General features: G+C 40.4%; 1 protein-coding gene across 2 annotated transcripts; it reads left to right on the forward strand.

Moving 5' to 3' along the window:
• The first annotated feature begins 24,588 nt into the window (after positions 1–24,588).
• DNAJC27 (DnaJ heat shock protein family (Hsp40) member C27) lies at positions 24,589–60,735 on the forward strand. 2 transcript variants are annotated; one of them, XM_052648787.1, is made up of 8 exons: positions 24,589–24,714; positions 32,630–32,712; positions 36,443–36,512; positions 45,386–45,550; positions 46,162–46,284; positions 54,876–55,036; positions 57,002–57,154; positions 60,523–60,735. In XM_052648787.1, the coding sequence occupies exons 1-7, from the start codon at positions 24,628–24,630 to the stop codon at positions 57,132–57,134; spliced, it is 822 nt and encodes a 273-aa protein (XP_052504747.1). In that variant the 5' UTR covers positions 24,589–24,627; the 3' UTR covers positions 57,135–57,154; positions 60,523–60,735. The 2 variants fall into 2 exon arrangements, with proteins under 2 accessions (XP_052504747.1, XP_052504746.1); XM_052648786.1 differs by lacking the exon at positions 60,523–60,735 and having other exon boundaries at positions 57,002–57,659.
• The last annotated feature ends 11,337 nt before the right edge of the window (positions 60,736–72,072 follow it).

Below are 72,072 nucleotides of genomic sequence, written 5' to 3' on the forward strand. Positions count from 1 at the left end.
TGATTAATTCTGTTGTTGTTTTTTAAAGATTCTAGAATGTATCCCCTCACATGACTCCCCTACCCCCTCCATCATACGCACACATCCACAGTACATTAAAATTAGAACTTATTATTTGGCATTAGTAAGAAAGGAAGAGACGGAATCTCCAAAGTAGTTACCGTATGTGCCTCCACACCTATCATATTTAATTCATTTCCTTACTCCTCGCACTTGGCTCTTCCCTGCTGCACACACACACACACACCCTACAAATTCCACTAACGCCACCCAGAAGTGGGTTCTGTGGATCTGTTACCGACCAGGGTTCTTGAACTCCTTAATCAATAGAAACTGGTAAGAGGCCAGATGAGAATTTCAGGCAAGTCTTTATTGGGACTCGTGCTAGAGCATGAGGAAGCAAAAACAGGTAACAGGTGCCCTTGCTTGCTCCCTGAGTTGAGCAGGGTGAGGGCAAGCTCCTCCCTTGAATGGGCTGCAGGTAGGAGAAGAACCATGGGTTGGGCCAGAGCGCTGGCTTCGATGGTCTGCCCACCCCTCCTGTAGATCTGTATGCGGTATGGTGCACAGTACCCTGTTCTAGCTCACCATACTTCAGAGTTGGCAGTTGGGTTTTTCGTCTTTTTGTATCTTGCTCATAATTTGCCCCAACTGTGTATGGACACAGTTATTTTTACTCCCTTACAGGTTTTTTTGTAGTCTATTGCTTGAGGAGACATTTGTCCAGGTATAAGAACTGCAGCAAAGGGTCCCAGGTTCCAGTTTCCAGCCTATCTCAGCTCTGCCATTAATGATATGGTACCTAAAACTGAGAAATTCCAAGTCTCTTTCTTTCTTTTGTCCTTTACCTATCCGGGTTTTCCCAGTACCAATGGTAATGTAACAGGCCAGCCTTGCCTCAGAACCAGAAAATAATGGGCAGAGTTGCAAAATCATTTGGAATACACTTTATATGAAAACAGTGAATCTTTAATTATAGAAGGAGATAATTATATCATTATCATATAATGATAAAACCATATTTAAACATTGAATTTTAACATTACATTTCTCAAAAACATAATGTGTTTCATTATATTGAAAACTATGAAAAATAAGGCTCCAAAATGACATCTGACGGCTGTAAAATTCTGCAAAAGAAACTACAGAATGGTGATCTGATACATTCTCTCATGAGAGAGTACTCAAGATACGTTATTAAGAAATTAGAATACAAAATAATGTATATGATAAGAGATCAGTTTTGCAACATACATAGATATTAGTGCAGTCATAAAATTTAATAGTGACTATCAGTGAAATGGTGGAATTGTAATTTAGATTTTCTTCTATATAATTTCTCAGATTATAGAAGGAGATTTTTACTTTTCTCTCATAAGTGTGTGCTAGCTTTATCACAAGAAGAAAATCAGAAAAGTTATTAATAGAAAGCAATACCAAGAGTCTGGGAAGAAGCCTTGCCATTAGGTCAAGGGGCAGCCGGGTCAGGAGCCAGCAGCTATCACAGCTCCTCTTAATGGAGCAGAGGTCAAAGAGGACTTCATCTGGGGAGGGACAGACTCTCAAGAGAGGGTGGCCGAAAAGGGCTGGAGAAATCAATCAGGACTGGGAAGGTAAAATGGTAGATGAGACAAAAGCTCTTTAAGGCTTAGCTCAGATGGCTTCACGGAGCATCAGTAAGGAAGCCTAACTGTGACTATGCATTTGGAGGACTTCTGCTGCTATCTTCTCATTGTCAGAAAAGAGCCTCAGAAAAGCTCACCTCATTCCCTCAAAGCTACTCCACGGCTCCCTGCCACCCAGGGTGGTGACTTAAGTGCTCTTGTTATTGTGATTGCTGCCACTGTTCTCATAATGAAAGGATATCACGTAATCTTTGACCAGGACTGGAAATCCTGACCGGGGCTGCTTCCCTGACTTCACTGCAGGTGGACCCTCAATGTTATTCCAGACTGGGATGGATTCACGGTATTTCTGTAGTTCTCTTGGCTCTAAACTTGCTCCCCCCAACCTACTGCTTGGGTCTTTGGACAAGCTCTCATTAGCTTGTCTCCTTTTCCTGCTTTTTCTACTCCTTTTTGTAAATAAAAATTAATTTGCCTTTGTTTTTATCAAAGATAAATTCTCCTTTTCATTCCCATAGTGTTTAAATCTACCAATAAAGCTGAAAAAATAGTGTAAGAACTCTCGTGTATCCCTCTTCTGAATAGAAAAATTGTTAATATTCTTAATTAACAATCCTCTGCTTGGCTTTCTGCAAATTCTCAAAATGTGTTAGTTGAATGACTTTCCAGAGATGAGCAAAGGTTTTTTGGAAAGAAGGTGTTAATGCCAGACATTGATGGATGGGTTAGATTTTGGTCAAATTTTTTTTAAATTTTGTACATGCCTTTCATATATATGTAAGAGCATCCATGTTTAACACACACACACATATTACATATTTTCTGTCACCATTTGAAATTAGGTTGGAGTCTGCAAGACACATCACTCCTCAGTTCTTCAGCGTCACCTAAGAAGGCATTCTCTCGTATAGCTATGATATAATTACAAATCAAATATTATTGCTCAGTTGTGTCCAACTCTGCAAGCCCGTGAACAGTAGTCTGCCAGGATCCTTTGTCCGTGGGACTGTCCAGGCAAGAATACTGGAGTGGGTTGCCATTTCCTCCTCCAGGGGATCTTCCTGACCCAGGGATCAAACTCACGTCCCTATGTCTCCTGCACTGAAGGAAGTTTCTTTACGCGCTGAGCCATAGAAGAAGTCCTATCACACCTTAAAAAACTACTATCTAACATTTAGTTCACATTCAGATTTCCCCAATTGTCCCCAGAAATTTCTTTTATAACCATTTCAAATTTTTGATTAAAGATCTCATCAAGGGTCACATATACATGTGGCTGTTGAGTCTCCTTAACCTCTTTTGATTTAGACCAGAACCTTCACATTTTGTTTTTATTTATGTTTTTCATGATGCTGAAGTTTTGAAGAATTCCAGTCAGTTTTCTTAGCTAATCTTCCATATTCTGGATTTGTCTGATTATTTCTTTATGATTAGATTCAGATTAAACACCTTTAGAAAGGATGCTTTCAATACATAGGGGATGTTCTGTGTTTCTTAACACATCACATCAGAAGGCACAAAACATCAAGTTGTCCCACTTTGCTGAATTTGACCTCTAGGTTAAGGTGATGGCCACCAGATCTTTCTATTGCAAGGGTACGGTTTCCTCTTTGTAATTAATAATGCGTGGAGAGATTCTTTGAGACCATATGAATATCTTAGCATCTGTTGATAATAATAATCCTTGCCTGAACTGGGGTTGCAAAATGGTGCTTTTCCTAATTGTCTTCTCTTATTAGCTGGCATTCTCTGTCAAACAGAAGTCTTCAACGAGTCTCATGTGCTCTCCCACAGCCATCTTCTGACAACTCCTCCTGCCTCCAGTCTGGCTCACTTCATTCCATCTGTTGCCAGAAGCAGCATGCTTAATTGCAGATCTGGACACATTCATGCCCTGTTTAAAATCCTTCAGGGATAAGCTCAAATCTGTGATCTGGCCCCTCTTACCTCTTCGGATTCATCTCCCTCTACAACCCCTCATGTTCTCCACTCAAACTATCTACACTTCTCAACCACAGCACCTCACTTAACACCTGGGTCTCTGCACTCCCCTCATCCCTCGACCTGAGAGACCCTTCCCCACCCTCCAACTTCCTCGGACCCCTCTCTTGTGTTTCTAGCTCTGGCTCATGCACCAGCCCCTCTGAGCCTAAAGTTGAACAGGTGCTTTTTGTGGGGAGCTCTCGTGACACCTGTGCACACATCTATCATTGCACGGGTGACCTCAAGTTGAAAATGCTTGCTTGTCTTTCCCACCTGATTGATGCTTTTTGTGGGAAGAGTTTTGTCTTTCATTTCTGGAAGACGAGAATCCAGCATGATGTCTAGCATTAAGTAAGGACTCAGAAAATATTTTCCAACGAAGAAACTCACATTGCCTCAAATTCTTAAGTAAAGAATGTGACCGGCTTCCAGAATAACTAGAATATATGCTCTTTTAAGGGCCAAATTCTAGTCTTACAAATCTTCTTTTTGTGCATGCCTTTCACCCTATTGCTTGCTCATTAGAATTAGCTTTGAAGTGACTAGGCTGATACTTATTTTTTAAAAAATATGGCTGTATTATTTTTTATCTGCCCAGTATATTTTCCTTTTGAGAATTGCTCCTCTTCTGTCTAACAGGAGGGCCAGTCCCTTGCCTGGTCTTCCCACACTATTGGGCTTGTTCAGTTCAGTTCAGTTGCTCAGTCGTGTCCAACTCTTTGCGACCCCATGAATCGCAGCACACCAGGCCTTCCTGTCCATCACCAACTCCCGGAGTTCACTCAGACTCACGTCCATCAAGTCAGTGATGCCATCGAGCAGTCTCATCCTCTGTCGTCCCCTTCTCCTCCTGCCCCCAATCCCTCCCAGCATCAGAGTCTTTTCCAATGAGTCAACTCTTTGCATGAGGTGGCCAAAGTACTGGAGTTTCAGTTTTAGCATCATTCCTTCCAAAGAAATCTCAGGGCTGATCTCCTTCAGAATGGACTGGTTGGATCTCCTTGCAGTCCAAGGGACTCTCAAGAGTCTTCTCCAACACCACAGTTCAAAAGCATCAATTCTTCGGCGCTCAGCATTCTTTCTTCACAGTCCAACTCTCACATCCATACATGACCACTGGAACAACCATAGCCTTGACTAGACGGACCTTAGTTGGCAAAGGAATGTCTCTGCTTTTCAATATGCTGTCTAGGTTGGTCATAACTTTCCTTCCAAGGAGTAAGCGTCTTTTAATTTCATGGCTGCAGTCACCATCTGCAATGATTTTGGAGCCCCCCAAAATAAAGTCTGTCACTGTTTCCACTGTTTCCCCATCTATCTGCGATGAAGTGATGGGACCAGATGTCATGATCTTCGTTTTCTGAATGCTGAGCTTTAAGCCAACTTTTTCACTCTCCTCTTGCACTTTCATCAAGAAGCTTTTTAGTTCCTCTTCACTTTCTGCCATAAGGGTGGTGTCATCTGCATGTCTGAGGTTATTGATATTTCTCCCAACAATCTTGATTCCAGCTTGTGTTTCTTCCAGTCCAGCGTTTCTCATGATGTACTCTGAATATAAGTTAACTAAGCAGGGTGACAATATACAGCCTTGACGTACTCCTTTTCCTATTTGGAACCAGTCTGTTGTTCCATGTCCAGTTCTAACTGTTGCTTCCTGACCTGCATACAGATTTCTCAGGAGGCAGGTGAGCTTATAACATGAACTAAATGTTTAAGGACTTATTTCATCCTACTGGCCACAGTGGTTGATTCAAGTAAGGACAGTTGGTCTAAGCCAGGCCCATTAGAGCCGTCCTGGGACTTTTGAAGGAGCTAGTGAGAAAGACAAGCAAGGAAAACAATATAGGAGTCATTGCTGGTAGAGTCCCCTTTGTCACAAGTTTGAGAAGAGGCTACATGAGAATGAAGCCACCGCAAGGGCAAACAAGTCAACAAAAGGGAGATAGAACAGGTGACATTATTTAAACCCCTAAACTCAGTCACATCTGAGGAGTCATGTTTTGTGGTTTTTTAAACCATACTGTTGCACATATTAATTTTCCATATAATTGTTATATAAAATTCCATTGGACACTATTTCTATCACTATTTGTATCCAACATACATTAAAAAAAAATTCAGATTTGGCAATTTTCAACTCTACCCTAGCTGTTACTTTTTAAAATTTATTTTTATTGAAATATATTTGATTTACAATGATGCGTTAGTTTCAGATGTACAGCAACGTGATTCACTTATGTGTGTGTGTATATATATATATATAGGTTCAGATTATTTTCCCTTATAGGTTATTACAAAATATTGAGTGTAGCTACCTGTGTTATATGGTAGGTCCTTGTTGGTTATCTATTTTATATATAGTAGTGTGTATATGTTAATCCCAAACTCCTAATTTATCACTCTCTCTCCTTTTCCCCTTGGTACCCATAAGTTTGTTTTCTATGTTCATGGGTCTGTTTCTGTTTTGTATATAATTTTATTTGCATCATTTTTTTAGGTTCCACATATAAGTGATATCATATATATTTGTCATTCTCTTTGTGGCTTTCTTCACTTAGTATGATAATCTCTAGGTCCATCCATGTTACTGCAAATGACATGATTTCATTCTTTTTTATGGTTGTGTAATGTTCCATTGTATAAATATACCACATCTTCTTCATTCATCTGTCGATGGACATCTAGGTTGCTTCCGTGTCTTGGCTATTGTAAACAGTGCTGCAGTGAACATTGGGGGTATATGTATCTTTTCCAAGAATGGTTTCCTCTAGATATATTACCAAGCGTGGGATTGCTGGATCTTATGGTAGTAAAGAGTCATGTTTTAGACTTCCTGATACATGAGTAAACACTTCCCTTCCCTCTTACCCTGTAAGTTGACAAAATTCTGACAAACATATAAGATCTGATTCCATGACATTTCGTATTTAGTTAGCAAGTAAACTGAGATGAAGAATTGCACCTTTGTTTAGTTCTTTATTGATATTTGAGAAATTATGTAGAGATGGAATCTTAAGTAAGTTGAAAACCCGGACCTTCATTTTTCTGACCCTTGCTGCCAAATTCCTTCCACAGGGAAGTGGCAGAAACCTGGCTCAGAACAGTGAAGTGAGACAGAGGAGAGCAGCATTTCTCCCTTCCAGCCTATGTCCGTGGTTCCCCCAGTGCCCCAGCAGGTATATCTCTGTCAGGCAGGAAGCCACAACCTTCCAGCCATTCTCAGCTTTTGTGTCCCCATTCAGGTAACAAAGCATGGATCCCAGTTCTGCCTTGAACTCGAAATCTAAGTTAAAGAAGACACACAAGAGCGATGACCGTAAGTTTCAAAAGAACAGCTTGGTGAGCTGAGGGAAAGGAAGAAAAAGACGCTTAGCTTCTTTGTTGCCCGTAGGATGGGATGGTGAGAGCAATTTACTTCCTCTGAGTCCCCTGGTTTATGTAATTAAGTACCGGGGGATTCCAGAGCATTACCTCATAGCAAAGATTAACAAGTACCAGGAGCACTGATCCCCAGAGGGCCTGGGGGAGGGGTGTGAAAGAGGCACCAGCAGAGAGAGGGAGGGTTAAGGGCCAGGCACAGCTGGGGGTGGCCTCTCCCTCCTCTTGGCTGTCATGGGGACTAGCAACACCACAGGCTTAATAATTAGCTTAGTGTCTGCACTGTGGGTCGCGTTCAGAGGTTTCTCCCGGCAGGCAGATTCCTGCTCCGTTGTTCCACCTGTGCACCTGCCTGGCCTCCACGCAGCCCAGCCCCTCCTCCCTGCCCGGCAGAGCCACTGTCTGCTTCCAGCACTAATTCTCACGTTGTCACTGGTCCCACCATCATCGCCACAAGTCCAGAGGAGCCAGGCTGTGCAGAGAGGGCTCTGCAGTCTCCCCAGGTGCCCACAGAAAGCCAGAGCGGCCTGCACACAGCTCTCCGCAGCCAGGGAAAACCAGAGGAGGGCTGGCCCTGTATCCCTGACTAATGATCACGCCTTCAAGACGGATGCAGCCGGTGACTCAAACTGTGGAGGCACTGCAAATGGAAAAGAGTGGGAGCGAGTAGAGGGACACGGAGGAAAACACAGATGGGGGGAGGGAAGAAGGAGAGAAAAAAAGCAAAGGAACCAAGGTCTCTGAACTTTGAATCTAGAAAGGGCTCTCACGCCCATGGCCTCTGCAGTCATTAAAGTACAGCATGATGGCACGAAAGACCTTCATACAGCAGTCTAGCAGTCCAGTTTGATGTCTGGACTTTGGAAGAAAAAGGGAACTGAAGTTATTAGAAGATGCTACTATAATTGCAACTACTGTAACGCAGCACAATGTAACGTATAGTGTTTTATGTAAATTCAGTGTTATATAGACTATGAGATCTTCAAGACAAGAGCCATGATTCCTTTTAAGTTAGGAAACTAATAATATATATCAAAACAGTTTTAGTTTGGTCCCATTCCAAGAATTTAAGTCTGGCCAGGAAGAATATTTATAGACAAGTTTGGTTCAATTTTTCCACAGGAAGTTGTTATGTCTTGGGGTATATCATTTGATGTATATTATACCTGATTGCTTGTAATAACAAGCTATGTTATAAGAGGGGATTTGCTTTGTATGTGCAGTGTGTATGGACACATAAGTATCTATGCATATGTGTGTGCATGTGTGTGTAGACTATAATTCTTCAGTTGTATTTAAAAGTTCATTTAATATTTTAAGACAGTTGTTTCAATCCTGTAAGACTAACATTAACTTTTTATTAAAAATATTTGTAACATACTGAAATGAAATTCATAAACAATGTAACCTACATAATCATATGATTTCCTAAAACTGATGTATATTCATGACTTAAAAAGGGCTTCCCTGGTGGCACAGATGGTAAAGTGTCTGCCTGCAATGCGGGAGGCCTGGGTTCGATCCCTGGGTTGGGAAGATTCCCTGGAGAAAGAAATGGCAACCCAGGCTAGTACTCTTGCCTGGAAAAGCCAATGGAAGAGGAGCCCTGTTGGCTACAGTCCATGGGGTCGCAGAGAGTCGGACACGACTGAGTGACTTCAGTAACAATAGTGTGTGACTTAAAAAAGCAATAAATAAAAGTAACTTATAATAAAACAAATTGCATTTTAATACATAAATACTCAGACACAGCTTAACTAAAGATACAGCAAAACAGGCAAATGTTTGTGCCTACGCGTAATGAATAAGTTTGCATTTAAGAAAAGGAAGATAATACTCATCTGAATACTGTTGATCTTTCATCTTTGTAGTTACCATTTAGAAAGAAAGGTTAAACAAATACGCTTCTGCATATGGTTCTACATATGAATCAGACAGACACAAACACAGGCTGATATGGGTGTATTGACTCAAATACCACAAGCAACGTTGCCATCAGTGACGTGATATTCTGAAACTCTGAACAGCTCTTGGTAAAACTCCCAACAAAACAATATGCAGTCTTCTCTCAATCTAACTAGCAGTTGTATTTGAGGAAAATTCAGTATATGGTAAACCATGTAAATGTCTTGTGCCTGTTTACGAGATGGTTGGATGGCATCACTGACTCAATGGACATGAGTTTGAGCAAGCTCCAAGAGATGGTGAAGGACAGGAAAGCCTGGCATGCTGCAGTCCATGAGGTCACAAAGAGTCAGACACGACTGAGCGACTGGACAACAGCAATATGTAAAATAGAGTTCACAGCTAGGCTTAGATAAGCCAGAAGGGTTTGTGCCTATGTGAATTTCTGACAGGCTTGGAAAATTGTGCGGGAGGTGGGACAACTCTCCATGTTCAGGCTGTCCACACACTGCGGGGTGTCCAGCATCTCTGGCCGTCCAAGCCACTGGGGCTCCTCAATCATTGTGGCAACCAAAACACACCCACAGGTCCAAATACCTCCCAGAGAGATTGTTCTTCTTTTTCAAAAGTGTTTTGGCTATTCAGGGTTCCTTGAGATTCCATATGAATTTTAGGATGGATGTATCTATTTCTGCAAAAAATAAGTGTCACAGGGATTGCATTGACTCTGTAGATTGCTTTGGGTAGTACTGACATCTTAACAGCATTAAGTCTCCCAATCCATGAACATGCATTCTTTACACTTATTTTTCCTGAGCCCTTTTTGAATTTTTAACTATTGGAACAAATCTTCTTTTCTTTGTATCTGATTTTCTAAAATCTAGGACACTGGTCTGTGCCCCAGATACACCCCGTTTCCCTCTAGTTTCTCACCACATCTACATTAGGAATCTGTTTTCTCTATTTCCTGATAAACTGTTGGCTGGCGGGTCAAGAGTCTATCAGATGTCCTTTCAGCAAACTAAGACTTCCAGCAGGGATGCTAGTAAAGAGATTCCAGAATTAAATGAGATGTTAACTAACTTGCTGATATAAACTTCTCCAACTCTAAGATCCTAAGATATATTTTATTTTTCCTTTAGACCATGAGTCACAGACTTTTTTGATAGCATTTACTAAATATTAGTAAATATTTTGGGCTGCCCAGGGGGCCCTAGTGATAAAGAGTCTGCCTGCTAGTGCAGCAGACTTGAGACCTGGGTTCAATCTCTGGATTGGGAAGATCCCCTGGAGAAGGTCATGGCAACCCACTCCAGTATTCTTGCCTGGAAAAATTCCATACACAGAGGAGGCTGGTGGGCTGCAGTCCATGGAGTTGCCAAGAGTCAGACAGGACTGAGCACTTGACACCAAAGTCTAAATATTTTAGACTTTGCTGGCCATATAATCTCTGTTGCAACTATGTAACTTGGCCAATGTAGCATAAAAGCTGCCATCAGTTCAGTTCAGTTCAGTCACTCAGTCGTGTTTGACTCTTTGCAACCCCATGAATTGCAGCACGCCAGGCCTCCCTGTCCATCACCAACTCCCGGAGTTCACCCAAACTCATGTGCATCGAGTCGGTGATACCATCCAGCCATCTCATCCTCTGTCATCCCCTTCTCCTCCTGCCCCCAATCCCTCCCAGCATTAGAGTCTTTTCCAATGAGTCAACTCTTCGCATGAGGCGGTCAAAGTATTGGAGTTTCAGCTTCAACATCAGTCCTTCCAATGAACACGCAGGACTAATTTCCTTTAGGATGGACTGGTGGATCTCCTTGCAGTCCAAGGGACTCTCAAGAGTCTTCTCCAACACCACAGTTCAAAAGCATCAATTCTTCGGCGCTCAGCTTTCTTCACAGTCCAACTCTCACATCCATACATGACCACTGGAAAAACCATAGCCTTGACTAGACGGACCTTTGTTGGCAAAGTCATGTCTCTGCTTTTGAATATGCTATCTAGGTTGGTCATAACTTTCCTTCCAAGGAGTAAGCGTCTTTCAATTTCATGGCTGCAATCACCATCTGCAGTGATTTTGGAGCCCCCCTAAAAGAATGTCTGACACTGTTTCCACTGTTTCCCCATCTACTTCCCATGAAGTGATGGGACCAGATGCCACGATCTTCGTTTTCTGAATGTTGAGCTTTAAGACAACTTTTTCACTCTCCTCTTTCACTTTCATCAAGAGGCTTTTTAGTTCCTCTTCACTTTCTGCCATAAGGGTGGTGTCATCTGCATATCTGAGGTTATTGTAATTTCTCCATAGAGCCATGTAAAGAAGTATGAATATATGCTAACTGAAAAAAAAATAAAGCCAGGCACAAAAGGCTGTACATTGTATGATTTCATTTGAAATGTGAAGAATGGGCAAAGCAAATAGAGACAGAGGGTAGATTAGTGGTTTCTAGACTCTATATGAGAGGGGAGAATGGGAAGTGATGATGAGTATCTTTTGAGTGTAATGGAAGTGTTTTCAAATTAGATAAAGGTGCTGGGTGCACAACTCTGAATATTTAAAAAAATACTGAATTATAAATCTTATTTTTTAAATAAATTTTTATTGGAATATAGTTGATTTACAATGTTGTGTTAGTTTCTGCTGTACAGCAAGGTGAATCAGCTGTACGTATACATACATCCTCTCTTTTTTGGATTGCCTTCCCATTCAGGCCACCACAGAGCACTGCGTAGAATTCCCTGTGCTGCCCAGTAGGTTCTCATTAGTTATCTATTTTATACATAATAGTGTATATATGTCAGTCCCAATCTCTCAGTTCATCCTGCCACCACTCCCATTCCCCATATGGTATCTATACCTTTGTTCTCTATGTCTGTGTCTTATTTCTGCTTTGCAAATAAGTTCATCAATTTCATTTTTCTAGATTCCACATAAAGGCAATATTATGTGATATTTGGTTTTCTCTTTCTAACTTATTTCACTCTATATGATAGTTTCTAGGTCCATCCATGTCTCAGCATGTGGCACAAGTTCATTCCTTTTTATGGTTGATTAATATTTCAAAGAGTCAGACACGACCGAGCAACTGAGAACACACACAAACACACACAAAAAACTCCACTGTATATAGGTACCACCTCTTCCTTATCCATTCCTCTGCTGATGGACATCTAGGCTGCTTCCATGTCATGGTGATTGTGAATAGTGCTGCAATGAATATTGGGGTGCATGGATCTTTCTGAATTATAGTTGTATTCAGGTATATGCCCAGGAATGGGATTGCTGGCTTATCTGGCAGTTCTATTTTTAGTTTTTAAGGAACCTCCATACTGTTTTCCATAATGGCTGTATTAATTTACATTCCCACCACCAGTGTAAGAGGCTTCCCTTTTCTCCACACCATCTCCATCATTTATTGTTCATAAATTTTTTGATGATGGTCATTCTGACTGGTGTGAGATGATATACCTTATTGTAGCTTTAATTTGCATTTCTTTAATAATTAGTGATGTTGAGCATCTTTTCATGTGCCTCTTGGCCATCTGTATATCTTCTTTGGAGAAATGTCTATTTAGTTCTTCTGCCCACTTTTTTATTCGGTTGTTTGTCTTTTTGATATTGAGCTGCATGTGCTGCTTGTATATTTCAGAGATTAATCTCATGTCTTTTGCTTCATTTGCAAGTATTTTCTCCCATTCTGAGGGTTGTCTTTTTATTTTGTTTAGGGTTACCTTCACTGTGCAAAACTTTTAAGTTTAATTAGGTCCCATTTGTTTATTTCTGTTCTTATTTTCATTACTCTAAGAGGTGGTTCAAAAAAAATCTTGCTGTGATTTATGTCAATGCATGTTCTGCCTATATTTTCCTCAAGAGTTCATCCATTTTGTTACTGATGGAACCTGGGCTGTTTCTAAGTTTTGACTATTTTTGTTGTTGTTATACATATTTATTTTTTACTTTTTTTAATTAAAAAAATTTCCCGTCAATCCCAGTCTCCCAATTTGCCCCACTCCCTTCCCCCCTTGGTAACCTAAGTTTGTTTTCTACATCTGTACATTGTTTTTTTTTTACTATTCTTAATGATGCTGCTAGGAACATTCTTATACAAACCTTTTTGTGAACACATATTCTCTATTTCCTTGGATAACTACCTGGGAGTAGTATTGCTGAGTCCCAGGGTATATACGTGTTTAGATTTATCAAAAACTGTCAGATTTTCCCAGACTCCCACCAACAGTGTATGAGAATTCCAGTTGCTTCAAGGTGAATTTGACATTTTAATCCCTCAAATTATCTATCTATTCTGCTGTACTTTCTTTATAGAGTAAAGAAGCTTCACAGCAAACTAACAGTGTTTCTTTTTTAATGTCCAAGGATACCTTCTCAGAGGGGACCCTGGAAATTATCACTTGGTTCGTGGAATTTCTCTGCCTCCAAGATTTTTCACTCCTATACTCCACTGTGTTGACCATGTGCTGAGCATGACTCAAGTACTTTTCTCAGATCCTTGACCTTGCCCTTTTCATAAAGTGCTTGGATTTCTGGCTGCCTTTCACCTGAAGCAGCATTTCCAAAGCCTGCTTGACAGCATATACCATGGCAGCTGCAGACTCCCAGGATCTGGTCTGCACCATGAAGCTCAACAGAAGCCTTGAGCTGTCACAGACCTCCTCTCCCCTTCTGGCAGACAGCGAGTTAAAAACTAGAGCCTGCTTTGCAACTACCCAGAGGGATTTTTTTTTTTACTTCCTCAATTTAGTGTGATTATTAATTTGGTTCTGTTTCTGGAAACAAATAGCCAGCGCTAAGCAACCCAATGTCTTCCATTTGTAATTCTGATGCTAGTATCTTTTCACAAGTGTTTACTTTTGCAGCTGTATAGCCTGGCTCTCTGCTCCTCTGCTTCACATTTTCGTTGAAAATCTTTTTGGTCGAGTTAGAAGGTCTGCCCCGAAACACAGTCATCTTCATGTTAATGAGGAGCGTGCTGTCCCTTGCCAGCATTCCTCAGAAGACGTAGCACACACATACACACACACACACACACATATCCAATGCTGTTCTTCAGTGCTCTCTAATTTGCTGTTTGCTTCGAATATCTGTGCTCCTTATTATTTTCTCTTTAATACTTGTTTTTGGAATTGTCAGTAGCTACACCCGGTACAAAATATGAAAGGTACAAAGAGTGTTCATTGAAAAGTCTCCCACTCTTATCTCTCAGCCCGCATCCCTTTCCTTGGGGACCCACAATTACCAGTCTCTCTGCATGTTCAAAATCCACAAGTATGCACACTTCTTAAACAAATAAGAAACCCACTCATTGTGTGTGGTGACATTGGTCTGTGCCTTGCTTTTTCCTTATCTATCTCTTGGAGAGCGTTTGCTATCATCAATACAGAGCTGTCTTGTTCTTTTCACTAGTAGCCTGTCACTACGTGTGTGCGTGCTCAGTCATGTCTGACTCTGCAACCCCATGGACTGTAGCCCACCAGCCTCCTCTGTCCATGGAACTTTCCAGGCAAGAATACTGGGGTGGGTTGTCATTTCCTGCTCTAGGGGATCTTCTCAACCCAGGGACTGAACTTGCATCTCCTGCATTGGCAGGCAGATTCTTTACCAACAGTGTGTACCATACCAGAATCCAAAACCTCCTGATGGACAAATAGGTTGTTACTGATCGCTTAGATTTTGTTTTCATAATCAAACCTGTTAACCAGATGAAGAGAGGTGAAAATAGCTGTCATGAACCAGCAATAGTGTCAGGGTTGCCAGCTGATCCTGTGAAGTTTTATCAGAGTTTATGACATTTCCCACACAAACCAGCTGGCGAGTGTTTAATGATGCTTGGCAGGCTTTCTGTCAGATCTTGGATGCATCCTCAAGGAGACTGGCTACCTCCTGATGAGGTATTGCAGGCTGACATCTGGTCAACTCTGAATATCAAATCTAGCTTCCCTTCTCTCCTCTTTTCTTCAATGCTCGGTGTGATAAAATAGAGAAATAAATGACACAAACAACAAAGAGCATGAGAGTTTAGAAGCAAGAAATTTGTATAAACTGGATAAGAACAACAGCAAAAAAGATTTTTACAGGCAGTGTTTGAGGAGGGCAAACCAGGGGTTGGTAGAAAGGTAAAATTTGTGAATTAAAAGCAAGAAAAACAGAAAGAGCAAAGAGAGGGGAGGCAATAGCCCAAATTCAGAAGATAAGGAGAAGGTCAAACAGACTGGAGCAAACATTTCATACTGAGGAGCAGTGGCAAATGAACTGAATACATGGATGGTAAGTGCATCCTTCATCTTTGAGGGTCTAAAATAAGTCTTGCCATGTTATAGGGCACATTTCCCCAACTTATTCTTTTTTGTCTGGAGTGTCTTAATTATTGGTCACCTGTTCTTCCACATAATATGTAGAATCACCTTGCCAGGTTCCTTTTGGGACTGCATTTGTAGTGGCATTGATTCAAGAGATTAATCTGAGAATAGACATCTTTAATTTTTAAATACTCAAGAGATTTCATTTTACTTCTCAGAAGATGCCTACAAATAATTTTTCAGCCCAAAGTCAAAGATAACCAAGCACAGAAGGGAATAAGGCATCAGCGAGGTGCAGCAGAAACAACTGGCAAAGACTTCAGACATAGAACTTTCAGATACAGATTATAATATAAATATGCTGCTGCTGCTGCTGCTAAGTCACTTCAGTCGTGTCCGACTCTGTGCGACCCCATAGACGGCAGCCCACCAGGCTCCCCGATCCCTGGGATTCTCCAGGCAAGAATACTGGAGTGGGTTGCATAAAACCATTATACAAATTTATAGTTTAGATCCAAGATACAAACTTTTAAGCAACCCCACAAATGTCCTCTTATACAGATTCCAGCTAAGTGTAAATTCTCATTAACATATTTTACATCTGATCACATGTATGCATATAAACACATGAAATGACAAACTCATTCACAAATGTCCTTACATATCATACACCCAAAACTACACACACCAAACTGACAGAGGCACAAGATGAAAATCTACACACACACGTTCACCAGAGCCAACACATTGGTATACACGTAGATTTCCACACATGCACTTGCATACACACATTTCTATCTTGATGTATCCAGAATAAGTCTCAAAATTTAACAAAGTCAGACACATTTTTTCCCCTAGGGGCAAATTTCAATCTATCCTCTTTTTTTTTTTTTTGGCTTCATCATGCAGCATGCGGAATCTTAGTTCCCCAGACAGGGATGGAAACTGAGCCCCTTGTAGAGGAAGCATGGAGGCTTAACCATTGGACTGCCAGGGAAGCTCCATTCAACCACTTTTTAAAATAATTCTCTTAGATTTATTTATTTTAAATTGACACATGAAAACCCATGGCCAAATCAAGTCAGTGTATGGAAAAAAACACTACAATATTGTAAAGTAATTAGCCTCCAACAAAAATAAATAAATTTTTAAAAATTAATTTATTTATTTTAAATTGAAGGATAATTGCTTTACAATACTGTATTGGTTTCTGCCATAGATATACATATGTCCCCTCCCTCTGAAACCTCCCTCCTCATCCCTCCCCTCTAGGTTGTTACAGAGCCCTGGTTTGAGTTCCCTGAGTCATACAACAAATTCCTATTGGCTGTCTATTTTACATATGTCTATTTTACATACATAGTATGTTTCCATGTTACTCTCTCCATTTGTCCCACCCTCTCCTTCCTCCCCCAACCCGTGTGTCCATAAGTCTGTTTTCCATGTCTGAGTCTCCACTGCAGCACATCCACCCACTTTTAATCTGTCTTTTTGTGGACCTAGAAAATCAGATAATGAAGTGATACAATGATGCTTAAAATTAGAATTAATAAGCTCCGAGCTAGAACCTGAAGAACTCTGCTCTAAGTAAAAGTGCTTTTGCTTTAATGCACAGACCCTGAAACATTCACTCTGCTACTCAAAGGCCTTTTTAGGCTGTGCCCTCAGATTCCACCTTAGAGCTGAGGTAAAGCTTAAAGTTAGTGAGGGGTTATGTGCCTTGTCCAGAGAAGGCCTTTTCTATTGCAAGTCCCTGCCAGCCCTACTTTCCTTCTGGGTTGAGTAAAAGGGAAACTAGTCATGGGGAGGGTAAGCTGGAACCAGTTATGGAATGCATTCCTGGGAAGCCATGACAAGCAGTAGTCACAGTTGTCACAGGTGGACAGTGGTCCTAGCAGGGAATGGCTGTGGCTGGAGTGGGATCTGAAAATATAGCAAGAAGACACTTGTTTCTTTGTTGTATATGCTGCTTCCCACCACACAGTCTCTGTCTGGTTTCCATGGACACCAAGATCCATCACAGGAACAGCACAAGAAACTCTGAGCAGAGAAAAATATCAGACCAAGTCTGCGTTTTTAACTCTTAAACCCATGTGAAAATTAGGTAGGAATTGTTTTCGTAAACTTTTTGTATTGAAGCATAACATCGTATGGAAAAGTGCACAAAACATTAGCGTGCAGCTTAGTGAATTTTCACAACATAAACCCACCTTTGTAGCCATCACCCAGATCAAGATACAGAACATGACTAATGCCCAGACCATCTTTACGCCCCAATTCATTCACTAAGCCCCCAAATAACCAGAATCGTGACTCCTAACACCATAGATTAGTTTTATCTGTTTTTGTGCGTATGTCTAGTCACTCAGTCGTGTCCGACTCTTGTGACCCCATAGACTGTGGTCTGCCAGGCTCCTCTGTCCATGGGATTCTCCAGGCAAGAATACTGGAGTGGGTTGCCATTTCCTTTGCCAGGGGATCTTCCCAAGCAGGGAATTGAACCCAGGTCTCCTGCATTGCAGGTAGATTCATTATCGACTGAGCTACGAGGCATAATTGGAATCATTCAGTACATACTCCTCTATATTTCGTTTCTTTAATTCAACATTATATTTATGCAAGTCATAGCAGTAGTATAGTATTATATAGGGAAAATATAGTATTCCATTGTAAGAATCTGCCACAGTTTATTTATCCATTCTGCCACTGCTAGACAAATGAGTTGTTTCCAGTTTTTGACTAATAGTACTGCTATAAATACTCCTATGCCAGGAATATACAGCTGATAAAGAATATATATATCTAGAACATAAAAAGAATTCTTACAAGTCAATAAGAATAAATAAACTCAATAAAACATTGGATGAGATCATTGAACAAGTACTTCATGTAAGAGAAAATGGCTTATGAATATATGAAGTCACCCAATCTCATTAGTCATCAGGGATAACAAATGACCATTAGATGCTACTACAAGCCTATAAGGAAGGCTGGCATGAAAAGACTGACAAAGTTGAAGACTAGGGAGAATTTGGAACAATTGGAATGCTCATTCCCTGTTGATGGGAATGTAAATTGATAAAGCCACTTTGGAAAACTATTTGGTAGCACCTACATGCCCTATGACAAAAGAATTCAACCCCAAAGAAATGTGAACATAAGTAAAGTCCTGCATGGCATGTAGGGCCTTAATTCCCCAACCAAGGATAGAACCCACGCTCTCTGTAATTCAAAGGCAGTATCTTAACCCACTGGACCACCAGGGAAGCCCCTAAATGTAAATACTATGGTAGACTTTTCCTGTAAAATGTTAGAGTTGCATTAAGCTGCTAATAGGCATGACTAGTCATCAGCAGACAAATCACTTTAAGCCTTCTTTCTATTGTCTACAGACTCAGCATAGTTCCTACTTTTTATGATTATTCACAAATTCGGTCAACATCCCTGCTGAAGGGTATGTTGAGGTAAAGACCTGGGAGAGCTGGGTAAAAAGCAGAAATGTAGAGACTTCCTTCTTTCTTTCATTCTATTTCCTGTCATTTCCTTCTTCCCACTTCTCTTCCCTTCTTTCTTTCTTAAACTTTTTATCAGGCTATTGGATGCCATTAACTGCAACTAGATATGCAAATAGAAACTTTGGTTTGTGCCAAAATCTCTTCTCTCTGGTAACCAGATCATTATGGCTGGAGCAGCCAGAAATCTGGGGAAGAGTGTTTTAGGCAGAGGGAAATGAAACACAAAGCCCATGAGATTCAGGGACTTCCCTGGTGGTCCAGTGGTTGAGACTCCATGCTTCCCCTGTAGGGTGTGTGGGTTTGATCCCTGGTCAGGGAACTAAGACCCCAGATGCCACACGGTATGTCCAAAAATTAAAAACAAACAATAAAATGTCCATGAGGTTCAAATGAACTCGGCATTCAAAGAATGGGAGGAAGATGGCATTTGAGCTCTTTCACTCTAGTAATTCACCTGGCACCCTAGAATGTCTCCCAAGAAATCTGCACTTTTCTCTGAGTTCAAATTCATTGGTGAAGCAAAGGCAATTTTCTCCCTGTCTATATCACTGAGTATCACTTGCCACAAACTCCTTGCTACATTCCACTTCCTGTTGGCATCCTTGCTTCATTGGTTTGGCACTTTCAAGATGGCTTGATCCCATGGCTGGCAGATTGGTGTGAGCTGTCATATGGGAGCTCAACTGTGGCTGTGGACGAGGGTGGGGTGCCTCATCTCCTCTCTATGGCGGCTTCTTAACAGTTAGAATTCCAAAAGTGAGCATTCCAAGAGAACTAGAAGAAAATCACACTGCTTTCTATTATCTAGCTTTGAAAGTGTCATTAACATCACTTATACCCCAGTCATAAAGCCACCCAGATTCAAGGGAAAGAAGACGTAGACATCCCCAGCAACACCTCTCAAGGGGAGAAATGGCAGTCCCATTATAAGAATATTATATAGGAACCTTTAAGACATTATGCTAAGTGAAATAAGCCAGTCAGAAAAGGACAAATACTGTGCGATTCCACTCAAATGAGGTGCCAAGAGTAGTCAAATGCATAAAGACAGAAGGAGAATGGTGGTTGTCAGGAGCAGCGGGAAAGAGGAGGGGAAACTGATGTTTAATGGGGACAGAATTTCAGTTTGGAAAGATGAAAAAGATCGGGAGGTGGATTGTAGTAATGTTTGCATACAATGTGAATGCACTTAATGCCACTGAACTGTACACTTTAAAATGATCAGAATGGTAAATCTTGCACGTATACCCTATGGGATAGGAAATATTGTTTCAGTCACACAGTCCTATGGATGATAGTAGGATGAGGCTGTAGCTGTCTGTCCTCTGATGGAGCGCAGTGCATGCTCAGAACTAAAATCTTGGAACTCACACGTTAAGACAGAAGGGGCTAGTCAGAGTACCTTCCCAGGTCCTTGTACTGCTCAGGAGAAATTCATTCCATGCCAGATGCTTCTCTAAGTTTTTTTTTACTCCTTTCCGTCATCTGCCTGATTATATTACTCTTCTGAATCCCCAGGTCATTGTTCTGCATTTCTTTCAGAGTTTATAGTTATCAGCGGGAGACTTGGTCTATAGAGACTTTCACTGCCAAACTAGAAAGAGAGCTTCTCAATAAATTGAATATAATAGAAAATTATTCAGTATGTGTATTAGTTTTCTGTTGCTATATAACAACAGCTTCAAACATTTAATATCTCACAGTTCTGTAGGTCAGAAATGCTGGCAAGGAGTAACTTGTTCTCTGGATCAGAAATCTCACAAGGCTGCAATCAGGGTGACAGATAGCTGTGTCCTCACCTGCAACTCAAGAGTTCCTTCGCATCTTATGCAGGTTTTTGGCAGAATTCATTTACTTGAGGTGGTAGGATTGAGGTGCCCATTTTCTTGCTAGCTATAGGGATTCCCTCTCAGCTCTGAGAGTCCACTAAGGTCTTTGTTATGTAGCCCCTTCCATCTTCAAAGCCAGCAATGGAGAACCTCCCTCACACTGAATCTTTTTCACTCTCTGAATACCTCTCACCAGAAAAAAGCTCGTCCCATTTAAGAACTTTCGTTAGCAACCTTCCCTTAACAAGGGCTTCTCTTGTGGCTCAGCTGGTAAAGAATCCACCTGCAATGTGAGAGACCTGGGTTTGATCCCTGGGTTGGGAAGATTCCCTGGAGAAGGGAAAGGTTACTCACTCCAGTATTCTGGCCTGGAGAATTCCACGGACTGTATAGCCCATGGGATCACAAAGAGTCAGACACAACTGAGCGACTTTCACTTTAACAACCTGAGGTCTGGCCCAGGGAGAATAATTTCCCTATCTTAAAAACAACTGAATCTAATCACAAGAATACACCAAACATAAATTGAGGGATATTCTAAAAATAAATTCAGATTTAAAAAAGACTGAAGATATATGACAACTAAATGATGCTGGATTAGGCTCCAGACCAGGGGTAAAGACCATGGTTACAGAGAATACTATTAGAGTAAATGGTAAAATCTGAATAAGGATTTTTGAGTTTGATCAAAATTTCCCACATGTTCTTGGTTCAAGGTGCCCTCAGTGTCTCAGTAATTTTTTCATGGTGTTCCTTGGCCAAAAAACAAAAATCTAGTTCCAAACAACTTATTAAATATTTATGCTCTAACAATTTAGTTGCCATTTGAAAAAAATATTACACATAAACTGAAAGAAAAATGGCATTTTTATTTGTCTTAAATAACCACAATTATTTACTAATGGGATTTATGCAGCTATTGTGCACTGCATAACTTCTCAAATCTTGGAATCAGTTTGGGTAAGACCACCCTCATTTCCTGTTCTCATTGATTTTGCACTGTACTTTTTATCACAAACACTGAAAAAAATCCAGCTTCCCAAGTATATATTTTCAAGAAATATGGCGCCATCTAATGTTAAAGCTGTGCATAACCTCAAGTGAGTAGTTTTGCTTGCCTTTTGAAAGTTCAGAATGTATTAATAAAATATCACACAGATACCCTCTATGAATTCACAGTGGTGCTGTGGGGCACCCAGTGCATAGTTTGGGAACCACGGGATTAGACGATAGTTTTGTGTTAATGTTATGTTTCCTCCAGTTGATAAATATGCTGTTGCTATGTAAGAGAAAGTCCTTGTCATTTAGGAAATGCACATCAAAGTGTTTATGAATAAAGAAAGACATCTGCAAACTATCGTCAAATGATATAGACAAATTGTGTGTATATTTGTGCATACATAGTTAGTGAGCACAACTGATATAGGAAATGAGCAAAATATTAACAAGGAATCTGGATAAAGGGTTTACAAGATTTTTTCCCCACTACTATTCTTGAAATTCTTTCAAAATAAAGATTTCTAAAAGATGCAATACAATACTATATTTCAGGGTGTATATACATATATAGTAAAACAGTATTTAAACGCCTGGAAATTAGAAGCGCCAATTCAAATAGTTGTAACGTTTCGTAGAGTGGGAAGAGGGACGTACATTTGGGGAAGAGTACATACAATATCGCAGATGTTTTATTTCCTAAGGTAAGTGGTGGACACTACACAGATATACAGTAATCACTCATATCTTTAACTATGTCTGACATACTTCATAGTTTATTTTAAAGAATAAATACATAGAATCTGGACTTCCCTGGTGGTCCAGTGGATAAGAATCTGCCTGCCAATACAGGGGACACTGGCTAGATACTTGGTCCAGAAGATTCCACATGCTGAAAGGCAACTAAGCCTGTGTGCCACAACTACTGAGCCCACGCACTAGGGCCCTTGAACTGTAACTGCTGAGCCTGTGTGCCGCATTTACAGAAGCTGGAGCGCCTGGGGCCTGTGCTCTGTGACAAGGGAGGCCACTGCAATGAAGGGCCCGCACATCTAGAGACTAGCCCCTGCTCTCCACAACTAGAGAGAGCCTCCACACAGCAATGAAGACCCAGTGCAACCAAAAATAAAAGTTAATTAATAAAAAAAATGTAGAATCTTTTGTAACAGATAAAACATAAAAAATATGAGTAAATGAAAGCATACCACTGTCGTTTATTGGGGATTACCATATACTTCATGGGCAGCCCTAACTGCCACTACACACCCATGTCATGCCAACGTTAAGGATTAAGAGGGCTGACTCCAGAGCTCACATTTCTAACCCCCATACTATATCTTCCAGCTCCATACACAGTTAACATACTTCTCTTTGCTCTTTTTATCTTAGACTGGAAGAGAAAGCTAACTTTCTTGCTTTTTCTGCTTTAAACTAATTTAACACAACTAGTAAACAATACGGCTATACATATTCAAATCTTGAAAACATCAATATGAAGAAATGATAATAAATTTTCATCTTTAGCACATTTCATTGCTCTCATGCTCAACAGTATTATACCTAATGTCTTTAATAGTTGAAGATTTGACATTTTGCAATTATACTTCCACAATATCAGTTCTATTACAGGGTCAGTATGGCAAAAACCAACACAACATTGTAAAGCAATTTTCCTCCAATAAAAAAATAAATTAAAAAAGAGGAAATAAAAGAAACAGATGTTTATTGATTTATCAAATCATACTGAGAGATCAGCATGAAAATGGAAAATATTCATGGAGGTCTGGAAAAATCAGTATAAATCCAATTCTTTTAAGCTTTAAACTATCAAAACTCTAATCAGGACTTATATTTCATAATTGCAAAGAATTTTAGAAACTTCATCGAACTAAGTTACATTACTTGTTTACTATGGAAACAATCCAAAATAAGCTTTTTTCTTAATAAGCATTTAATATTTCAAAATTAAATTTTAACATTAAAATGCTTGAAAAATCTAACTTAAAATAACTGTTACAAAACTTTGAGCCTTGTCACTATCTTCCTGTAATGTATTTAAAACGTTTATAGCTATGTGAGAACAGAAGAAATGCTACCTTCCCCCTCATAATTTAGTGGGAAATTGGCAGCCATTCTTTTTCAGGGCACTAAACAAACTTTTGTCAAATTCTGTTCATCTTCTGTAGCTAAATATATTGACCCAAAAAGCGACAGTTGCTCAAACTGTTTTCTATTCTAGAAGATGCTTTCCGTCTCATCGCTTGGAATGAGAAAAGTGGTTATCTCAGAATTATTATTTTCTTGTTATATTTTCAGCTAAAGGTGAGAACAAGATGGGGGTAAATGTGGATGAGTAGCAGGGTAACGAGATAAACTGAGCTCACAGCTACAATCACACACACCTTGACAGAAGTGAAAGTGTAAAAAAGGTCTAATCTGAACGTTCCACCTGCAGGCTAGAAGTACATAATAGGGACCCCAAGGGAAACATAATATTGGAAGAGGGGGGTCAGTGGATGCGCCCATGGGTACTGAAGACTCCACAAAAAGTACACCAAAACGGACCGTGGTCTACTTGGCATATCCGCACCGATGGACCTTGAACTAATCCGTAATTTCAGCTACTTCCAGCCTGAGAATCTGCCTTGAACAGTCAATAAATTTCTAACACTCGGCTGCGAACCTAACAAATTTCTAGGTCCTGAACCCCACCCTGGCCACAAGGTCGCATGCTCGCTCCATGAAGTGTAAAACTCAGCCACCTCCCGCGAAGCCGCCTTCCTGCCTAGGGACGCTGCCGGGCCAGATCGCGTGACCCTAGGGAGCAGCCTCAGCTCTGGGGCCTGGTGATGACGTCACGCGGCCCCTTGCTAGCATCGCGAGACTCTCTTCTCCCTCCCCCAGTTCCCTACCCTCCCAACCGCCAGCGCCCGCTGCCAGGCAGCGGCGGGGATGGCGAGCCGCGGAGCCGGGGCGGTGACGAGAGCAGCGGTCCCGCCATTGGACGAGGAAGCCTGAGGGACGGGCCAGTGTGGTGAACAAGCAGAGACCGAGGCTGCTGGCCCCGAGAGAGCGAGGGCCATGGAGGCCAGCATGCCGAAGCGGAAGGAGCCTGGCAAGTCCCTGCGCATCAAAGTCATCTCTATGGGCAACGCCGAAGTGGGAAAAGTGAGTACCGCGCTGGGAGGGGCGGGACCACAGCGCGGCGGAGCGACGTGCCGATTGGCTGGGAGGGCGGCCACTCAACAGCCTGGTCGCCCGGCCTCCTCCCCGCCCCTGAGCAGGCCTGGGTCTCCGGAGGGATACGGCTCCACGGGGAAAAACTCTCCTGACCTTTTCGACCTTTGGGTTGCCGCCCTCCGACACCTAAGAAGCTGTCTCGAGTGGCCTCTAACCGTTGACTACATCCCAAAGAGAGAGGAGGCCTAGGTCCTCATGTCAGATCGTCTGCTTGGATAACATATCTGCGTTCTGGGTGACCCGTACAGGACTTTGAGGTGGAGAATAAAAGTTTAGTTACCCCAGCAGAGCATGGGAGCTGATAACTTACTGGGCTGTGTGTGAGGATGGGGATTTGTAAAATTTACTCTGTAGATGTGGAGCCCAGAATCTACATTTCATTTGTAAGAGAGCGTAACTGATGCTGAAGTGTTTCACAGGGAGGTGCAGTGGATGTCAAGGAACTTGCACTATTTTGTTTTGTGTTTATCTCTGATAGTGTCACCACATGCATTATCGCAAAGAAGTCTTAGATCCACTGTCTTTTTCTGTGGTGCTTCTACTGGCTATCAGCTCTAAGCTCTCCCGTAGTATTGGGGGTAGGGAGGGCAAGAGGTGAACGGAGGTCTTTATCCCCACGTGAATTCTAAGACCGCCTCTTCTTCATCCAAATTGTCTCTTCTTCAGGGTGAGTGGAAGCTGTTAGTTAAGAACCTTCCAAGGTCATCAAATCAGTGACTGAGACAGAATTAGAACCTGGGTCTTCACACTCCCATTGCAATGTTCTTTCCATCATTGTTTAGTCGCCAAGACTTTTGCGACCCCATGGACTGTAGCCCGCCAGGCTCCACTGTCCGTGGGATTTCCAAGGCAAGCATACTAGATTGAGTATTTCCCTCAATTTCCCTTTCCAGGGGATCTTCCTAACCCAGTGAAGGTTAGATCGAACCCGCATCTCCTGCATTGCCGGCAGATACTTTACCACTGAGCAACCGGGAAGCCCCCCTTTCCAATCATTATTTGCTGTCAAAATCATCTCCTAGTAGGATCTGCATGCCCAGAGAGCTGTTAATGGGAGTGTTTATGCCAAAGACCTGCACGTAGTTGATACTCAGTAAATGTTTATTAGTGTCTTTTCTTTCCATTTATTATTTTGTATTGTTTATATATCTATGTATATGTATGTAGTAACATAGCTGAAAGTCGATGATTACTGAATGTAAACTATGTGCCAGGCATTGAAAAGAAAAGAAAGACCTCTAGAAGGTCATATACTAAATACTAAACTGGCTAAGTGAGCATGCTCACTTTTAAAATTTTGCTATGTTTAATGATTCATCTTTAGAAATAGCTTAAAATGTCCAGCGTCAACCATGTTCATGTAATACAGTTCTAGATTTATTAACCAGTGCAGTTAGGGAGAAAGAAATAATGTACGAAATGCTAAAAAGGAGAAAGCAAAATTGCCATTATATGTTAATGATATGATTGTTTATCTGAAAACCCGAAGAGAATTAACTGAAAACCTATTAGAAACAATAAGACAAAATTAATATATAAAAACTTACAGCTTTACTGTATCAGAATTATAATTTTTGGACTATATAATTGAAAAACTGTTTTAATTTACAATAATGACCAAAATAAAGTGCCCAGGCTTAAACTTCAGAAGATATAGGTAGGTCCTAGGACCTATTATAAAGAAACATTTTTATAGAGACATGCAATTACTTAGATAAGTGGAAAGGTATGTGTCCTCTTAATTAGGATCACTCAATATTTTGGAGATACCAGTTCTTTAAAATAATCTACAAATGTCACTCAATTATAGTTAAAACATCAGTAGTTTTTTTCTTCAGAACATAGTAAAAGGTACTAAAAATCCTTATGAAAAATTAAATGTGAGACTAACCAAGAAAATTGAGGAGAAGAAATGAGAGGAAACTAACACTACCAGATATTAAAACATATTTTAAAGTTACTAAGCTTTTCCTATTGATACTGGAAAGTAAATACAGAGACATTAGTGAAACAGACTGGAGTCCAGAAATAAATCAAATGTATAAGGAAATTCAGTTTACAACAAAAATAGTTAAACTGGGAAAGTAGGGGCATTTAATAATACTTTTGTTACAACTATTTACTGTTTGGTCTTAGAGTGGATTCCTTTTGAATGCCTTTCTCAAAAATAATTTTTTTATAGATGAAATATTTAAGTGTAATCAAAAAATGTTTGCCTTAGTTATAAAAGTAAAACATACTCATTTTAAAGAATTTAGAAAATGTAGGAAGATATACAAATAAATAATTTTAGGTTAAAAAGACATGCCCTAGTAAATAATCCTTGGCTCAAAGGACAAATCAAAGCAAATGACAAAATAACTAGAAACCAATAAAGGAGAGAATCCATGCCAAAATCTTCAGGGCAAATTGAAAGCAATCCTGAAAGGAAAATGAATGATCTAACTCATTTATAAAAAGGAGACATTAAAAACTAAAAGAATTTAGTAGTTGTACAACTTTGTGAATATGCTTGGAACCACTGAATTGTACACCTTAAAAGTATGAACATTATGGTATGGTATGACTGAATTTTCAAAAATAAAGGAACTTAAACTTAAGACAGAAGAAGAAGGGCACCAAATATGAGAGAAAGAATTCCCTGGAGAGATTAATGAAAAAGAAAAATGGCTAAAATTTATTTTAAGAAAAATAGAGAAAGCAAAAAATTCCAAGATTAGTACTGAAAATCACATTCTGGATGAAATTTAAAAAAAGATTAAAGAATACTGCATATTTTCAGTTCTGTGGGAACATATTTCAAAATACAGAGTAAATGGAGAATTTCTTAGCAAAATATAAATTACCAGAATTGACTCAAAAGGAAGTAGAACACCCAAGTGACCATTCATACAAAAATTTGGAAAAAGCAATTAAAAGATTTACTATCCAAAAAGGTATCAGGATCAGATGGCTTCATGAAAAGTTTTATTTAAGCTTTAAATAACATATAATTTCAGTTACGTAAGTTATTCCAAGGCAAACAAAAAGATGAACAGCACTCCAGTTTATTTACATAAAGTCATGGTGACTTAAATAGCAAAACTTGGTATAATCTCAATAAAGAAAAGTATATATACTATTTTCATATATGCATACAAATGCATAATTCCTAAATATCCATGAATAGAATTCAGCAGCATATCAAAAATTTCACTATTAGCAAGTAGGGTTTATTCCCGGAATCCAAACTTGGTTCAACATTAAGAAGTTAACCATCATAATTTGTTTATATTCTAAACCCTTTTTCTGTTAGACAATGTGTCTTTCTTACCAGTTTTTCTGGTTTGAGGATGTCAGAATTATTAACGTTTTGCCAGCTGTATGAGTTACAAATATTTGCCCCAGTTACGGTCTTTTAATACTTGGTGTTTTGCCATACAATTGCTTTCATTATTATTTGTATATACTCAATTATGCCCATGTTTTTAAAAATTGAAATATAGTTGATGTACAATATTATGTTAGCCCCAGGTATGTTACACAGTGATTTGACATTTACGTACATTATGAAATGATCATCACAAGTCTAGCAACCAGCTGTCCTCATATGAAGTTATGCAATAATATTATTGACTATATTCTTCATGCTGTATAATACATTCTAGTGGCTTACTTCTTTTATAACTGGAGGTTTGTACCTCTTATTCCTGTTTACCTATTTCACTTCCCCATCCCGTACCCCTTCTGGCAACCACCCATTTCTTCTCTGTATCTATGAGTCTGTTTTTGTTTTGTTTGTTAAGTTCCACATACAAGTGAGGCCATATGGCATTTGTCTTTCTTTGACTTATTTCACTTAGCATAATACCCTCTAAATTTCATTCATGTTTTCACAAATGATAAGGTTTCATTTTTAAAATGAAAAAAATAAAATTTTAAAATTTACTTAAAAAATAACAGTAATAGTCCATTATGTGCATATATATAAAATATATATTTATACCATATCTTCTTTATCCATTCATCTATGGATGAACACTTAGGTTGCTTCCATATCTTAGCTATTGTAAATAATGCTGCAGTGAACATCAGAGTTCATATATCTTTTTGAATTGGTGTTTTTGTTTGCTTCAGGTAAGTACCCAGAAGTGAAATTGCTGGATCATATGGTTGTCCTATTTTTATTTTTTTGCCAAACCTTCATACAGTGTGTTCCATTGTGACTGCACCAGTTTACAGTCCCACCAGTGTTGCACAAAGATCCCTTTTCTCCACATCCTAACACTTGTTATTAATTGTGTTTTTGGTGACAGCCATTCTTACTAGTGTAAGGTGGTATCTCATTGTAGTTTTAATTTGCATTTCCCTTATGATTAGTGGTGTGTTTTTATGTATGGTGTGAGAAAGTAGTTCAGTTGATTCTTTTACATATAGCTGTCTAGTTTTCCCAACACCATTTATTAAAAGTGGTGTGTTTTCCCATTATATATTATTGCTTCTTTGTCATTGATTGACCATCTAACTGTAGATTTGTGTCTAGGTTGTCTATTCTGTTCCATTGATCTATGTGTCTGTTTTTGTGTCAATATCCTACTGTTCTGATTACTGCCATTTTGTACTATAGTTTGAAATCAGAGGGTATACCTCCAGCTTTGTTCTTTTTCAAGATGCTTTGACTATGCTTTTCTGTTTTTTTTTTAAAATGGTTTCTGGGTTTTCTGTCTTGGTTGAAAAGGTTTTCAGATGTTCTACATATATTGTGTATTTTCTTCTGAAATTTTTATTGTTTTATTCTGAAATACTTGAATCACAAATTCACCTGTAATTATCACTTTTGTCACTTTAAAATTTTTCATGTATAATGGGATCTATTTCTGAGCTCTCTGTTCTTTTCTACTAATCTACTTGTCTATTCTTATGCCAATATAAGACCCTCTCAATTGATTTCAAACTATATTTTAATACCTGTCAATGCAAATTCTCACCTCTTTCTACTGCCCTGTCCCTTTCTTGTTTTTTATATTTCAATTAGTTCTTCTCAGATAGCTGTTCTTTCATATGAATTTTAGGATAATTCTATCACCTGCCTCCTGAGAAATCCATATGCAGTTCAAGAAGCAACAGAACTGGACATGGAACAACAAACTGGTTCCAAATTGGGAATGGAGTATGTCAAGGCTGTATATTGTCACCCTGTTTATTTAACTTATAGGCAGAGTATATCATGCAAAATGTCGGGCTGGATGAAGCACAAGCTGGAATCAAGATTGCAGGGAGAAATATCAATAACCTCAGACATGCAGATGACACCACCTTAATGGCAGAAAATGAAGAGGAACTAAAGAGCCTCTTGATGAAAGTGAAAGAGGAGAGTGAAAGAGCTGGTTTAAAACTCACCATTCAAAAAGTAAGATCATGGCATCTGGTCCCATCATTTCATGCTAAATAGATGGGAAAACAATGAAAACAGTGACAGACTTTATTTTCTTGGGCTCCAAAATCACTGCAGATGGTGACTGCAGCTGTGAAATTAAAAGACGCTTGCTCTTTGGAAGAAAAGCTATGACCAGCCTAGACAGCATATTAAAAAGCAGAGACATTACTTTGCTGACAAAGGTCTGTCTAGTCAAAGCTATGGCTTTTCCAGTAGTCATATATGGATGTGAGAGTTCGACCATAAAGAAAGCTGAGCACCAAAGAATTGATGCTTTTGAACTGTGGTGTTAAAGGCTCTTGAGAGTCCCTTGGACTGCAAGGAGAAAACCAATCAATCCTGAAGGAAATCAGTCCTGAATATCCACTGGGAGGACTGATGGTGAAGCTGAAGCTCTAATCCTTTAGCCACCTGATGCAAAGAACTGACTCATTGGAAAAGACCCTGATGCTGGTAAAGATTGAAGGTGGGAGAAGGGACAACAGAGGATGAGTTGGTTGGATGGCATCACCGAGTCAATGGACAAGAGTTTAAGCAAGCTGTGGGAGCTGGTGATGGACAGTGAGGCCTGGTGTGCTGCAATCCATGGTATCGCAAAGAGTTGGACACAGCTGAGCAACTGAACTGAAATTAGGGAGAAAAAAAGATGCAAACCTTAAGATTTTAATTGAAACTGCTTTTAAAAAGAAAAGTGCCTAAGAATCTACTTAAGAGGAATAGAGAATGCAAAAAACTATCTCTATATTTATGTTATTTAACTTAGCTTGTAAGATCCTAAGGCCCAGAAACCCTGTTTCTTTATAGGGAGTGGTTATTCATACTATTAATTAAATTTGTATCTCTTTTAATACTTAGGACTAGTGTTTAAATTGTCTACTGGAGTTAAAGGACTTGCAGGTCCCTTAATCTCATGAATAATTTAGAAAAAGGCTGTATTTATTTTTCTAGGATATTGTGAGAGAAAACATTTGAAAAGTGCTTTCAAGCTATAAAGTGTTTTTTAAAGTGTAGCTTCTTAGCAGTAGTCATTCCAAAGAAGTTTTTCCTTCGGTTCCCAGTGAGCTTATTAAGTACTTTTTAAAGCAGCTGTCCTATTTAATTTAGATTGAGGTTCATCAGGAAAGTGAGCAGAATAAGCTTCATCACCAGTGCATCAAGTAAATTATGTTTCATGAGTGCTAAGGATTGCTATTAATGTACAAGTCATTTTAAATCGCTCTTTCATTGGTACTGAGCTAATCGCTCAGATATGAATATGCAAGATAAAAGGAGTAAAATACTGGTGCCTGCCTTCAAGTAGTTTACTGTCTAGCTGAAGAGATAAAATTATGTACACGCAAAAGATAACAAGGCAGTGAATGATAACAAAAACATTGTATATATATTTATATATACATCTATATACACATGTAGTTTATGTTGGAGGAGTTCAGATGTAGGCAAGATCTCTTATAACCAGAGTGCTTAGGGATAAGTAAGATTTGGAAAGAAGGGAGAAAGCTCCTTTCAAATAGGAAGGAAAGTAATGACAAGAGTCAGGAAGTCAGGCCTGGAGTTTGACAGAAATGGAGGATTTATATTAAAAGAGTTTAGACAAAAGACAGATTAGGGTCAGATTATAGAGAATCTTGAATAATGGACAGAGGAGTTCGGATGTTGAACTCTTGGCAGTGAGAAGCTGCTGAAGATTTTTAGTTAGAGAAGTGAAATAATGTTAGCGGTATGCAGTGTTGGTTGAAATTGGGAGGGAAAGGAGGCATAAAGACCAATAAAAAATTTCCTATAGTTGTACAGGAGTAGATAATGAAGACCTAAACTAAAGTGGTATCAATGGGAATTAGAACGAAGAGAAAGATTGAAGAAACAGTCAAAAGAAGATTTAGAAAAACTGAGTCAGATATGACTTTAATAATTTAATCCTCTGTAATTGGGAAAATGGTATTATTAACGGAAACAGATGTCAGCAGGATGAGCTGTTTGCTGTTTTTATGTATAAGATTAGTTCATATTTGGACACGTGGAATTTGTAGAATGGTTGGATATCTAAGTAGAAATTAGTCTAGTAGATATTTGGAGATGCGGATCTGGTCTGGGGAGGGAGGTCGAGATAGACATTTTGGTGTTATTATTAAAAGTATGTTGGTGTTATTATTGAGTAGAAGAGGTCTTCAAAAGAAGAGAGAACAAGGATTGAGCACTAAATTGAAAACATACCCATATTTGGCATTAAGGAAAGAATTTTTAAATAATTTTTCTTTAAAAACTTCACCTTTAGTACTTGTTTCAGTTATTTTATAATTTCGGCTTTTGAAAAAGCTTTGTCTCATAGGGGTAGATGAAGAAACCATAATGAAGAAATGTGCCTATTTTTTGTGGATTCCCAGAGTGTCTTTACTAAAAGCATTTTTTTTAAAATTACCTTTTTAGAGCTGTATTATAAAGCGATACTGTGAGAAGAGATTTGTGTCTAAATACCTTGCAACAATTGGAATTGACTATGGAGTCACGAAGTGAGTACATACATTGTTTCCTTGGGCTTGTAAATCACATAGAAATTCAGATCCCTCTAAACTGATCTGTCTTGAAATAGAAATTCTGAAGATAAGCTGGTACAGAGAGGAATGAGACCTTTACAGACAGCAGTGATCATGTCATTCGTTCATCATGGAGCACGTTCTGTTCGCCAGGCCTTCTAAGTGGAATATAGGGATTGGTGATGGGCAAGTCAGCACAAAGCCTGACTGGCAGACATGGCTTTTCAGGAAGCATGTGTCTATGTAAGCAGGTCCTGTTAGCAGGTGTGTTTTTAGAGAATTTTGAAATATTTACTCTAAAAATTTTAAATATTATGTGAAAAATTTTCTATCAGATAACTTCCTTTTAGTGATCTTTTTATAGCCTCTTGAAATCTAGCAAAAATGATCTGGGAAGAGTGAAATTAGGTATCAGTGGGGATTTATTTGAAGGTGGATTGAAGATGGGTTGAGCTTGGGGACACAGAGTCACATTAGGAGGGAAATACACCATGGAAGAGTAGAATGGAGGTAGATAGCTCATCTCCAGGGAGGGAAATTCAAGTGGCCAGTATTCTGACCCCAGCCCGCCCCTCCCTTCTCTCTCATTACGTTCTCGCACACTTAACTCTCCATGCACACCGAATTCGTGCAGTCATACTTTTCTTTCTCACTGCCATCCTTCATTCTGTCTGCCTGAAATGTGCTTTCCCCTCATCTCTCCCCCTGTCAATCTCCTCAAGCTCTAAAGTATACATGTTCCCATGAGACGTTCTGAACATCCCCTTTATCGGTCAGGACTCATTTTAGTTGAAAATGACAGTTGTATTAAAATTCTCTGCTATTCATAGGTGTTAGCATAAATTGTCTTGTCTTATTACTTGTATGTGTTTAATGTCTCCTGCTAGATTATGAGCTCCATGTCAGGAGGCTATTAGAATAAAGAATCTCCAAGTGCCTGGTACAGTGCTAGTATACAGTCCATACTCAATAAATAATTGTTGTTAGGTAAGATACAGCTAAAGAGGAAGTCTGCGACATTAGAATATGAGGGCAACATTCAAGAAGGTAGACTACAGTGGTGAGGGGTATCTATACTTCAGGGCACAGGATTTCAGTGATATGGTAGTATATCCTGTTTAAGGCAGTTTTATTTTGAGTCCATATTAGTAGCTAATTTATTTACCTAAGAAGCGAGAGTTACCATGTTACGCCATAGAGCTGTGGTTTATTCAATAGACTATAGTCATCTCAATATCTGAGGAATATTGGTTCCAGGACCCCCTGTGGATACCGAAACCTGCCGATGTTCAAATCCCTTATATATAAGATAGTATAGTACTTACTATACACATTCTCTCAATACTTTAAATCTTTTCTATATAACTATAATACATAATAGAATGTAAATACAATGTTAATGCTATGTAAATAGTTGCCACTTTGCAGCAAATTCAAATTTTGCTTTTTGAAATTTTAAGGTTTTTTTTTTTCCCTGAATATTTTTGGTCCAAGTTCAGTTGAATCTATGGATACAGAACTTGCAGATACAAAGTGCTGCAGATACAGAGTGTTGATTATGTTCTGTTTTTGGTTGAAATTTTTTTTTTGTCCTTTGGTGAGGAAGAGGATATGGTTGACAGAAACCTAACTCAAGTCAAAAAAAAAGGAGAGAAAAAAAATGCTATTGATCAATTCACATAATCCAATCATGAGGATATAGCTGGGTCTCAGAGATCCCTGGAACTAGGGAGGGATTTCACAACATGTCTCTCTCTACCTTTTGGCTCCCTCTCCACAGCTGCCAGTACTTCTCAGGCTTTCCAAAACTAATCTCAAATTTAAAAATCCCAGGGAAAGTTTTGATTGTCCAGGTGGTGACAGGCACCTTTCCCCAGCTCTGTTAGCTGTGGCCAGCAGAGTGGCATCAAAAAAGAAGATGGGAGAACCCATTTAAACCACAGATGGCAGGAGGAGGAGAGACACTCTTTGAGCAGTCAAAACAATGGAAGCTCACTCCATCCTTCAAACCACAGTATGCTTAAGAACTACTTGCAGAGTCTGTAAAAGTGAAGATTCCCAAACCTCATCCAGTAAGATTCTGATTTACTGGGGCTGAGGTGGGGCACAGGACTCTACAATATAAACACTCTCCCCCTCATTCCATAATTATGATTTAGGTGGTCTTCAGGCCACAGTTTAGGAGAGCACTGGCTTGAGGTAATGAATTACCGTTTTTCTTAAAGTAATATCCTCTGTCAGACTTCTGAAGTAAACTGCCCTGTTTTGAGTTCCAATTTGTAAACATAATTTATGTTTCTTCCTGATTTTATAAACTTCAGTTCCATCCCTTGTCAGCTGCTATGTGACAGAACTTTCTGATAGGAGTTGTTATATAAGATCTTCTCCAGATGCTCTCAAACTCTTAAATATTTTGTTCTGTTTTGCTGTTCTCACATCCTTTTATGAGACAGATCCTGAATTCACAGTTGTTAAAATGAAAGCAAATGTGCATCTTAGAACTGATGAAATATGGCAGAGAATTCAGGACTGAAGAAATCACAATGAGTAGTGGTTAGTCTGATTTAAATATACAAGTAATATAAAACAACTGTAGGAATTATGGTTTCAGAATAGAGAGTACATGTTATAAACTTGGACAGGGAATTATAATCATAAACAAAGTAGGAGGTAATGTGGAAACAATGAGAGTAGGTGCTATTTCCTTGTAGTCCACAGAGGGAGTCCTACCAATGCTGTCTGAAGCACGTTACTTAAAAAACAGAACTCTAATCTGTTGATTTATTGTTAATAATCTCTATTCTTAACCTTAGAGGAATCTTTTAGGAAATGCTATTTCTGTAATGAAGAACATTTATATTTAAAACTCAGTAATTCCCCCCAGTTTACTTCAGTTTCTTTTTCTTTCTTTTGTTAAATGCAGTGAAAATTAAAATTTTCTTTTATTTTAAATTAATATAATCCCAATTTTGTAAAAAATATTGATGTTTATCATTCTTATCTATATATAAAAAAGAAGTCTACAGTGATGCTCATCTGTTAATGAAGGTTTTTCTTTCTGGGTAGTAGGCTTTGGGGTTACTTTTAAGCTTTCATCTTTGTACTTTTCTTTAGTGTTTGAGTTATTTATAATGTTTCATTGATTCATTTTCCAGTAGTGATTTTTCTCTAGAAAATAAAAGGACTAGGAGCAAGAATGGTATGAGGTTAGCAGTAGTTAATTCTAATGTGGATGGTTGTTATTTCCCTTTTCTTTTCTCTACTTCCAAATTTCTGAAAACAGATTGACTGTTGTTCATGCTCAAGTGAAGATCATAAGAAAATTGAACAAACATCATTAAAATAGTAATACAACTTTGTACTATTCATTTGTACCATTTATTGTACTGCATGGTAACAAGCACAACCAGTAGTAATTAAGATGTCATACTAAGTGAAGTAAAACATTTTGTTTTTCTTCATCTTGCTCCTACTGTCCAGATAAATTTGTTTTAGCAGCACAGTAATAGCTACCGTTTTGTTTTGTATGGGGTATAGACTGAACTGTTGTGGTAAGGTGAAGCTAAATGGGACTGCTTGTTCTAAAAAAGCCTCTTTTAAATTTCATACACATAACCTTTTGAAATTCATAAGCAACATAAATGATATTAACATGAGTACAGAAGCCATGACCCGCTTTGGGATTGTTTTCATTTGAACATTTCAGGGTACAAGTCAGAGACAGAGAAATCAAAGTTAACATCTTTGATATGGCTGGAGATCCCTTCTTCTACGAGGTAAGAAAGCCTTTTTGAGAAAAACCTATATCCAGTATTGTCAATGGGTTGAAGGAATGCTCCTGAATTATCAAAACAACCAATATTCAAGTCATGTGTAAAAATAGGTAAATTTAGCCAGTGTTTGTGCCTTAACTTAATGGACATCTGTTGGTCTTTCGTTACTGTCTCCTTAAATAGTGGTAGGAAATTTTGTTGCTAATCTTTCAAACACTTAGATAAGACATTTTAACCCTCAAAAGATTGTTGCTTTTCACTTTGTGCCTTAGCCTAGAACACGAAAAGATAATTACATTCATCCTGAGGCTTAGGAATTCAGAAGTGAACCCTTCGTAGTAGCCGGGTGCTAGAGGGATTTTCCAGGGCACTCCTCAGTCATGTGTCCTCTCTCCCCAGAAGTTAAAGCAGCTTCACTTCACTTCCTTTCATCTGCCTATCAGTCCTCAGTACTCTCAGAGTGAATCTCATGGCCATTCTCTTTTGCTTTTCCTTCCTTCTGTTTTTCCTTTTCCATAAGGAGTCTCTTTACTCTTTCTAGTTTGGCCGTTTCAGTTCTGCTTTTGTCTTTATTATTTCCTTCCTTCTGCTTCCTATGGATGTATTCTACTCTTCTGGTAGTGAAGAGAGCTTAGGTTATTGATTTGAGATGTTCATCTTTTCTAATGTATGAATTTGGTATTATAAATTCTCCTCCCAGCACTGCATAGCTGTATCCCACAAATTTTGGTATGTTGTATTTTCATTTTCATTTATACACTTCTTTTCAAAATTTCCCTTGATATTTTCTGTTTGACCTATGGATTTTTTAGAAGTATGTTGTTTAGTTTCCAAGTGTTTAGAAATTTTCCTGTTATCTTTCTGTTACTGATTTCTAGTTTGATTTCAGAGAACATACTGTGATCAGAGAACATACTGTATGATTTCAATTCTTTAAAATTTATTGATGTTTTTTTTCATGGCTCAGGATGTGGCCTGTCTTGGTAAATGTTATGTGGGTGCTTAAAAAGAATGTGTATTCTGCTATTGATGGATAAAATTTTCTATAAATATTCATTAGATCCTTTTGGTCAGTTGTGTTGAATTCTTTTATATCCTTGCTTTTTTTCTGTTTATTTGTTCTGTTAGTTGCTAAAAGAGGGGTTTTGAAGTTTCCAGCTGTAACTGGATTTGTCTATTTCTCTTTTCAGTTTTTGCTTCACATATTTGCAGCTATCTTGTTTGGTACATATACATTTAGGATTGCTTTGTATTCATTATATAATGTTGTTATTGTATACTGTCCGCCTGTGTCTCTGATAATTTTCTTCCTAATGTCTATTTTATCTGATATTAATATAGACATTTCTGCTTTCTTTTGATTAATATTTGCATGATACATCTTTTTCTATCTTTGCACTTTCAGCCCGCCTGTATCTTTATATTTGAAGTGACTTTCTTAGAGGATAATACATAGTTCAGTCATTTTTTTTTAAGTATTATGCCAATTTTTTTGTCCTTAGCCCATTTATTTTTCTGTAATTATTGATATGTTAGGGCTTAAGTCTACTATTTTATTTTTTGTTTTCTATTTTTTATTTCTACTTTCTTTTTCCTGTCTTCCCGTGGGTTGCTTGAATACTTTCGGAATTCCATTTTGATTTGTCTGTAGTGTTTTTGAGTAAATCTTTCTGCATAGCTTTATTGGTAGACACTCTACTTACTACACTACATGTTATCACAGTCTACTGTTATTAGTTTAACAATTTTAGTGGGGTGTAGAAACTATTCCTCCTTTTATGTCCCTTTATCCTCTCCCATTTATAATTATCTTCAATATTTTGTCTACATACAAGAGAACCACAGTAGTATTTAATTTTTGGTTAACTGTCAAACGTAATTTAGAGAATGAGAGACAAGGAAAGCATATTATATTCACTCATATTTTTGCTTGCCCTATTCTTTCATCTTTTGTTGTGTTCCTATTGCAGGAAGGGGGGCCCCTTCCAGGGCCCAAAAGGGGGCTCTTGTCTAACACTTGGAAAAGAATTGACTGAGGAGACACATGTGCTGACAAAGCAAGAGACTGTACTGGGAAGGGGTGCCTGGGTGGAGAGCAGTAGGGTAGGGGAACTCAGGAGGACTGCTCTGCCACATAGCCTGCAGTCTTGGATTTTATGGTGATGGGATTAGTTTCCAGGTTATCTTTAGCCAGTCATTCTGATTCAGGGTCCTTCCTGGTGGTGCATGCATTGTTCAGCCAGAATGGATGCCAGCGAGAAGGATTCTGGGAGGTAGTAGGACACGTGTTGTCTCCTTTTGACCTTTCCCAAATTCTTCCAGTAGGTGGTGGCTTGTTAGTTGCGTGTTCCTTACTAGGACCTCCTGTTGTGAAATAACTCACACAAATGGTCATTATGGTACCTGGCCAGTGTGGGTGCTTTCAGTTAGTGTGCCTCCCCTAACATTCCAAGGCTGCATCTGTCATCCTTTCTATTTAGAGGACTCCTTTAGCCATTCTTTTAGTGTAAGTCTGGCGGCAGCAGATTCTCTTAGTTTTCCTTGATTCTCTTAGTTTTCCAAACATTCCTTGAATGTTTTGGTTTCCCTTTGGTCTTGAATAATTTTTTTTTTTTATTGCAGGTATGGGATTCTGGGTTGATATTGTTACCAGACCACACTTGGGTCCGCTTGCCCTTGCACAGTAAATTCAGTTCTACTGACAGTGGGTTATGGTGAAGGAAAGTACAGCGTTTATTGCAGAGTGCCAAGCAAGTAGCTAGGAACTGCTAAAACACAGAACAAAACCCCAAATTCCTAAAGGGTTTTTCAGAGCATTTTTAAAGGTGAGGGAGGGAGGGTTGCAGGGTATGACATCAGCTGTTGCATAATTCTCTGATTGGTTGATGGTGAAGTAACAGGGCAGGGGTTGGCATTCTCTATCCTTAGGCACCAGTAGGTCTGGGGATGCTTCTTGCTCTTGGTCGTTAAGTAGTTCATTTCTTCCACTGGTGGTGGTTTTAGCATCTATAAAACAGCTCAGGAAGTGTGCATCAGATACTATTATCTAGGTATTTAAAAGAGGAGCTATAGCAGAGGATGTGGGGGAGGAGTCTGTCCTGAAAACGCTTCCATGGGGTTCTGCTCAGTTACAATTTTTCTTCTTTCTTTTTTTTCAGCAATTGAAAAATAGTGTGCTTCTTTCCTCTGGCCTCATGGTTTCTGCTGAGAAATCTGCTGTCATTTGAAATGTCTTTTCCCCCTACTTTGCTTTTTTAACATCGTCACTGGTTTTTTAATATAAGATCAGGTCCATTTCATCTTAAGCTTAGAAATTTCTGCTGTAAAATTGTTTCAACTCTGCGTTAAGAAAGCAGCAGTGTTTTAAGCATTGTATTTCGTGGGAAAAATAGTAAATATCACAGAAAACTTAAATATCACAGAAAACTTCGTACTTTGCTGTTTACTCTAATTTCTCTTGAACTGTGTAAAAGTTCTTTCATGTTATATGAGAATCATTTCTCCTCATATGATTATTTTCCTTTTCTTTACTTATATTTCCTTATCATTTGTTGTTTTCATGCCAGCTCTTGTACTCCCTGAGCCTCTTAACCCCAACAATTTCAACACTCTCAGGGAAGAATGGGGCTTCTGACTGAAAGATTTATTGGGAAGGTTAACTTAATTACCAATAGGTTCAGAGAGGTGTCATTTTCTTTTTTTTCTTCTGACTGCTTTCATGATTTTTTTCCTTTGTCTTTAGTTATTAGAGTTTTAATTATGATGTCTACTGGCATGGATTTCTTAGAGTTTTTCCTGTTTGGGGTTTTCTCAGCTTCTTATATCTGTAGGCTTCCATCTCTTGACAAATTTGGGAAGTTTTCAACCATTATTTCTTTAGTACTTTTTCAGTGCTACCATATTTATCCTCTCCTTCCTGGACTCTGATCTTGTTATAGTGTCACAGGTTCCTAAGGCTCTGCTCTTTTCCTTTTTTCTTTTCTTTCTTTCTTTTTTTTTTAAAGTTTATTTCCTCTCTATTGTTCAGATTAGGTAATTTTTATTATCTTGCCTTCTGTTTCACTGATTCTTCGCACCATCTCCTCCATTCTGCTGTTGAACACAACTCCTGACCTTTTTATTTTAGTCATTCTATTTTTTCAGTAATTAGTTTTTCTAAAATGTACACTGTGCCTTTGCTTGAGTAGGTGCAGGTAGATAGACAGTGTTTTCCTGAGGTGTCAGTTTGGGGGAGAGTGGTTATCATGTAAAGTTCTTTGTCTTTCCTGGTCTTTCACTAAAGAGAGCAGCCTTTTGTTAGGCTTTTATTGGTCTGTGCTCACTGGTATTTCCAAGTTGTACTTTTGCAGCTCTAAATTTTGGATACATGAGGAAAAGAAAACCCGGGAAACTCACCACTGTGTCATTCCTCAGGTCCCAAGGTCCCTTGCTTATCTGCCTTCTTCTATCCACTTTCCAGAGTCTTCTTATGTATATATATATATGTAATATATATATATTCCAGAATTTTACTTCTGCTTAGAGGAAATAATAGGGAAAAGTACATCTACTTCATCTTCCCAGAGGAAACATAATTTAATGACTATTTAATCTTCCATCTTGTGACACCCAGATATTTAGGTAAAATGAATTCCTTTTGATTGTGACGCCTTATAATGGTTATATCAATTTCACAAGTGTAGAATATTGTCAGTGAAAAAGGCATGGAGGCTCTCAGTGACCAGAAGTTTGACATAGATTCTGACTACCAGAAATGCTAACATTAATCTTAGGTTACACCAGAGTTATGTGAGTGGAGAGTTAGGAGATGCCTGAGAATCACTGTGTCCAGAGTTCTGTCATCGTAGGATTTCTTTCCGTAGCATTCCTGATTGATGGCCGTCATTCATCTACCAGATAGCAGCATGCCAGTTTCTCTGCTGCAGACTGGGAATACACAACCCCTGTTTTCACGACACATAAACATGTCAGAGAAGACACATGTTAAACAAAGGACAGAATGCTTGGGAGCACTTAGTACCCACACCTAGCTTATCTGGAAAGATAGGAAATCCTGTTGAAGGAAGCAACATTTAAACTGAGTGCTGATGGAGAAGTAAGAGTTATGTAGGTTGGTGGGAATCCAGGGACAATATAAGTCATGGGACAGTTTTGAGTGGTGCAGACTCTAGGAGTTTGAAGAGTGATTTTCTTTAATGATGGGGTCTCACCCCTTCACAAGTTAATCCTTTAGAGTTAAAGACTCCATATTAACAACTTCTCTGTTGTGAAGCTGCCTTCCTTTGACTTTTGCCTCTGATTCTGGCCTTGTTTTTGAAGCAACATAGACTGAGTCTGTGCTTCTACAAGAGACCTCCTAATATTTGTTAATTTGCTTCTTTCAGGGTGAAACATTTTTTATTCTCACTACTGCATCCTGTTGGATAACCCCTAGTGAGCTGACAGGGAGCTGAGAACTGAGCACAGCCTTCCAGATACTGTCTGACTAGTGACGAAGACTGAGTCTTCTGTTACTTTCTGTCATTAGACACTAGAATCTTACTAATGCAGCTCGCAATTTCAATAGCTTTTTTTCAGCAGCTCACAGAAATAGAAATATAATTAACAGAAGTGCCTTAAAATCATCACTTCTGAAGTACCTTTTCTCCAAAAGAGCCTTGATCTCTCCTTTTTTGTCAAATGTTTGCTGTCTATAGCTCAAACCGTCCTTTTTGACAAAGCCAAAGCCATCATCTTTCTAAGCCCTCAACTGACCAGCATACCCCATTGCTCAGCACATGCCTAGTGAAGCACCCACGTTCATCCTCGGGGTCCCAGGCTTCCTCAGATCCTTAGCACCTGTTCTGTGTTGGAGCTTCCACTGCCACCAGTCCAACCCACCAGGTTAACCCAAAGGGCCTCCTGAGAAAAGATGGTCCCTCAGTGTGTCAGGTAAAGTGATCTCAGAGGGAAGTGTCAGAGAGGGGACTCCCGCCCAAGAGAAAGGTGGCCTGTGTCTTGCCATGAGTCTTGCTTCCTCTCGCACACACAACTGAATCCTGGAGTTTACTGGAATGAGTTAGTGGGTCTATAATAACTTTCTGAGGCCTGAGTGATATTAAACTTAACAGCTTTCTCTAACCTACAAGCTTGAAAAGTGTGCCATCTCTGCTTTAAAGTTCAATAATCCTAGTTCCCTTAGCATCCTATTTAATTGAACTGTGGCTTAAGTCTGCCATGACTCACAGTAGACTGCTCTTTGGGGAGATAAGAATAATAGGATTCTAGGGCACCACTGAGGCATCCACTTGGACCTAAGGATACTCAGGTTTGAGGTAATAAAGTCACTTACTCAAGGTAACATAGGTAGATAGTTGCTGAACCCAGAATTGAGCTTGAGTCCTTTGAAAGAGAAATCCATTGAGCTTTTTAAATTCTCTTTTTATACACAAATCTCACTTTGGACAGCATGATCTCTACGGTTCTTTACTATACTTCTGCTCTTTGCTATAGCACATTCAGCCATTTGATTAAACAAATATGTGTCAAATATTTATACCTGCTAGGCCCAGGGACTGACACAAAGGTGATATGTGCCTTCACACCACTTATAGTCTAGTGGGGAAGACAGCTAGCTATGCCACTAACGATGAAACTAGACAGGAAGTGACATGAGTGCTCTTAGAAGTACAAAATGCTGTGGTATTCCAAGGGATATAGAGGTTGCATTCTGTTTTGCAGGTGGAGGGGACCAGATGGTGAAAAAGGGAGAAGAAAAAGCTACATGAAAGATACAGTATTATAGCTTGATCTTGGAAAGTGGAAGATGAAGAGGTGTCCATTTCCAGGTGGAATTAGGAGGGCATAGGGCAGGTTTGGGGAATGAGACTATCCAGTTTGAAGTACAGGAGATGGGTTGGGGGACAAGGCTGAAAAGTGAGTGGAGGACTGTTCAGAAACTGTTAATGTCAATTACAAGGGTTTGAACTTTGGAGAGTGTGCGCTAGAGAAACAGGAAAGAATTTTTGAGCCAGGGCTTTAAAAAAGATACATATGCACAGTGTATAGTGTTGCTAAGGAGATTGCTTAGAAGACTTGAGCAGTCGTGCAATCAAAAGAGATAATACTGGCAACGAAAATGGAAAGGAAGTGATAGTGCAGGAAGCATGGTGGAGGCAGCTTCTGCAGAATTGTTTGAGCAGAGGGACAGGAGCACAGTAGAGGCTAACACCAGGCTCTCAACCCAAGTGACTCAGAGAAGGGGGTGCTGCTGTCATCACTAGAAGTTCAAGGGAAGGAAAAGTGTAGGAAGGAATGAGGTGGAGGGTTTCCTGTTATATGGATTGAATCTGAGGTTCCAACAGGACATTCAGCTGGGAGTCTAGAGCTACTTGGAAATGCAGGAAGCACAGATGAAAGGACTCATCTTGGAGGTTCTCACAGTTGAAACTGTGCAAGTGGTTGACTTTGCTGAGTTGGGAAGAAGGGTAACAAAGAAAGGACGAGGGCCCAGGACAGGGTTTGGGGAACTGTGGCAGCAGACTGGAGTGGGAGCAATGGAATGAAGAGGAGTTGGTGGAAGAGAGGTGGGTTAAAGAACCTGGAGAATGTGACGTGGGAGTCAGGCAACAGGATTCCAGATAGAAGGGAAAGCCCCACTGTAGCTGCTGTGGGAGGGCTGAGGACCCTGAGTACTGAGGGGAAAGGAAGCCTTCCTGGTCTTCATGATGTTAAATTCACTCTGATTATGTTGGGTTGGATTTTAGGGGATAGCTTCCTATGTTTCTGTAAGGTAAGAGGCACTTACATTCTCTGCCCAGGTGTCTGTCTCTGCTCAGAAACCCATAGATACTTCATGCCAGATGTGTGAGAGAAGTCTTTGTTCTTACCACATATCCAGCATAGGTCTCAGTACTTAACCAGATTTTTCTGAAAAGAACACATAATGCATGGCCTCTGTCAAGATTCTTACTTGTATTTTGGCCTGAAACCCCTAGTCTGTCAATGTGACTTCTCATCCACCTAACTTGTCACGTTAGCGCCTCTCCCACTTCACACCCTGCACTTCCTGCTCCCTCTTCCCAGAAGTGAAGATACGCCCCAGAGGCGAGTTGCCATGGCTGATAAGAACCTCAGAGAGTGAATGCAAGGAAGGAAGGGAGAAGGTGCTGAAATTGTTTCCCAGGCACCATTTAGGGGCTCTGCCTTCTTGATCTCATTTACTCCTCATAATAACCCTGTGAAGTAAGTAGTATTATCCCCATTTTACAGATGAGGAAACTGAGACGCAGGGAGTTAAGGGACTTGACCAAGATCGCACAACTAGTAAGTAAGTGTGAACCCAGATCTGATCCCAGGGCCTGTGCTGTTTTCCACTGCATATTACACAGACACTCAGAGTTCAGAGTTCCAGAGTTGCTGGTGAGACCCAGGAGTCCTAGGGAGGTTCTGCCCAGCCTCCTGGGAAAAGCCAGCTTTTGGATGTGATATGTAAATGGCTATACCTTGTTGCTGAGACTGGTGTCATTTTTGCCTTAAGTTCTTTTTAATTGTTCACTCATCTTCCTCGTTCTTCCTAAGAAGAACTTCATGTAATTTGTGTTCTTCTTAAGGCCTGCTGATAACAATTAAAGATTGATTGCCTCTGAGGAGTAGAACTGGAGGTGAGGAGGGACAGGGTAGAAGGCTGTTAGATCCATTACAAGTCCTTCTATTCGAATAGACTTTTTTTTTTTAATCATGTTATTTTGATTTTATTAAAAGCCCTCCAAAGACCAGTAGTACAATTAGTAAACAGTATGAATACACACAAGAACACACTTTGCTAAGTTAATGACTGCGAGATATACTTTTATAAAATCACAGTATCTACATGTCGTGCATCTGTTTTTTTGAAGGTTCGTAATGAGTTTTACAAGGACACACAGGGTGTGATACTGGTCTATGATGTTGGGCAGAAAGATTCCTTTGATGCCCTTGATGCATGGCTGGCAGAAATGAAGCAAGATCTTGGACCTCATGGAAACATGGAAAATATTGTATTTGCAGTGTGTGCCAACAAGGTAACTGTTTTGGAGATGAAATGCTCAACTTCCTAGGTTCATTATGGGAAGAGTGCAGCTCTGAGTTTTGGGGAATAAAGAAGAAGAAAAAAATTATGTAATCTGTAATGTTAAGAATCAGCAGCTTTTCAAAACATATGTTCCTAAAACAAAAACAATTAAGAAACAAAACCTGGCGTGTTACCCAGTTTTTTCTGGTGCCATGTTTGGGAATGGATATTGGTGAGGGAGCTGGAGAGGTGGAGCCTGGTAATCAGACTCTGACCTGACTGGAGGAGGGGGCAGAAGTTAGGTGGAACGTGGGCCGTGGAAAAGTGGAAAAGCAGACCGTGAGTGGCAGGCGTGATGGAGCCGACTTCCACAAAGATAAGCAGCAGCAGCCTTCTCAGGAGAAAGTGCTGGTAGCAGGCACCTGTGGTTTGCCACAGCGAATCAGTCCATATTCAGTGCTAGTAATTTTTTGGTCCTGGTAATTTTATATACTAGTGCTGGGGTTCGCTTAAGAACAGTTTTTGCCTCAGCAGAGGGTTGACAGAGACCTCACTGGGCTGGGCCTATTCTAGAGAGACAAGGTTGGAATCTTCTCTGCTGCCTCCAACTCTCAATTTCAGATCGACTGTGCTAAGCACCGCTGTGTTGATGAAAGTGAAGGACGTCTTTGGGCTGAAAGCAAGGGGTTCCTGTACTTTGAAACTTCGGCTCAAACTGGAGAAGGAATCAATGAGATGTTCCAGGTAACCTAGCATTTAATTGTTTTAGAGTTTTTGTGTCTGACCATACCGAATTTTAGCTTAATGATGAGGAGCAGAAAGTAATAGAAGTTTCTTATTAGAATAAGCTGTTTCTTTTCAGAAGCAGGTAAGAAAGAGAGAATGGGAGAGAGAGGGTGAGAATGAGTGTGTGTGTGAGAGAGACAGAGAAAGAGGGAGATTTACCTGCCATCTCCTTTAGATCAGAATTATCTACTTATCAGAATTACTGGGAAATTCTTCAAAATACAGATTGCTGGGCTCCAGGTCCACTGGAAACTTAATGTTTTGTTGGAGCTGAGGAATCTCAATTTTAAAAAACCTCTCTAGATGATTCCTCTGATCATCAAGTTTAATAACACTTATTATATACTTACTTAAACGGGAGAAAGATTTTCTTTAAAACCACATTTGGTTACGTTTATATGCATAATCAAATGAAAGTATTACTTTGGCAAAATTGCCTTGCCATAGCTAATATAATCTGAGTTTGTAGCCCTTGGGGGTACAGTTAGAGAGAGACCAGGAGACTATCATTGCAGAATCAGTGAGTCATATGTAAAAGTTCCGTCTCACCAATCAAGTAGGCAGGAGAAGGATGCAATCTGAGTAGATGGTCACTTTTTAGAACTTGGGCTTCCCTTGTAGCTCAGCTGGTGAAGAATCTGCCTACAATGCGGAAACCTGGGTTCAATCCCTGGGTTGGGAAGATCCCCTGGAGAAGGGAAAGGCTACCCACTCCAGTATTCTGGCCTAGAGAATTCCATGGACTGTATAGTCCACGGGGTCGCAAAGAGTCGGACATGACTGTGCAACTTTCACTCACTTTTAGAACTGAATAATCTTGAAGCACTTTAAGGGGCGCCTAGAGGGCAGTGGCAACCCACTCCTGTACTCTTTCCTGGAAAATCCCATGGACGGAGGAGCCTGGTGTGCTGCAGTCCATGGGGTCGCTGAGAGTTGGACACGACTCAGTGACTTCACTTTCACTTTCCACTTTCCTGCACGGAGAAGGAAATGGCAACCCACTCCAGTGTTCTTGCCTGGAGAATCCCAAGGACGGCAGAGCCTGTGGGCTGCCGTCTATGGGGTCGCACAGAGTTGGACACGACTGAAGCGACTTAGCAGCAGTAGCAGCAAACAACAAATTAGAGTCAACTTTTAATTCTAGTTTCATTTGGAAGTAAGTGGTGGCATGAATAATGCATTTTTTCTTATGAATATATCTGATATTTTAGGAATTTTTAGCATTTCAAATAATGTAGCTATACTATAAAGAGTTGTTCTTAATTACCGAGTGGGATTTCATTTAATCTTTTGTACTGAATCTCCTTCTCACAAGATGTCATCCCTCCTACTAGAAGACAGGTTTCATCCTTGGCTGACAGACTGAATTTGGCATCAGTAGCTTCTATTTCAAGACCAAACATGGTTGATGCTGTTTTGCCACTTTTCTAGCCCTTTGAGTACATAGACCCTTGTGAGTATGTACCAATATGTGTACAGTAATGGTACTTAACCATTGGAATAGTACTTTACAATTCTGGAAAAGTTTACCTGTTTCGTCTCATTTGAAACTCTTAACAGTGTGTGGCAGGTATCATTCTCATTTCAGATATGAGACATCCAAGAGTAGCAGTGATTTGTCCAAGAGGTATAAGTAACTGTCTCAGTGTCTTTCAGCACTTTAAAGATATTTGAGTTTTCCTGTAGTCCTTGAGCCTACTTTTTTCCCCATTTTTCCTCTGTCTTTTAGATCACACAATCTCTATATTGATCTGATTTCAATCTGTTAAATCTATCAAGTGAAGTTTTCAATTCACGGCTTCCCAGTTCTAGAATTTGCATTTGGTTCTTTTGTATAGTTCCCAGTTTTCTGCTGAGATTCTCTCTTTACTCATTTTGAACATATTTTTCTTAATCTCTTTGAAATATATAATAGCTGCTTTACAGTTTTTGTTCAATATCTGAACCATCTTGGGTTCAATTTCTATGGACTACTTTTTTTCCTGACTATAGATCACATTATTGTTTCTTTGTATGAGTAGTGACTTTTTCTTTAACACCAGACATTATAGATAATACACTGTAGAGACTCAGTTTGTTCATTTTCCTCAGAGGAATGTTGATTTTTGGTTCAGCAGGCAGTTGAGTTATTGACAGATTACACTGAATTTGTGTAGGCTCTTTTGCTTTAATAGTAAGGCTCAGAAGGAAGCCCAAAGTGTGTTCAAAACTCTTCTAATCTAACTCAGCCTCCAAATTCTGTCCCTCTTGCAGATCTTGTCGATTCTTGGTTTTAGGTTTTGTTAGGCTGAGTCTACCTCCTAAGGTATATCCTTTTTGTGGCATCTCAGCTGGATGCCAGGGGTATGAATGAGGTGTTAAGGGTGTCCCTCTACCTTAACTCTCATGAGTCTCTCTCACAGTTGAGTCTTTCCCCCTCTCATGAGTCTGTCTCCAGGGAGTCTCTCTCACTAGAGCCAAACTCTAGTATCCCCAGGATGGCTCTTCTCCTCACACTACTAGTCAGTTCTGTTCTCAGTCTCTCAATAGTTGTTATCTGGTAAGCCTCAGGTGATTTCATCCTCTATATGAGCCTAGCCATCAGCTGCAAACTAGTAGGGAACCCCCACATGGATTTCTTGGGGCCCAGCTCCCTCCTATCCAAGGCCCTGCTCTGCAGATTCCAGCCACTTCAGCATCCTCAAGCTCTGACCTCTGCTTCCTTAGCTCTGTGGGACTTTGTGTCTTCTTAGACTCTAGCACTCTGTGACATGGTAGGAAATGGACTCAGATAAAAGACAAAGGAGCAGTCTTACCCTTGTTGTCCACTACCTGAAAAGAGTTGCCTTATATATTTACTTTTATAGTTGTTTGGCAGGATGTTCCCATGATTCCAACATGGCTGGCACTCAGACAAGGAGTTTGAAGAGACTTTTGACTTCAGTTCCAGTATTCTGTATATCACACCATAGCTGGCCTTCTATTACATTACTTGTTATGACTAAATCCCTCAGAAATTTGTGAGGGTTTATATTTTAGGTTAACTTATAGACTAGTAGAAAACCTTACTGATACATGCTGCTGCTGCTAAGTCACTTCAGTCATGTCTTACTCTGTGCGACCCCAAAGACAGCAGCCCACCAGGCTCCCCCATCCCTGGGATTCTCCAGGCAAGAACGTTGGAGTGGTTTGCTATTTCCTTCTCCAGTGCATGAAAGTGAAAAGTGAAAGTGAAGTCGCTCAGTCGTGTCCGACTCCCTGCGACCCCCTGGACTGCAGCCTACCAGGCTCCTCCGTCCATGGGATTTTCCAGGCAAGAGTACTGGAGTGGGGTGCCATTGCCTTCTCCACAGGCAAACATCTGGAAACTATGTTCCCTATTAGGTTGCTTTTATTTTTTAGATAAATCTAGGGTAGAATTAGTGAATAATTAGTCTGTTTAAAAAAAAGGCTAATAAAGAGTATAATAAAACAATTTTATAAGTACTTAGAAGTAGTACTTTCCTGCTGGTTCAGTTTAATAAATACTTTCTTTGTTTCCTATTACTTAATAGACACTTTATGTCAGGAAGGAACTTGGTTTTATCTTACACTGTTAGCACAGAGTAATATTAAGATAGACTAAAACTAAGTCAGCACTTGTCTTGGAATCTAGCAGCTTTTCCTTTGACAGCCCTTTTCACATGTCAAGGTTTCTTGTTTAGGTTGCCAAGTTGATTAGCTGATACTGGAGATAAGAAAGAGGAGTCAAAGAGAAAGAAAAAAATTTAGATGATAATAGGAACTATAGAAATAGCTGAACAAAAAAGGAGAAACGACTTCCCTGGAGGTCCAGTGGTTGAGACTCCACCTTCCAGTGTGAAGGTCACAGGTTTGATCCCTGGTCAGGAAACTAAGGTGTTAGTGGGGCTTCACCCCACATTCCTCGGGGTGCAGCCAAAAATTCAAGAAAAGGAGGAAGGGAGATTTTAAAAAATGGAGGAATGAGGAGATAAGTCAATTTAAAAGTCAGTTCAGTCGCTCAGTTGTGTCTGACTCTTTGCGACTCCATGGACTGCAGCACGCCAGGCCTCCCTGTCCATCACCAACTCCCGGAGCCTACTCAAACTCATGTCCATTGAGTCGGTGATGCCATCCAACCACCTCATTCTCTGTCATCCCCTTCTCTTCCCGCCTTCAGTCTTTCCCAGCATCAGGGTCTTTTCTAATGAGTCAGTTCTTTGCAACAGGTGGCCAAAGTATTGGAGCTCAATATCCAATGAATATTCAGGACTGATATTTCCTTTGGGATAGACTGGTTGGATCTCCTTGTTGTCCAAGGGACTCTCAAGAGTCTTCTCCAACATCACAGTTCAAAAGCATCAATTCTTCAGCGCTCAGCTTTCTTTATAGTCCAACTCTCACATCCATACATGACCACTGGAAGAGCCATAGCTTTGATTAGATGGACCTTTGTTGGTAAAGTAATGTCTCTGCTTTTGAATATGCTATCTAGGTTGGTCATAACTTTTCTTCAAAGGAGCAAGCATCTTTTGATTCCATGGCTGCAGTTAGCATCTGCTGTGATTTTGGAGCCCCCGAAAGAAAGTCTGTCACAGTTTCCACTGTTTCCCCCTCTATTTGCCATGAAGTGATAGGACCAGATGCCATGATCTTAGTTTTCTGAATATTGAGTTTAAAGCCAACTTTTTCACTCTCCTCTTTCACTTTCATCAAGAGGCTCTTTAGTTCTTCTTCGCTTTCTGCCATAAAGGAGGTGTCATCTGCATATCTGAGGTTATTGATATTTCTCCAGCAGTCTTGATTCCAGCTTGTGCTTCATCCAGCCTGGCATTTCTCATGAGGTACTCTGCATATAAGTTAAATAAACAGGGTGACAATATACAGCCTTGACATACTCCTTTCCCGATATGGAACTAGTCTGTTGTTCCATGTCCAGTTCTAACTGTTGCTTCCTGACCTGCATACAGGTTACTGAAGAGGCAGGTCAGGTGGTCTGGTATTCCCATCTCTTTCAGAATTTTCCACAGTTTATTGTGATCCACACAGTCAAAGGCTTTGGCATAGTCAATAAAGCAGAAATAGATGTTTTTCTGGAACTCTCTTGCTTTTTCCATGATCCAGTGGATGTTGGCAATTTGATCTCTGGTTCCTCTACCTTTTCTAAATCCAGCTTGAACATCTGGAAGTTCATGGTTCACGTATTGCTGAAGCCTGGCTTGGAGAATTTTGAGCATTGCTTTGCTAGCGTGTGAGATGAGCGCAATTGTGCAGTAGTTTGAACATTCTTTGGCCTTGCTTTTCTTTGGGATTGGAATGAAAACTGACCTTTTCCAGTCCTATGGCCACTGCTGAGTTTTCCAAATGTGCTGGCATATTGAGTGCAACACTTTCTTTTAGGATTTGAAATAGCGCAACTGGAATTCTATCACCTCCACTAGCTTTGTTTGTAGTGATGCTTCCAAAGGCCCACCTGACTTCGCATTCCAGGATGTCTGGCTCTACGTGGATGATCACACCATCATGGTTATCTGGGTCAATAAGATCTTTTTTGTATAAATCTTCTATGTATTCTTGCCATCTTTTCTTAATATCTTCTGCTTCTGTTAGGTCCAGACCATTTCTGTCCTTTATTGTGCCCATTTTTGCATTCAATGTTCCCTCAGTATCTCTAATTTTCTTGTCGAGATCGCTAGTCTTTTCCTCTGTTTCTCTGCACTGATCACTGAGGAAGGCTTTCTTATCTCTCCTTGCTATTCTTTGGAACTCTGCATTCAAATGGATATATCTTTCCTTTTCTCCTTTGCCTTTCTAGTATTTTCTTTTCTCAGTTATTTTTAAGGTCTCTTCGGACAACCATTTTGCCTTTTCCCATTTCTTTTTTTGAGGATGGTCTTGATCACTGCCTCCTGTACAGTATCACGAACTTCCATCCATAGTTCTTCAGGCACTCTGTCTATCCAATCTAATCCCTTGAATCTATTTCTCACTTCTACTGTATAATCGTAAGGGATTTGATTTAGGTCATACCTGAATGGTCTAGTGGTTTTCCCTACTTTCCTCAATTTAAGTCTGAATTTGGCAATAAAGAGTTCATGATCTGAGCCACAGTCAGCTCCCGGTCTTGTTGTCACTGACTATATAGAGCATAACGGAGAAGGCAATGGCACCGCACTCCTGTACTCTTGCCTGGAAAATCCCATGGACGGAGGAACCTGGTGGGCTGCAGTCCATGGGGTCGCTAAGAGTCGGACACGACTGAAGCGACTTAGCAGCAGCAGCAGCAGCATAGAGCATAAATTGGATTAAAGATTCACTGAGCATGGCCCCGCCCATCAGAACAAGACTCAGTTTGCCCCTCAGTCAGTCTCTCCCATCAGGAAGCTTCCATAAGTCTATTATCCTTCTCCATCAGAGGGCAGACAGAATGAAAACCACAATCACAGAAAACTAACCAATCTGGTCACATGGACCACAACTCAGTGAAACTATGAGCCATGCCGTGTAGGGCTGCCCAAGATGGATGGGTCGTGGTGGAGAGTTCTGACAAAATGTGGTCCACTGGAGACGGGAATGGCAAAGCACTTCAATATTCTTGCCTTGAGAACCTCATGAACAGTATGAAAGGGCAAAAAGATAGGACAGTGAAAGATGAATTCCTCAGGTTGGTAGGTGCCCAGTATGCTACTGGAGATCAGTGGAGAAATAACTCCAGAAAGAATGAAGAGACAGAGCCAAAGCAAAAACAACACCCAGTTGTGGATGTGACTGGTGATGGAAGTAAAGTCCGATGCTGTAAAGAACAGTATTGGATAGGAACTTGCAATGTTAGGTCATGAATCAAGGCAAATTGGAACTGGTCAGACAGGAGATGGCAAGAGTGAACATTGACATTTTAGGAATCAGCAAACTAAAATGGACTGGAATGGGTGGATTTAACTCAGGTTACCATTATATCTACTACTGTGGGCAAGAATCCCTTAGAAGAAAGGGAATAGCCATCGTAGTCAACAGGAGTCTGAAATACAGTACTTGCATGCAATCTCATAAATGACAGAATGATCTGTGTTCGTTTCCAAGGCAAACCATTCAATATCACAGCAATCCAAGTCTATGCCCCAACCAGTAATGCTAAAGAAGCTGAAGTTGAACGGTTCTATGAAGACCTACAAGACCTTTTAGAACTAACACCCAAAAAAGATGTCCTTTTCATTATAGGGGACTGGAATGCAAAAGTAGGAAGTCAAGAGATACCTGGAGTAACAGGCAAATTTGGCCTTGGAGTACAGAATGAAGCAGGTCAAAGGCTAACAGAGTTTTGCCAAGAGGACACACTGGTTATAGCAAACAGTCTCTTCCAGCAACACAAGAGAAGACTCTACGCATGGACATCACCAGATGGTCGATACTGAAATCAGATTGATTATATTCTTTGCAGCTAAAGATGGAGAAGCTTTATATAGTCAGCAATTTAAAAGTAGCCATAATGTATTAAATTAGTGTTTTGAGTGAAGTTATTCAACAACAGTAGTGCACAAGGCGTGCAATATGAGCAGGATCACAAAATAATTTTCACTTTAAAAAACATAAAAAACATAAAACAGTTTACAGAATAAGAAAAGACCTATAAGCATATGAAAAGATATGCAACCTCCCTTATAATTGAAGAAATGGAAATAAAAGCTGTGAGATAACATCAGATTGGTAAAAATGAAGATGTATAATAATGCCCAATATTGAAAAGAGTATGGGGAAATAGGCATTTCCATTCACTGTGATGGGAGTATAAACTGGTACAGCCTTTTTGTATGACAGTTGTCAAAATCAGAAAGTAAAATGTATACACACTTTTATTCAGCAATTTTGCTTTCAGAAATTTATTCTGAAACAGTATCCCCACAAGTGTGCAGAGATATGTACCCATAAAAAAACATTCCCTAAAGCATGGTGTGTGTGTCACAAAACTGGAAACAGTCGACCTGTCCAAGAAGAGGGAGTTGATTAAATAAATTATGAGCACAGTCAGTCACACAGTGGAATACCGAACACTCATCAAAAGGGAGGAAGAAAGTGTCTATATGCAGCTAGAGAAAGATTCTAAGATTTATTATTACGTGAAGAAAGTTACAAGGTGCTCAGCAGTGTGTTTAATCTGCTCTCTTTTATGTGAATACTTTGGGCTTGGATATGTGTACTGGTACTGAGAGAAAATTATTCTGGAAGGATACTGAAAAAAATGTATTAACAATGGTTTACCCCGAGGAGAGGAACTGGAGGGGCAGGGAGATAGTTTTCATTTTACATTTTTTCTATTTGAATTTTTCTAATAATATTTGTATACTAGTTTTTAATTTCAAGTATGACTATCTGAGAGTAGGATCATAGGCTATTTAAATTCTTATACTTTTTGCGTGCTTAAATATATACATAATAAAAAGAGAAAAGGTATGTTTGCTTTATTGTGAATTTTAAGTTATTGGATTATATTAAAATTCTTTAAGTTGATGCCTAGAAAGAATTCCTATTTTCCCCAAATCAGTTCTCCTCTGGGATGTGTTTTCTTTTTGCAGACCTTTTATCTATCCATAGTTGATTTATGTGAAAATGGCGGAAAACGTCCTAACACAAATAGCAGTGCTAGTTTCACCAAAGAACAAGCAGACACCATTCGCAGAATTCGAAGTAGTAAGGACAGTTGGGACATGTTGGGAGTCAAACCTGGGGCCTCGAGGTAAGCAGTGCTCTCAGGTCCTAGTGCTGCTTTCTGTTATAAAGATTCAGCCATCAGGATATAGTGTGATATCTTCCTGTAATGGGCCAGAAATATGAGGATGTGTGGCAACAGATTACTTAACACTACTCCTTCACCGAATTAAGTGAATACCAAAGAAGGGAAATAGAGGGCACAATGGCCTGGTGTGGGGACTATGTCGTGTGTCTGTTGTGTGAGTACCTTTTGAAATGGTATGCTCTTCTTTTGTTGACCAAGAGTCTAGAAACAAATGTAACCTCAATATATACACATATAATCACAAAAGAGAATTCTTAAAGCATAGAATTTTTGAAAAAGAATGTTAGCAATCAACTTGTTGAAACACTTCATTTCATACGTGGGAAAACTGGGACTCAGGGAAACTAAAAACACAGTCAGGGACTCCAGGAGTTAGTGGTAGAATTGACCCTGAACCCTGTGTGTCTTCCTGTCTCTGACTCTGTGTCTCTCAAAAATCATTGTAGTTCCTCATCTGTGTGTGTTTATATTAAATTATTTTATTTTAGCCAAAATAATTATTTTGGAGAAAAAGAAATACAATCACTACTCTCCATGAAAGAAATAAATCATTACCTAGTACGATTATGTAACTTTTCCCCCAGTCTTATTGAAATATAATTGACATACAACACTGTATAAGGTTAAGGTGTATAGCATGATGATTTAACTTACATACATTGTGAAACAATTAGCGAAGTAAGTTTAGTGAACATCCATCATCTCATAGAGATAAAGAAAAAAAAAAGTTTTTTCCTTGTGATTAGAACTTTTGGAATCTACTCTCCTAAGAACTCTCAGTTGTTATTTCACTTTTAACTCTATAATAATACTGTTACTATGCGTATTATTGGAGTTCTCAGATCTTTTTATTTTGCACCATAGCTTTCCTCCCTATGTTTCTCCCTTTCTACTTTTTCACCTTGATTCCCAGAAAAGAAAAAAGTACATCTCAAAACTGCCTTATCAGCATCAACAACATTAAGTATCTCTTCTCCATTTTGGTCTCATAGCATGTCTTCAGGTTCAGAAGAGAAGAGGGGATGGGAACAGGGAGACAGTTATTGGTCACTCTTGAATTGACAGGCGTTACTAAGGATGCTTTAAACACCTGACGAAATTCAGATGACCTTGCAGCATAAAGTTAATTGGTGGCTTTCGGGGCTTCGCAGGTGGCACAGTGGTAAAGAACCTGCCTGCCCATGCAAGAGATGCAAGAGACCCGGGCTCGATCCCTGGGTGGGGAAGATCCCCTGAAGAAGGGAACGGCCACCCACTCAGTATTCTTCCCTGGAGAGTTCCACGGACAGAGGAGCCTGGTGGGCTACAGGCCATAGGGTCACAAAGAGTCAGACACACCTGAACAACTAATATTACTTTCACTATTGTGTATCAAATTCAGCTTTTTTGTTGTTTTGGCCTTTCCCTTACTGACCCTGCTCCCTGGCTGACTTTATCCACTGTCTCCTCCTGCAACTACATGCCGGCTCTCCGTTCCCTCTCTGGCCTCTGACACTTCTCTCCCTGCTGCTCTGCGTTTCCCATCACCGGATCAATTCCTGAACCCCATCTTCTTGCAGAGTCCTCCCCCAGGGGCCCTGCCCTTATGGCCTCTTGTCCTCATCGCTTCCATCAGCAATTATTTGCCAAGTGCCAAATGCCTGTGAGGCGCTAAACACTGTCTGTTTTCAGTTGATCATGTTTGTATACTCACTTTGTATTGTCTGTGTTTCTACTTGAATGTTACATATTATTTGTCCATTGTTTGTTTCCCAGTCCTTTAGTCTCACCTTTGAGAAGGGGTCACGATAATTTCAGATATGCTTACTGCAAGAGGTGTTCTGTTATCCAAGCAGCCGAAGTGCAGTGGGCAGAGGGTGGGGGCTGACTTCCCTACTGACAGAGAGCTCTGCTTTTTCTTTGCAGGGATGAAGTCAATAAAGCATATCGGAAACTTGCTGTGCTGCTTCACCCTGACAAATGTGTAGCACCTGGTAGTGAAGATGCCTTCAAAGTCGTTGTGAATGCCCGAACAGCCCTCCTGAAAAACATCAAGTAGAAAATAGGAAAAAAAGACAGGTGTAGGCCTCAAGTCCAAGCAGACTTTCTCTGGTGGTAAAATAGCCAACATGGGTTTTTCCTCCACAAAATTCTTACAGCCCTTTTCACTCACGTGCTGTCATTTGTAAATCAGTAATTTGGGTGCCTGTTTCCATGTCACAGACATTTTGCAGAGAGACAAAATGAAGAGAACCGAGTGCCACTTATACACTATCGTTCATTTTCTATTTCTGAATGATGATAGATTTTTTTTTTCTCATGAGTTGGTAAGCTCTGTCAGTATAGCATCGCTTAGGCACTTTGCTCAGGAAAGTCCACGAAGTTTCTGGAAGGATAGGAGGATCTTTTTGCTTTTTCTTTATTAAAAAACATTCATCATCAGAGGAAAAAAAACAAAAATGGAAGCAAACATAGCAGAACCCCTGAAAGTATGGTGACCTTGCAAGCAAGTTGCCCCTTTACAATAAGTTTCTTAGGTAATATTTGCAGCATCAGTCTGCTTAATTAATGCATGAACTCTTGGCAGCCCTTCTGAAGTGAAACAAGGTGATGCAGTCCTGAGCTGAGTGGCCCTTTTTTGACGTTCACTCTGTGCCCCTTCTCCATCACTGGGGGAGAGACCAGCCAGTCTTGAGCGTAGAGGTGGCGGTAGCTGCAGGTTCTGGTAGGCTGGCTGCTGCTAGACCTGCCCCTGGGTCTGAGGCCTTTCCCGGGCTGTGGGAGTGCTGGTAGCTGTAGGGGCATCTTCACCTAGGAGTCAGGAGTCAGATCCCGAGACAGAAATGCCTGCAGGTCAAACTGGATTGTGCACACATCCCCAGAGGGCATGACCCGCCTGGTTCAGTCGTGTCTGATGCCTTAGGAGAGCCCCCATAGGAGGCTTATGCCTTTCCTTGTTGCAGCAGCATTTGCCAAGACAGGTGGGAGAGGCGGGGATGCGTGTCAGCCGGGGGCCTCCCTTCGCTTCCTCGTCAGTGTGAGTGTTCCTGCCTTGTCTCTTAAGGCACCACATCTGCCACCACCGCTCTCTTCTCGAATCCCCGCCTTCCGGCTGTTGCCTCCTCTGTCCTGTGCAGCCTTTGCCGGGGCCTGGTAGACCAGAGACAAGTATAGATCCTTTGGGTGGTGGACAGAGAGATCTTAAGGCCAGTGTGGGAAGAATCTGTTACTTTTGTATAGGTTCCAAATTTCTGATCAGTAATACTTTTAAGCTGCAGATTCTGAAAATTAATTTCACGTAGAGAAATCCATTCTCTTGCCATCGTCTCTCTCTCAGTATCCAAGAGATGAATGAAGATCGCGCGTCAGGACCGGCCTTCCTTCCAGAGCTCACAGAGTAGTGTCACCGCGTGGCGCATTACACCATTGCTGTCATGTTACTCAGATTTTTAGCTGTGACCAAGCAGCACTAATTGGGGCTTTAAAGTATATGAAACTTTGCCATCAGTGAATTTTAAACAGCTATCCCATATTGATTGCCAAGTAGCAGTCGCATTACCCTACCTGAGAAGAAAAACCACTTTCGTTTAATTCACACCCACTGCAGCCTTCTAAACCCTTCCCTTCTCCAGAGCAGCTTCTCTTTGTGTGGCTGCCCTTGGGCGGCACTGAGCTGGTTGTCAGGAAACCAGAGCATTGTTTTCTAGTAAGAGTTTTCATTTTGATATTAAAAATGCTTTTTTTTCTTAGTAAAACTGAGATATGAGATATGATTTTTTGTGGGATTTTCCTTCATTTTAGCTACTTTCTGGGCCTGTAAAACTCAGGCCAGAGTTCTTCAGGGCTTTAACTTCGCTGTAGGCCTCCATCATGCCTAAAGGGACAGACATAGGTCTGCTCTTGTGGCAGAACTTAGGGGTCATATGGATGAAGGACCGTGCGCGGTGGTGTCAGCCCGCATTGACATGACGGCTCACTTGTGTATGTGGCCCTGTGTAAAAACTGGTGCCAGTTTTCATCACTGTCATTAGACACTAGATGGGTCACCTCATTCCGCTACATTGTGCAGATGAGCAGTTATAGCAGAGAGAGTTCTCTAGTTCTTCCATTCACATCCTTATGTAATGAGTGACTTGTTGACATTTAGCCTGATCTTGATTCTTAGGTCTTGCTCAGTTCCCAGCACCTTGATTACTCATGTTAAGGATGGCTAGGTACTGCTTCATTTATGGAAAAGAAAAAAAAGAAAGTTAAACGTTCAGGGTCCTAGAATTTTTCTGATTTCCATAATTCTGAGTAGAATGTCAAGAAGTAATGAAATGAAGCCTGATCTGCAATGAAAAGTAACTTCATATAAAATTTTACAGACCTCTGTGCATTAATTTAAATTCTTGGTACAAATGTATATTTTTTAGTTCAAGCTTATTAAAATTCTTCAGCCAGTTAGGATTGCACAGTACATCAGTGAGAGTAACAACTAGCAGAATAATTTCAATGGCTAAAGAAAATTTTATACAGGATCTTGTTTTTTTCAAAAAAGAACAAGAAGTTTGAACAGCTGTTATTCAAGAAAAGCCATTTCTTCTGCATCTGAGTCACCAAGAATGAACACTTTAAAAACTTGTTAGAAATCCCTGGAGGCTTTTGAAATTAATCGCCAACCTACCTAAGAACTTTAAAATACACCATCCTTTTGTTCCTCTGTTCCTCTTCCATGGCTCCTTTTGAATCAGTATTCTCAACTGTCAACGTGTCTCTTACTTCAGCAGTGTCGTTTATTTCTTTGCATAAATGTGTGCTTGTCTAGACTTGGAGATACTGTGCTGCTTCCCAAGATAAATTGCTCTGATTCTGTAGATCGCACTCTGTTCTTTAAGGCTCACATTTACCTCAGGAAACTCACTTTAGCATGTTTTGTTTTTTTGGGTTTTTTTTGCATTGAATTCTCAAATGGTAATTATTTCTTTATACTGGTAAACTAGTACCTAATTCACTGTTCACTAAATGAGCCATAGATAAGGCAGCTAAATTTCTGAAAGAAAGAGAAAATGGGCAGCCCTTGGTTGCTGTGAATCAGTAGTAAGGTCCGTTTTTCTCAAAGAACAATGACAGAATCTCAAGGGGAAGGAGGTATTTCGGTCTCATGTTAGAAAGTGTGGGGGGCGTGTGTACATTGCCTTTGACAAGGTGCCAGTGTCTGTCCCCTAAGCAATTTCAGTGGGCCCTGGGGATGTCACTCCCTTCTCCACTACACTCTGTCTAGCTCACTCTGAGTCTGACTACATTTTGGTGAAACTTTTGCACAGAAATTAAGCCGCAAAATGCAGCTAACTTCCTTCCATTGCAAGTTTTACGAAGGGAAGAGGGGTTCATATTTCTCATGATAGGTACCTAGCACAATTGTAAGAGACAGTTACTAATGTTTATATGTTGGTGTTTCCATTAAGCATTTCTAGAGGAGACGAAAGCTTAAACTTGTGGTGTGGATGAGTTAGATCGTGTCTGACAAGCAGTGCAATATGAAGCCGTGCAATAAAGGCTGTGTTGTGAAATGAAGCGCTGGAAAGCTGGACAGTTCGGGTTAGCTTCCTGCAGCAGTTGCCAGCAGGATGGTCTGCCCTTGGCCCAGGAATGCAGTCTCTAAAGAAACCCTTTGCTCTTATGAGGTAATTTATGTATTTGCTTTCTGTTGAAATAATGGAAAATGTTAAAGCTAACAGCTGTCTATGTCTTGTACAGAGAGTGTCATATGTATTTAAGTTGTGTATTTTTATAAAGTAAAGCCAAATGCCAAATGGTCTGTGGGCTGCACTTATTTGTTGAGACACTGGTCTTTAACGCAGAAGCCAGTCGTTAACAGCTGAGATCATAGATAAGACATCTTGCTTTAGTTGCCAGTGGGTAAAACGGAGGAAATGGCATTCAGTGGTCCCTCAGGCTGTTCTAACCTTAATTCAGTTGTGATGAAAGTCTTTTGCTCTCTTAAAGAAAGATACTGATATTATGTTTGCCTTTTTAATTCAAATGAAACTATTGTTATCTCATTTTATTAATGCAAGTCTAATTCAGCTAATTAGTCCTTGGACAACAGGAATCCTTAAGTAACAGACTATAGTGAAGGCGAATTTGAAAATAAAAGCCTTGTAGGGCCAGCCCACAGAAGGCTTCAAATCAGAGCTCTCATTGTCATTGTGAATGACACTCTCTGTCACCTGAGAATGCGCTCCACTCCTGGGGAACCACTCTACCCTCTCCACACTGCTGACGTGTGCTAAAGCAGAGTTGCCAAATCCTCCTATGACCTCTGCCTTGCTCCTTGGTCACAGAGCTTGGCCTGAGAGATGGGAATGTCACCCAAGCTCTAGAGAAGGAAATGGCAGCCCACTCCAGTATTCTTGCCTAGAGAATCCCACGGACAAAGGAGCCTGGCAAGTCCATGGGGTCGCAAGAGTTGGACACGACTTAGCGACTAAACCACCACCACCACCACCTGAGATCTTTCTAGTTGGAATCTAGGAAGACAGACTTTCTCTCAGGAGAGAAAGATGGGAGGAGTCCTGCTGATGCTGGCAACCATGATTCCAACCTCTTGGAAAAAATCAGAGCGAATGAAACAGACATTCAGAAAGAGACCGTATCCGTATGGCAAAGATGTTCCTTCCAGTCCCCAGGGTCCCCTGAACTGGCTGCTCTACAAGCCCATCACCCACCCCAGAATCCTCCCAATCAATCTCCACTCCCCTGTTTTCTGCTGAAGTTTGTTGGAGTTTGCTTTCTGTTACTCGCAACCAAAAGGATATTAGAAAATAATAGACATTAAGGGTCATAAGCAGGAATGAGAAAGCTATGGTCTGTAGACTGGTGCAGTACTTGATAAGTGAAGTGTGACAGTTTAGATATTAAGTATATCCAGATACTTGGTGTTTCTGTTTTAAAACAATAATAACCAACTGTAAAACTGAGAAGAATTTGGTTTACTCATTTTGTTTCAGGATCAATTTAAGATGCACAATTTTATCTAGCTTTTTTGTTTCCTTTTGATCCATTGCCTATCAGGGGCACTTGTAATACGGTAAATTTCTAATCAAGGTTTATTGTTAAAACAGTCATTCACCATGCATTTATTGAGCACCTACTATATGCCAGGCTTTGTTCTAGGCACTGAGGATATAACATAACACAGAATCGACAAAAATCCCTGCCCTGTGGAGCTTCATTCTTGTTGTTGTTCTTTTTAATTTGTGGAATTTTGAAGAAAGCTTCATTTTTCCTTATAGGTTTATTTCTGAAGAGGCAAATTTGCATTTTTTTTTTTTTACTGCTCTTCAAGATATGCAATTTTGCAATTAATACTCTGATTGCTGCTACATATGGAAGACCATGTAGGTTGTTAAAATGCTGTATTAATTATTTTCTTGAGAACTTGACCACTATCATTATACGGAGTGGTTTTTCCTGTTGACCTGGAGGACATAGTACTAGACTTTAGGCATTTCTTTATATATGTTTTATATTAAATAATTAAAATATTAATATCTTCCCCCATAGTAGTTGATAAGGTTGTGTTCATTTTGAGGGGAAAATACCTAGAATCTCAGTTGTTGTTTTAGTTAAGTAGTGTTTACCTCTAATTTCACCCAGTTAAAATTCTAATTAGCGGCCTGTTCTAAAGGATGCTTGGACTTTAGGAAAAATTATTTCTCTGTGCATCCTAAACAGATAGAGTCAGCAGATGCAGCCCAGGAAAGCACTTGTACTAGGGAAGAGAAAGTGAAAGTCTATGACTGAGAAAAATCGAGGTGCTGCATGCCTCAGATACCAGGATGTGAACATTCTGCTGGTTTCAGAATAAGAGAGAAAACAAAAAGGTTCATGCAATAAATACTAAAGAGAGAGGCATCGTATTAGGATAAATTTATTTAAGCTTACACTTTTAACATCACTACATATAAAAGCAACCTGCCAGGCAGTTACTGCCTCCTAGGGGAGATGTAGGTCTTCGCAGGTAGCACCAGTGGTAAAGAACCCACCTGCCAGTGCAGGTAGACATAACAGATGTGGGTTTGATCCCTGGGTCGAGAAGATCCCCTGGAGAAGGAAATGGCAATCCTCTCCAGTACTCTTGCCCGGAGAATCCTGTGGGCAGAGGAGCCTGCTGGGCTACAGTCCATAGGGTTGCAAGAGTCGGACACAACTTAGCAACTAAACCACCACAGGGGAGATGTCAGCGTTTATATGAGAAGATGCTAAATCCCCATGCTGTTCCCTCCTGCTCACAGTGCTGGTGGGGAGAGCACCTGGCCCACGAAAGTGATCAGTTTCAAGAAAGGTTAGCGCTTCTGCCAGGCACTCTGGGCTGCTGGCATGCTGGACAGACACTCTTTAGTGAAGCGTCCTAGTGAAAATTTAGATATAAGGAAAATCAGTAAGGCTTTGTGTGGCGAGGCACAGAGCCAAGCTGCTCTTCATAAGAAATGAACAAAACTTCCAGGGGTTGGGGCTACCTAAAGGAAAAGGGAGAAAAACTTGGATGAGCAGGAGCTGAAAGCTAGGGTACAAAGAAGGATTATTAGAAAGATCTTAGATATTAAAAAATATTAGATAATCCTAGAAAGACAGCCAATGAGAAGTTCCCAGTGACAGAAACAATCAAAGGACTTTTCAGAACATGCTTTAGTAATGTTAGTCACATTTTACAGATAAGAAAACTGAGGCTCAGAGAGGTTAAGTGACTTGCTCTAGGTCAAACAGAAAGCTGTTCAAATCCAAGCTTACCCAACTTTAGAACCCAGGCTCTCATTGTACACTATCAGCCTCACAGTCCAAATTTTAAAGTACTCTGCTTCATATTCATAAGTAATGTTGTACCTGCTTTACCATGTTACTTACATAGATATAAATAGGCCTGCCTTTTTGGTGGGGTTGCTTTTTTTTTTTTGGTTCTGGATCTCATCAAAAGTGAGATCATATTATATATACTTTTATTTGTCTTTCTCTTCTCATTCAATAGTACCTCATAAAAATCTTAAGTCAGTTGGTTTAGATTTAATTCAGTTTTTTTAGTGGCTGAATAATAATAATTATGTTGGTATGTCGTAAATAATTCAGCCACACAACTTTGCTTCTAGCTTTCTGTCACTACAAATAATGCTGCAATTTTATCCATGTTTGTATGTTTTTATGAACTAGCAGAGTTTTTTAATTAACTTTTTCAAAAAATTGAACTGAATAGTCAATGGAAGGCTTAAAACTCAACATTCAAAAAACTGAGATCATGGCATCTGGTCCTATCACTTCATGGCAAATAGATGGGAAAACAATGGAAACAGTGACAGACTATTTTCTTGGGCTCCAAAATCACTGCAGATGGTGATTGCAGCCATGAAATTAAGACACTTGCTCCTTGGAAGAAAAGCTATAACCAACCTAGACAGCTTATTAAAAAGCAGAGACATTACTTTACCAGCAAAGGTCTATATAGTCAAAGCTATAGTTTTTCCAGTAGTCATGTATGGATGTGAAAGTTGGACCATAAAGAAAGCTGAGCACCAAAGAATTGATGCTTTTAAACTGTGGTGTTGGAGAAGACTCTTGAGAGTCACTTGGACAGCAAGATCCAACTAGTCTGTCCTAAAGGAAATCAGTCCTGAATATTCATTGGAAGGACTGATGCTGAAGCTGAAACTCTAGTACTTTGGCCACCTGTTGGGCAGAACTGACTCATTGGAAAAGACCCTGATGCTGGGAAAGATTGAAGGCAGGAAGAGAAGGGGGTGAGGGAGGATGAGATAGTTGGATGGCATCACCAACACGTTGGATAGGAGTTTGAGTAAGCTATAGAAGTTGGTGAAGCCTGGCATGCTGCAGGCCATGGGGTTGCAAAGAGCAGGACATGAGTGAGTGACTGAACTGACTGAAAAATTGAAGTATAGTTATAAACATTGTGTTTGTTTCAGCTATACAGCAAAGTGATTCAGTTATTTATTTCAGATTTTTTTCCATTATAGGTTATTATAAGATATTGAATATAATTCCATGTGAATAGCCCTGCATTTTTAAAAAGACCACAAAGGTACAATTTTCCTCATTAATGGTCCAAGTTCAAATTTTTGTGCTTAGGAATGAAAAAAAGCCTCTTTCTGAGGTGTGCCCAAGCCAAGAGGGAGTTAACTTGACAACTTAAGTTAACAGCAAATTAAAATATGGAATATGATACATCTGGATATTTATTAACAGGGTTACTTAAGTGAAATTCTGAACAAACTGTGGTAGAACCCTCTGATGCCTGCAGAACAACTTGAAAATTATGTCTTAAGGGATATCGGCCCTGAGAATCTTAAGAAATAACTGGTGGGCAGAGACAGATTCCTTTATAACACCTGTCAGCCTTATGATTTTGTTTCTGGGTGATTTTCACATCCCTAACTTACTCTTTTGTCATCTTTAGAACTGAGAAGCTATTAAAGGGCTGTTTCCCTCCCTCGCTCCACCCCAAAGCTTAGCATTTCGCACTAGAATCACTAGCATTGCAGGAGGAAAAGCTGCTTTATATTCACCATACTGTATAGAGTGACCAACTGGGGTGTGGGTTTTAGGGGATGGGGTCAGGTTGGCATGACTTTCTTTTTAAAATATATTTTATTGGAGTACAGTTGAGTTACAGGGTTGTGTTAATTTCTGCTATATAGCACAGTGATTCAGTTACACATACTTAAATATGCATGCTCTTTCATATTTTTTTCCATTATGGTTTATCACAGGATATTGAATATAGTTCCCTGAGCTGTACAGTAGGACCTCGTTGTTTGTGCCTAGTCGCTTCAGTTGTGTCCGACTCTTTGCGACCCTGTGGACTGTAGCCCGCCAGGCTCCTCTGTCCGTGGGCATTCTCCAGGCAAGAATACCGGAGTGGGTTGCTATGCCCTCCTCCAGGGGCTCTTCCTGACCCAGGGATCGCACCCGCTTGTCTTACGTCTGCTGCATTGACACGAGGGTTCTTTACCACTAGCGCCACCTGGGAAGCCCCCCTTGTTTAGCCATTCTAGGTATAATAGATTGCATCTGCTAATCCCAATGGTTTGACTTTCTGCCTTATGCTTATCTATATTATTTGAGTTCTCCCAATGAATGTCAACTGCTTTAATCATCTAGAATGTTATATGAAACCAAACACTAAATATAGCACCTGATTAAAGAAGAGATTCACTCTGAAGCTTGTGTGGGGACTCTACAGTATGGACGCTCTGGGCTATAATTAAATCTTACTTCTTTACATTAGTAGAAACTTGAGACTAAAACAGAAAAAATGCTTTTAGTAATTTAGAAGTTTTTTAAAAGCTAATATAGCATCAGTGCTCTCTGGCTGGAATTTCAGATTCACTTACTGTAGTTACATATCCGCAGAGACACTTTCTCAGGTAACACAGAAGCAGTGGAATTGAAGTCAGAAGGCCTGAGACAGAGGCTTATCTGTTAACAGTGTTGTGTGAGGGGCCCCCTTCTGAGGCTCGATTCCTCCATTATTAGATCAGGTTGTTGGTTAGATTATACCTGTGGCCCTTTCTGGTCTTCCCAGGTAGCACTAGTGGTAAAGAACCTGCCTGCCAATGAGACACAAGAAACATGGGTTCAATTCATAGGTCGAGAAGAACCCCCAGAGAAGGAAATGGCGACCCACTCCAGTCTTCTTGCCTGGAGAATCCCATGGACAGAGGAGCCTGGTAGATTACAGTCCATGGGATCACAGAGTCAGACACGACTGAAGCAACTTAGTACATACACGTGGCGCTTTCTAAAAATCATTATGTTTTGAGATTTTACAAAAGCAATAAATACTAGGCCTCCATATCTCTTGTATATAATTCTAGTACAACACTCCTACCCCCCAAAAAAAGAAGAGGAAGGAAAAGAAAAACTAATTTAGAAAAAAGTTAGTGAATTAAGTTTTTCCTGAAGTTAACAATAGGCATTGTTGAACCTTCTCATTTCTTTTGATCAAGAAACCCTAAAATTCTTGGAACTTGAAAATATGATATGGCATCTCATTTTACAAAGGCAAATGTCACAGGTCTGAAATTTTTGGTAACAAAGCAATAAGACTCGGATGTTCAAAGATAATCTTTATTCTTGTGAAATGGAAGTTATCCTGGCTCCCAAGCTCACCATTTTCATCAAGGACAGGTAAACTTAAAATTTGCCTTCTAAGGTAAGTTACTCATTTCTGGTTTTAAACATGATCAACTTGCGATTAAAACTCAGTAAATGCAAGGTCCCCACCTCCCCCTCATACTTCCACTACCCGCCTCTTCCCAGGGGAGATCTAGAGTTGGGACAGGGCTGCCTTACCTCGCCTCTTTTGGCCTTCTTGGCATCTTTCTTCCCAGTGGCCTCACTGGCTCTAGCTGGTCCCACCTGGCCTGCCATCTGCTGATGTCATCATGGTCCCAGCAGGGCTTCCAGATTGAAGGTCCTGGCACTCATCCTCCTAGGTGTCCAAGCTGAGCCCAGGCTCTTCTGCTGCCTGGTCCTTTAAGCACCTCTACGCCCTGCTCACCTGGGCAGTCAGTAACATGGACCACTTTCCCTCAGCCCAGCAATGAGGCACAACAGCCCCTCTTTCAGTCATCGCCACTCTATGCCAAGCTTCCCTGGTAAATTGCAATGCTCCCAGACTACACCTTGGAAACCACCTTGAACTTCTTTATCAGGCGGCGGAGTTTATGGTGTGCTGGTAAACTGACTCTAGGAGGCAGATGAGAGCCCTGGTTTGTGGGTTTTGCCCCAGTTTTCATGGCATAAATACTCTTTGTGGTTGATTCTAAGTTGGGAAGAGATGCACCGGTAAACTTTCATGAACTGCGATGACAGCAAACTCCAGCTTAGCTCTGGGTTTACCCGCAGAAAGTGGAGGAGGCAGGGTTTTGTGCATCCTCCAGTGTCTAAGCTCTCCTCACACCCCTCAGGAACCTCTCCTTTTAAATGATGCAAATGGTCTTACAAAACGGAAAGAGGGTCAGACTTAGAAAACAAACTTATTGTTGCTGGGGGATGGTATATAGTTAGGGAGTTTGGGAAGGTCATGTACACACTTCTATATTCAAAAGGGATAGCCAACAAGGACCTATTGTATAGCACATGGAACTCTGCTCGATGTTATGTGCCAGCCTGGATGGGAAGGGGGTTTGTGGGAGAATGGATACATGTATATGTTTGGCTGAGTCCCTTCACTTTTCCCCTAAAACTACCACACGTTGTTAATCAGCTATACCCCAATACAAAATAAAAGGTTTAAAATTTGGGGGACAAAAAGAAGATCCTCTATCTCATCCCTTCAACCAGATGGTTAACCCTTTGGGGCAGGGTTTAAGATTCAGCCTCATCTCTTACAGCACTTGTCACAGTGACTTGCGGGAGGCAATCATTAATTCTGTTGACTGATTACAGTCTTTAACAATATTGCTGTTAAAGACTGAAAACCTCACTCCATTTTCCCTAATAGAGGCCTAAAGGTGACTCGCTTCATGTGATTTTTCCCTACAGACCGGATAAAATTAATCCAGTGCCCCAAAGATATTTATTCCTGCACTAGAGTGTATACCCACCACATTGTCAGGGAATTTTAATACAGCAAGGCTTGGGGATCTGTAAAATACATTTTAGGGGGTTTGGTTGAAATTAAACTAGTGTATATCATGATGTAAATTACTAGGTAGGAAGATTGGCTTAACTCACTAGCAGCCTCTGGTCAACATCATCAGTGGGTATTAAGTCTTTGATAGTCTTTTAAAACCAAAGTGTATGATTCATTGCAGCAAGGACAGATTGAACACCTGCTATTTGCAGAGCATGGTGGGTGCTTCAGGAACTGAGAAACTGTGTAGGACAATGATTCCCAAAGTGGGAGCTGGGACCAGCAGCCTGAGCATCACCCAGGAGTTTGTTAGAAATGCCAGTAATTCTTGAGCTCCATCCCATACCTATGTACCGGATTCTTGGGGGCCCAGCAGTCTGTATCTAGATAAGCCCACAAGAGGATTCTGGTGTGTAATGTTTGAGAGCCACTGATAGAGGACAGACTGCTCTGAAAGAGCTTAGAGTATATTGTCCCCTGACATCCCTTCACTAAATCTCTCCTGCTTAAATTGACCAAAGTGGCAGGAAAGAACGCATGTCTTGTAGAGAGAAGGAGGTCCTGCGTTCAGAATCTGGGTCTGTCATTCAAAGCTCAGTGACCCTGGGCACCCGTCTTTCTTCTCCGAGCTTCTGTTGCCTTATCAGTGAGTCTCTTAAAGTTCCCTCTGCTCCCCAAGTTCCTCCCATCTGTTTCATTTGTGCAAGTCTGCAGGCTTCTCTTGTTTCACTCATTTCCCTTTCTTCTACCAGCCCTGGGCTGTGCCCCTACTGCTAGGGCAGCACCTTCAGGATGACAGAGAGGGACTCTATCTAAATAACTCTAGGTTTTCAGAGATGTACAGCTCACACTGGCTTGGCGGTGCTGGGCAGCCTCCACCCCACCCCCCACCATCTTCATGTGTCCATTTCACCTTAAAACTCTTGCTGTCTCCATCACTGCTTTTCTGGGGTGACTGTGCAGTGTTGCTGCTTTAGGAGCCTCTGGCTGAGTCCAACCTTACAGAGGGCCCAACCTAGTTACCTCTGCCTTCAAAAATAGAAAAAACTGGGGAAGTAACACTCTTTCCCGCAGGGGTGTTTCCTGCTCAGACACCTACTTTTCAAGCTTTTTGTTGCCTATAGGATAAAATCCAAGTTCCTGTCACTTGTTGAGCCCTTACTATAGATCACAGACTTCCTCTACAACTTTAAAGTATTTTAAAGTATTTAAAGTATTTTATCTAAAATGACCCCTCGAGATAAATACTCTATCCCCGTAGTATGGATAAGGAAATACGCTCTCTAAAAGGTTGTGTCACTTGCCTAGTACTGCAGCACTGCACTGTTGCTGTATGATCCCCCAAAGAGATGTCCACCCAGAACCTCAGAATGTGACCTTATTTGGAACAGTCTTTGTGGGTACAGTGAGGGTAAGGACCTTGCGATGAGCACATCCTGGATGAGGTGGACCCTGAACCTAATGACAAGCCCTGAGAAGAGAAGGAGGAATCAGTGAGACACCAGAGAAGGAGGCCCTGTGAAGACAGAGCAGAGATTGGAGCTATAAGGACCTGGGCCAGGGAATACCAACCTTTGCTGCAGCTTCAGAAGCTCGGAGAAGGCAGGGGATGGATCCTCCCAAGGGAGCAGCCTTGTCCACACCCTCCTTTTTGCACCTGAGACCTTTAGAACTGTGAGAAAACAGATTTCTGCTGGGACTTCCCTAGCAATCCAGTTGTTAAGACTTTGCCTTCCAAGCAGGAAGTGCAAGTTCAATCCCTGGTTGGGGAGCTAAGATCCCACGTGCCTGATGGCCAAAAAACCCAAAGGTAACACAGAAACAGTATTGTAACAAATGCAATAAAATGGTCCACTTCCAAAACAAAAAAATCTTACAATATATAGATTTCTGCTGTTTTAAACCACCCAGCTTGTAGAAATGTGTTATGGCAGCCCCAGGAAACCAAAACAACCACTGAGCTATTTTAAGAGTGGAATGTGGGTTCAGACTGGGGCCTGACTATAGCACCCTGCTCCACACTGCCTAACCCAGCCTCCCCCTCCCTCTGTCCCCTTACCTCCGCCCCCCCCCCCCCCCCCCGCATTCTCCCCCTCCATCCCACCCCCAGTCCAGGCTCAGTGGACTTCTCGGTGTCCTCAGGGTCCTTCTGCTGTCCATGGCCTGTGGCTTTGTACTTGCTGTCCCCTCGTCATGGCACGCTATTGTGGACTCAGTGTTTGTGGTACCCTCCAAGTGCATTAAAGTCCTAACCCCCAATGTCATAGCATTTGGAGTTGCGGGTATTTGGAGGTAATTGGGTTTAGATGAAGTCATGAAGGTAGAGGCCCATGATGGAATTAATGTCCTTATAAGGAGAGGAAGAGACACAGAGCTTGCTCTGAAGTCCAAGCAAGAAGGTGGCTGTCTGCAAGCTAAAAGGAGAGCCCTCCTCAAAACCTGGACCTGCCAGCCCCTCGATCTCGGCCTCCAGCCTCCAGAACTGTGGGAAAGAAATGTCTGTCATTGAAGTCCCCCAGACTGTGGTATTTTGTTATAGCAGCCTGAGTGGACTGAGGCACACGCCCTCTCTTCCTCCTCACAAATTCTTACTGAACTTTTATGTCCAACTCAGATAACCTCCTACCCTGAAATGTCTCTAGACTCACTTCTGCTGCCCAGGCACATTTCATAGATTTTCTCCTCAGCTGGACAGGGGTCTCTCCAGTGTATTACTTCTTGGCAGACTAAGACCTTATCTTTTCTTTGTGTTCTTGGTTGCCTAATAAAAGCATAGTCAATGTCTGATAAGTGAATGAATGACCTTTGTTGCTGGACTGTGAAACAGATTGAAGATCTTTCAACCACGTGTTTTCCGACTGATTATGAAAGAAGTCACAACACAACTGAATGTTGATTAAAAGGAGCCTAATGGAGAGTAAGAAAATAAGAAAAACATGGGTGCACTTAGCATCCAAATATGTTGCTCATTAACCCGTCAAAGCTTGGCATAATTTCCCCAGTGAAACTTAAGTATTTTCCAGGTTTATAGAAGTTCCTTGGAAAAGTGACAGGAGAGTTGGCTTTGTCGGGAATCAGGCCTAGTCCATGAGGGCCAGCAGAGTCAGTAGTGTTGGAGGCCTGTCCAATAGCCATTTCTCCTTCTTCCTTGTTGGTAGTGTCTGTCCCCCCACTGTGAGGCTCAGGGTGAATCATGAGTGATTGAAGCCGTTTATGGTGGTACCAGTTCTTCTAGTGACTAATTTGGAAGTGGGTGCGTGACCCTGCTCTGGCCAAAAAGACATAATGGACATTCTAGGGAGCTCCCAGGAAAGAATTTCGTCCTCCTGAAAAGGGCAGCATGGGAGGAAACTGTTTCTCTCCTTCT

The sequence above is a fragment of the Budorcas taxicolor genome, chromosome 11, assembly GCF_023091745.1.
Source record: "Budorcas taxicolor isolate Tak-1 chromosome 11, Takin1.1, whole genome shotgun sequence".
NCBI lineage: Eukaryota > Metazoa > Chordata > Mammalia > Artiodactyla > Bovidae > Budorcas > Budorcas taxicolor.

Coding starts and splice junctions, on each gene's coding strand:
- DNAJC27 (XM_052648787.1), top strand. CDS start 24,628: ATGGAGGCCAGCATGCCGAAGCGGAAGGAGCCTGGCAAGTCCCTGCGC. Junction 24,715..32,629: donor GCAACGCCGAAGTGGGAAAA/GTGAGTACCGCG, acceptor TTACCTTTTTAG/AGCTGTATTATAAAGCGATA. Junction 55,037..57,001: donor GTCAAACCTGGGGCCTCGAG/GTAAGCAGTGCT, acceptor TTTTCTTTGCAG/GGATGAAGTCAATAAAGCAT.